The sequence below is a fragment of the Gouania willdenowi genome, chromosome 1 (assembly GCF_900634775.1).
Source record: "Gouania willdenowi chromosome 1, fGouWil2.1, whole genome shotgun sequence".
Classification (NCBI taxonomy): domain Eukaryota; kingdom Metazoa; phylum Chordata; class Actinopteri; order Blenniiformes; family Gobiesocidae; genus Gouania; species Gouania willdenowi.
Genome location: NC_041044.1, coordinates 39318712 through 39390800, shown reverse-complemented (window position 1 = coordinate 39390800; position 72089 = coordinate 39318712). Strand labels below are relative to the sequence as shown.

At 38.0% G+C, this 72089-nt stretch overlaps 1 protein-coding gene across 4 annotated transcripts; it reads left to right on the top strand.

Moving 5' to 3' along the window:
* The first annotated feature begins 18903 nt into the window (after positions 1-18903).
* LOC114466419 (protocadherin-10-like) lies at positions 18904-56691 on the top strand. 4 transcript variants are annotated; one of them, XM_028451856.1, is made up of 5 exons: positions 18904-21798; positions 25910-25968; positions 27818-27924; positions 49281-49441; positions 56196-56691. In XM_028451856.1, exons 1-5 carry the CDS (start codon positions 19249-19251, stop codon positions 56247-56249), a joined length of 2931 nt encoding a protein of 976 aa, XP_028307657.1. In that variant the 5' UTR covers positions 18904-19248; the 3' UTR covers positions 56250-56691. The 4 variants fall into 4 exon arrangements, with proteins under 4 accessions (XP_028307657.1, XP_028307652.1, XP_028307664.1 ...); XM_028451851.1 differs by having other exon boundaries at positions 49281-49664; XM_028451863.1 differs by lacking the exon at positions 56196-56691 and adding an exon at positions 49504-49635.
* Positions 56692-72089: the final 15398 nt, after the last annotated feature.

Sequence of the window (72089 nt, the reverse complement as noted above, 5' to 3'; positions counted from 1 at the left end):
TTTATACAAATGCTTTTGAGGAAAAAACATTAAGTTCCAATTGTGGTAGATTTGATATCTTCCTTTTTAAGTTTATACATGAGATGTTTACTGTATACAAGGGAACCATTGGAAAATTTATTACCAAAAATAAATGTAGGTGTGTAAAAGTAACTAGTAAATTTTACTTTGAATACTATTTAATTTAGCTACTTTTTACTTGTACTTAAGTTCAATTAAGTCATACATAAAATACTTGAGTACAATTTCAATCAAGTAACAGTACTTCTACTTTATATCGGTACTCTTTACACCTCTGCAGGAATGTTAAGACTTTTAGGCAGCTTCTGACATCTTCTTAAAATTGTATACTTGTTTTTTTTTTTTTTTTATGATTACCACATTTCATTCAAGAAAATAATGATACTATTTAAATGTTGAGTTTCTTATGTTTTATCAAGAGCAAAATATGTTCAAAATCAACCTGTAGACAAGTTATGTTTAAACAAGATTATTTCTACATTATTTCAGTCAGTTCCCACTAACACTGTACAGTGTTTGATGAACCTGTTTCCAGTACATGTCAGACATTAACCAGGATGAGAACAAACGGATACTCTGCTGCTGACAGAGCGCTCAATAAAGCAACGACACTTCCAGGAAGTCATTGCCTGCCTGAGTACCTTTCTATTCACTACCTCTTAAAAACCAAGAAAAGAGAAAAGCATCAGTAGAAAACAATTGAATTCCGATTCAAGCATGCCCCGTCTTCAAAAGACAACCCGACTCATCTATATGAATGATTTCCACTTATCCTTTCACCAAGTGTGTAAGAGGGGGATTACGCAGTGACGATTTAGGAAATTCTAACTGGAATGTCAGTGAAACCACAACAATACCTTGGTGTGTACCTCTGCATCTTCGGGGAGCTCAGTTAAGCTAATTAGCCGTAATGTCAGCGAGCAAACTCTCCTCGCTCGGTTGACATGCACAACGACCTCCTAATTGAGTGCCAGGAGTTTTGAGGCTATAAAACAGTGAAGAAAAACCACTGTACCTTGGTGATTATGAGATTTGGGTTATACAGCGTTATATTTGCCACATTCGTCTGAATAAACAAAGATGTGCTCAAACATTCCCAAATAGGTTTCCAAAAATAAATGAGCGATTTTTAGCTAAAGGGGATGCAGGTAATATTACAAGTCACAAATCAAACTGAGGAAAAACTTTAACTTTAATAGCAATAAATGTACACGTAAATCAAATATCTCCTGTAGAATCACACCCTTGCGACAAGAAATAAGGAAAAGTCACAATTTTATGGCAGTCACTCATTTTCCTGTATTTAAGAAAAAACTAAAACAGAAAATTACAGAAATGGTGGTTTAATACAGCTCAACTCCAAATTAATTAAAGTGTAACTTAAAAAGAAGAAAATGAGCAAGTCTCCTTGGGAATGACGCAACAAGTTTTTCACACCTGGATTTGGGGATCCCCTGCCATTCTTCCTTACAGATCCGCTTCAGTTCTGTCAGGTTGGATGGTGAACGTTGGTGGACAGCCATTTTCAGGTCTCTCTAGAGATCCTCAATTTGGTTTAAATCAGGGCTCTGGCTGGGCCAGTCAAGAATGGTCACAGAGTTGTTCAAAAGCCACTCCTTTGTTATTTTAGCTGCATGCTTAGGGTCATTGTCTTGTTGGAAGGTGAACCTTCGGCCCAGGTTGAGGTCCTGAGCACTCTTTCTTCCAGTATATCTGTACTTGGCCACATTCATCTTTCTTTCAATTGCAACCAGTCGTCCCGTCCCTGCAGCTGAAAAACACCCCCATGGCATGATGCTGCCACCACCATGTTTCACTGTTGGGATTGCATTGGGCAGGTGATGAGCAGTGCCTGATTTTGTTCACACATACCGCTTTGAATTAACGCCAAAAAGTTCAATCTTGGTCTCATCAGACGAGAGAATCTTATTTATCATAGTCTTGGAGTCCTTCATGCGTTTTTGGCAAACTCTATGCAGGCTTTCATATGTTTTGCACTAAGGGAAAACTTCCGTCGGGCCACTCTGCCATAAAGCCCTGACTAGTGGATGGCTGCAGTGATAGTTGACTTTGTGGAACTTTCTCCCATCTCCCTACTGCATCTCTGGAGCTCAGCTACAGTGATCTTTGGGTTCTTCTTTACCTCTCTCACCAAGGCTCTTCTCCCATGATTGCTCAGTTTGGCTGGACGGCCAGGTTCTAGGAAAAGTTCTGGTTATCCCAAACTTCTTCCATTTAAGGATTATGGAGGCCACTGTGCTCTTAGGAACCTTGAGTGCTGCAGAACTTCTTTTGTAACCTTGGCCAGATCTGTGCCTTGCCACAATTCTGTCTCTGAGTTCCTTGGGCAGTTCCTTCAACCTCATGATTCTCATTTGCTCTGACATGCACTGTGAGCTGTAAGGTAGATAGACAGGTGTGTGCCTTTCCTAATCAAGTCCAATCAGTTTAATTAAACACAGCTGGACTCCAATGAAGGAGCAGAACCATCTCAAGGAGGATCAGAAGAAATGGACAGCATGTGAGTTAAATATGAGTCTCACAGCAAAGGGCCTGCATACTAATGACCATGTGATACTTCCGTTTTTCTTTTATAATTAATTTGCAAAAAATTCTACATTTCTGTTTTTTCTGTCAGGATGGGGTGCTGAGTGTACATTAATGAGAAATAAAATGAACTTTCTTGATTTTAGCAAATGCAATGAAAGAAAAACATTTAAAGGGGTCTGAATACTTTCCGTACCCACTGTATACACACCAATCACTCATACTGTGGTGGTAAGCTACATTGTAGCCACAGCTGCCCTGGCGCATACTGACAGAAGCGTGGCTGCCATTTCGCACCTACGGCCCCTCTGGCCACCAACATACATGAATAACTCATACCCATTCATATGAGGGAATGTGTGTACAAAGACACAGATGACCTACTACCTCTGACCCATGGTTGGCTCAAGCAGTGTAGCAGTATAGTATTAACACAATAAACATAGCGCCTCTTCAAGGGAAGCAGATAAATAAAACATTTACCATCTCTCCATCAAGCCACCTCATGCTGCAAACAGGAAGCAGTGTCGTTAACATGAAAGTGTAAGTATTTAACTGGAAACTTACTTCAACTGATTGCAAAAATGGCGATGAATACCAAAATAAAACACTCATTTACAAACAGACATGTACCTGGGGTTATTTACAGGTAGTTTTATGTTTAAATACAGGCCAAAACTTTAAATAATGTTAGGCTACGTACACACAGACAAATGTGACCCAAATCTGATCTTTTTGCCCATGTGACCTGTATTTGATTTGTTAAAGACAGCTTGAAAAGCACAATTCCGATTTTTCCAAATCGGACCCGTCACTTGCATATGTGGTCCTAAATCCGAAACGTATTCAATTTTTTGCAATGCGACTGCAGTCTGAGGCGTTTTCTATCTGATGCCTACATCATCACCATGCAAAAACCTCATTATTCTGAGTCACAGCAGAAGCTGCAAACGGAGAGAGCGATGAAACTGGATTTCTTCTTTTTCATTCTCCTTAAAGTTATGAAGTGTTGACTTCTGTTGGAAAAAAAATTCCTCGGCGCAACACACAGTCCTACACTGGACGCCTCCATATTTACTTCCGTAAACACCATACGTGCCTGTGGGGTCATGGGTCACCTTAGGACCTATTCTGCGCATGCGGTTCACTTGCTCCAAACTGACTGAAGATGAATTTATAGAAAATACAAATCTGATTTTTTGTTTTTCAATTTGGCACAACACACCTCATGCTTTCAATAGTGTCACCATTGAGGCACTAATGTGCTACTTACTGCCACCTACTGGAATACAGTAGTATTTGTATCAGATTCTAAGACTAATAATCACATTTGTGCATTTTCACATGGCCAACCTGTGGACTTGTGGTGGAGAGACGCTGCTTTAGACAATAAAAGCTTCAGTTCTCACAGCAGCCAGAGGATCAGCTCATATTTATTGTTCTATCATCTTGGCTAGCAGCAAAGATGGAGCGTTTAGCAGATATTATATAGACAACCCCAAGACAGGGAGCTCACACACACATACAGACTGGAATCGATCATAACTCATTATAAAAACCTCATAACAAAACAATTTCAGGATTGAATAAGGGTGAGTTGCAGTAGGGTGGGTGGGTGGGGGGAGGATATTGAACATAAATATCTATTTTCAGACTGAAAGGGTTGTGTAGGGGCAGGTGGGAACTTGGGAAATTTAAAGGATTATCTATTTTTAAAGCGAGTTGATAGAAACCAATCCTCCAGTGTGAATCTTTCAACCATTCTCCCCAGACTATTGGGGGGGGGTGAGGGAACCTCCGTTACCATCTCCCTGTCACTCAATCTCAGTCGCATCTTTGAGCCCGCAGGTGAAGCTTGTGCAGATACTGCATGTGCGCATGAATATTGACCATTGTATTTTTTTTATATGAAGAACCTGTGCTTTCAGTGAATTGAATCTTTTATTTTCTCTGAGCGCAAGAAAGATTTGGGAGAAAGAGCGAGTCGGATGAATATGATGGGGTAGGTGGGGGGGGTGGAGGGAACTAACCTCTGGGGGAAAGGCCGGAGCATTAGACGGAGAACAGATGAGTTTCAGCTAAGATGAATATGAACGTATAGATTGGTCTACTCCAGGGAGAGAAAGAGATGCCGTTGTGGACGGTACGAGGCTTACAGCAGGAAAAGGAAAAGGAGGCAATCACTGCATAAGCAAACAGAGGCGGAGCACATCACAGTGAGGGGCCACACTTAGGCAGACACAGATTACTTATTAAGCTGTTTTTAGAGTGACAGCATTAACCACACAGGTGGAGAACAAGGGCTTCCCTGACAATAGCCAATAGTCCATGGCTTTACAGTGATGGGCGCTAGTGATGGGCGATAGACAAAAATTATCCCGATAACTTCTGGTATTTATCACTATAAAAATCACGATAAATAAAAACTATTTTAAAAAAAAAATCACAACTTAGTGTAAACAGGTTCCTCACAAACACAAATAAATGTTAATACATCAACATAAGACATTTAAAAACAATAGCGGCTGACTCAAAGAGTTCACAAGAAGATATTTTATGGAATATATTTGTGCATGTGTCACTCTAGTGTTATTGTATGTAATTCATTTATTTCCTCATTTGAAATAAAATTATATTCTAAAACAAAAAAGCACAAATAACTTTATTAGTGTTTTTACTGTTGCTAAATCTTGTTTCATTTATCTGATAATGACTTACATAAAGTCATGATTGATAAATATCTCTGATTTCCTATAATTAAACTAGATTAAGATGATGATTTAATCATTCAGTATATTTATGTGTAATAATCTCAATAGTTACATTAATCTAATGGGACCAGCTTTGTCTGTGAACACGTAAAATTTAATTAAAAAATATTGCGTTTCACAAATTGGGACGGATTAATAGTGACATTAGTATTTATGCTAACATTTATTTCACACAACATGTGACATGTTTAGCTTTTATCCTTCCATACAAGTGTTAAATCTGATCATAAACAAGTCGGTGGTTCTCTGTGGCTTTAAGACGTGTTCTTTTAATCTTTTTACTTTGTCTATTCCTTATGTGGATAGGTTAGCGTTAGCTCTTAGACCAGTCTGTGTGTCAGTGGGTTAGCTTAGCATAGTTAGCTTTAGTTGAGTGTCCAGTTCAAAATCGTTGCTACAGGTTCATCTCTGTCCCCGTGTTTGTGGAACTTTGGGTGGATCTAACGGAGGAACTTTAATGGGTTCACTTTGTTGGATGGTTGTCTGGTCTTAACCAAGTAGCGGTCCATGATGTATCGCAGCACGGCAGCTTCAGGTAGCCGTGACGAGCACCTCACACAGACAGACGGTGGTGTGTGCGGGGGCGGTGCACATCAGAGCTCCCGTAAACAGCGTTCTGCTCCAGAGAATAAAAATTGAGGGACAAATGGCCTGTGGCCCTCGCTAATTTCCGACATGGAAATTTATCGTTTATATCGTGGGATGACAAATTCTTACCAGTGAGAATGTTTTTGACGATAAATCATGAACGATAAAATATCGCACAATCCTAATGGGCGCTGTGCAATATATATCGAGTTTTCCATTTTGACGATATAGAAAATGACAATATCGCCTATATTGAGATACATCTATATTTTTTTTAACTTGTCTTTATTCATATAATCACACCATGCAAATACGTATCCATAGAATACAGTCAAACAGCGTCCTTTACAAAGTTTCCATATAATGGAAATATATCAATTTTATAGCTTATTTTGTATTAAAATACTCGTTTTAGGAGTCTCTGCTTTCACTACTTCTCAGCGCAGCATTAAAAGCAAAGTTAGATGGATTGCCCAGTGTGTCCTAACCCAAATAAGCCACTTCAGAACTCACCGATATCACCGGGAACAAACTCGTACAAAAATGCTGTCCTTATATATGGTGTAAAACCCAAGAAATTACAGTAAGACGTAACTAAAAACACTTCCATGCACCCTTTTACGGAACTCCACATCCCACAATGCAATAAACAAGATGGTCAACAAATGTAGTGTTTCAACCTTTTTCCTTTCTTTTTGGAGTGCATGCTGTTTGATTCAATGATCTATGAGACAAAGGGCGATATCAAGATTCAAGATATATCGAGTTTTCTATTTTGGTGATATAGAATATTACAATTTCGCTTATATTGAATATATATATATATATATATATATATATATATAGAGAGAGAGAGAGAGATAGATTTTTATAGCTTATATCATATGAAAATACTCATTTTAGGAGTCACTGGTTTCAATACTTCTCAGAACAGCATTACAAGCACAGGTAGAGGGATTACAGAGTGCGTCCAAACCCAAACCTTTCACCAAACAAGCCACTCGACAGAACTCACTCACACATGCTGTCCCTTAGTGGAGAAAAAGACAAAAGTGCCACATATTATGCAGCAGTTTGTATTATGCAAACCTGTGGAACCATGTTATAGTTCTATGGCTTACACATACGTAGGTAACAATTATTCAAACATGTAAATATATCAGCTTTTCCAATTACCTGTCAGTTCTCTTCAGGATTATTTTATCATTCTTGAAAACATATTAATACCAATATTTTCATTGATTAGTCAGCAAACAAATTAGATTAGAAAACATTTGTAAAGTTTAAGAAGAAAATGTTGGTCAGCGTCGTCATAATTGTGAAGTAGTTAAACATGGATAACTGAAGAGGAAATTGTAATTGAAAAATGTAATTGACAACCCTGGTTGATTATGCAATAAAGAAAATCTAAAAATACCTAAATGTGATCACAGCAGGTTCATGCTCATTTCCCCCCCACTCACACTTGCATCCATTCCAGTGTCCACATCATCATCATTAGCTAAAGTGTAAATCAAGGTAATCATTCACCACGTTCCTTAATTAAAAGGTAATTAGGATTATCTTCATTGTGATTACCGTCATAATTCCTTTGAGTGTGGCTTATTTCCCCGTTTCCTGCTGCCATGTTTGTGAGATACAATGTTTCCATTATCAAATTCATCACTTAACATCTTTATCACAAATTATGTTCACAAAGTCATCCAACTTTCATCGCTAAGTTTGAGTAAACAATAACTTTATAGCAAAAAAATATACATCATGAGGAAGACGTTTGTAGAATGAACTCTAAAGGGAGCGATCTGTTTGTAATAGCGAGTTGCTAATAAAAAACAACTGCCTAATTAACAGTGATTACACGCACAACTTTAGAGACTAGAGAGAAAACTGAAGATAACAAGACAGAAAATGTACGTTTAATATTTCTCACCACTTGGTGACTCATCGTTGAAACCTTAAGATATGAAGGTGAGTAAATAAATGAGCAGTGATGCAGAGAGGGTCAATGGCGAGTCTGAAGAGTAAGCCAGTGCATTCAAGTTAACAAAATACCTTTATTTTGACCCTATTTCTACAATATGAAGGATATCTATTTACAGCCAGTATAACCATGAAAAAGGACCAAACTTAACTTGCTAAAATGGTTGGTAATGGTTAGTTTGGCCCTGGCTATTGGTTACAGATATCTGCAATACAATGGATGAGAACCATCCTATATTCTGATTGGTTAAAGCACATACTTATTGTATAGTGTATAAAGTTAGAATAGGCTTGATCAGGCAAAATAACTCAAACAGAATAATAGTCAGCAACAGTAGGGATGAGAAAAACTGACCAGATTATTATTAATCAATGGGTGACTTTTTTTTAAATTTTTTCACTTGAACAGAAAATGATTCTACAATTAAATAAAAGATAAATGAGAAGACCCTGAAAAATAACTTTAATAAATCCAATAACTAAATAAAAAAAATGCAAAAATAGGTATTTTTAAAATGCAAAATAACCACTATAGTTTAACTTAAACATGATTTTCTTCAAAAGAATTTTAAAAAGTCCCTTAAAAAACGCTTAATAAATCCAATTAAAACAAATTATGTATCAAAGTGCTTCAATTAGAAATTGTAGATGCAGGCCGATATACTCCAATTATCATTTTTTTGCAGAGATTAGACTGATATCAGTATCTGATTGGGACACCTTTATTCATAAATACACACGAACTGAAGCAGAACAAGCAAGAACGAAGCTCTGAAGATTAAAATGCACAGTTAAGAGGGATTTGCTGTAAAATAATTAAACTAAAGTAAACAAAGCTGTGCCTTAGTGAAAGTTCTGACTGTCCAACTCTGCAGTTAATGAGTCTGATAAACTCTCTCCATGGAAAAAAAGAGATTTCCTAAAGTATCTGTTCTCTCCTCTCTTTCCCAGTTCCATTTCAGTAGCTCCCACTTACAGCTCCACACCAATAATCCCAGAGCACTCCCCCCTGACCCCTCACCTCACCCTCCAGAGATCTGGGTTCTTCATCCAGCCTTCTTCTTTTTCCAATGCTCTCTCTAACCTAATGCACTATCAGGCCCGTTCCTTGGTTTTCCTTCGTACTACTCCCCTACCCCCCACCCACCCCACCCTCCATCCATCCATCAGACTGAGTAATAGCCCTGAGGGCAGGGAGTCACCCTGCAGCTGTCTGGGACAGACACTGATCACACACACAGACACTCTGGGCTCAGGGCTCCACCATCCATTTTGTACATGGTCGTGTCCAGCTTGCATACAGAATATTTTTGGCAAGAGGATTTTCAAAGAATCCACGTGGTAGAGATGATTTTGGTGGGGGGGGTCGTAGTCATCCGTGGTTGACAGATGAATAATTTTGTGCTCTAACAAACAACTAAAAGCTCGCTCTATCTGCGTTGAACTCTAAAACAGTGAGTGGCCATGTTTACATTAGTTAAATCATCTTTAAACTAACTTTGTAAACACCTAATATCAAATGAAAATGGTCATTCCAAATTAAACTTGAATCCAAATTAGGTGGCTGTTTATTCTGATTTAATTCCGAATGTAATAATTCATTGATCGCTTTAAATTAAGCGGCCGTTCTGCATGCTCGATGCGCTGGTGACGACATAATCCACGATGGCCGCCCGGAGTCAAGCCGAGACTATTTAATAAGAGCCTTAAGCACTATTCTTAAGGGATTAGTTTTACCTAGGGACCACATGTAATAAATGTCTGCTTTTTATGTGGTGCATTCGCACGGTATAACCCAAGCCTGAGATTTTGCTGAAATTTAACATGAAAACGTGAAAGTGCGAGTTGATGTTAAAACAACTTTGCAGGCTTTTGACCACAGCTCGGTGCTGTGATACTGCTAGCGCTAGCTAGCTGTATCAAAAAGAAGGCTACAAAAAAAAAAAAAAAAAGTGATCTAGAGTGATCTACCAGTTGCTTCTGATATTGCTCCTTTTTGTTGCCGTACGTTACGAGCCGATAAAGTTTTGCTGGCCCGGGATCCAAAAGGTTTTTTAAACACTCCAATGCAGCCTCCATTCTTCACCAAAAGTAAATAAACATGGTGGCACGGTGTCACGGTCTGTGTTTACCTCGTACTGAGATCGATTATGAGCTTATATGCACAACCGGAAAATTATTTTTTTCTAAAAAAAATAATTAAGTTTTTTTATTTTTGTTTTCAAAGTGAACGGACAGGCGTTTTATTAGTTTATTGGATTAAGTTAGGGTTGCATGTGCGCATATATGCTCATAATTGATCTCAGTACGAGGTAAACTCAGACACCAGAAAAAAAAAACGCGTAATCAGATCCTGCCCATTTCTGTCCAAATCACAGAGATGCCTATTTGCATTGGATTAGTATCACAGGACCTCGGACTTCAGCAAAATATAGTTGATAATTTGCAGGAAAATGTTTACTTTACAAATTACTGACATGGCCGATTCGCACGGGATTATCAGACATTCGCCGCAATTATTACCTAAAACTAATCCCGTGTGAATGGGTCTTTACACAGGTTTCCTACAGCAAGACCTTTTATTGCCATTTAAGACCAACTTCACAGTGAACACAATTAGGGGGAAAAAACGCCACAATCAAAAAACACAGGGTTAGGATAAAAAAAAAAAATGCAAGCGGCACCCAAAGTAACACAAATATACACAAAATGACAGTAAAATACACAAAAAAAACCAGACTAAAATAATCAAAATCACTCCTAAAACACACAAGATGACTACAAAAATAACCAGAAATGTATAAAACAAGAAAAATGCAAAAAATAAAAACAGTTAGGAAAATGCATTAAGAAAAATCTTCATTGGACAGGCAATTTTTGTTAAATATACATTTCCCCATGTTGTTGAAAGTTGCTACAAGCATGACGCACATCTGCACAGAGTCCCTCCTCGGAGACGGAGTAAATGCGTCCCCGTACTGCATGCAGAGGCTGTAAAATCACCACGTTTATCATTGTACTGGTTGTAAAGCTACTATCTTTAGCAGGGAGCAAGCATTTATTCCTGGTTATTGTTATCCAGAGTTTTACTGGCCTTTATTTACCGGTGATTAGTTTCCATCTCCTGCTCAGCTGACCGATGTGAAAGTAAGTTCATATTGAGCTGCTGCTTCAAAACTACAATCTACATAAAAGTAACAGTTCTTTTGCGGTCTTCTACGTTGTGTTTTTTCCCCCAGATAGATGTGAAACGTCACGTTCGCCCCCTGTCCAATCAGAACCTTTCTCAACCCCCAGACCTAAAGCGGAATTGAATAAAGCTGAAAAACCTTTTTCCCCCCCATGTAAAACTCAATTTGGAATGAGTATTTCCAGAACACTTATAATCAGAATAATTAATTCCAAATTAAAAACCATCCTGTAACCATGGCCAGTGTTTCATATGGCTGATGCCACTTGCTGCTTATTGACCAGTTTTCTTCTCCAGCTTGATTATTACCACAAAAACAGCAGCTGGTTGTGTTCAACACTGACATTCTCTGTTTATTGAGTGGCTGTGCTTTCTTTTACAATAGCATCTATGCATTTACGGCGTCGCAGCTTGAATAAGCCATTGAGTTATTGTAAGAGAAATTAGGACGCTTCTTTTCTCTCTCTGTGCATCGATCGCAGAGACAGACTCGCTTTCTAACTATGAATAAGCTCACAAAGGCAATACGCACGCAACGATGTATTGAAAGGAGCTAAACCTCTCAAGAGCTAATTCTCTGTTTGACCACAATCCATTTATACTGTGGAGTGGCTGCATGGGTACTGACAGAGTGGCGTGAAAGGCTAGGGGTATGTCCTTTGGTCCCAACCGCCTTAATGACGCCTTAATGGCCTTTTTGTTCACATTATGCATTTTTAATGGCCTGTTGAGCTTTTACCTGCAGACCAGCTTTAGTCTGTTAGATCTTCATATGAAGGCTGGTTATGGTGTCATTTATCAAAAATTATGCCCCATGTCTCATTTTCAAGCTACTAAATTATTTATGCGTCCTCAGAAAGAGGAAGGACTGCTCCTGGTCTTGCTAATAAGAAATCAACCCCAGTAAAAAAAAATTTAAAAAAACCCCGGAGTGAACCAAACTCTTTATGTACAAAATCCCATCTAATTTATGTTCCTCATAGGCCATTTAGGGAGAATGTTCAACAGTTTGGCCAATTAGATGGTCATTTTATGAGGTGATGATTACTCTTATTACTGCCCATCAAACAGAAAGCTACACACTTCCTCAGATTAGCATGGAGACAAAAAACAGTCCATTTACTCACCAGCCTTTGGAAAGCCTGAAGAGGCCCGTCCCAACAGATCTGGGTTGTCCACGTCACAGAATCACCAACTACTCATTTCGAAACCGTTCTCGTCTCCTGTAAACACATTTTTTTGAATCAATAGATGAAACAAATGGGGGGTAACGGGGTGAAGAAGGGATCATAGGGCATGAGGTATATAGATTGAGTAGAGTAAAGCTTCATCGATCCCCATAGGGGAAATTCACACAAGGCAGCAACACCATAGAACAGCAAAAGTAAACAGTAAAAACTAAAATTAATTAGGAAAAAAAAAAAAAAGATAAAAATAGAACACATTTAAATTAAATTTAAAACAAAAACACCTCAACAACAACATAAACAACTATGTGCAACTGACAGATGAAGGAATATAATATCCAAATACAGTATATATAGTTAGGGGGGAAAAAAATGTTGTCATAGGAAAACAGTGGTTCCCAAACATTTTCTGTTACACCCCACTTTGAAAAATGAATCTCCCAAGGCAAGAACAATTCATCTTTAAAAAAAAAAAAAAAAAGAGGAAATGTAACCTTTACTGGAAAAGGTACAAAAATGTGACTATTCTTCACAACTCAGAACAATAAAATGTGCATTTTTTTTAATATATAGAATAGTAAGAGAAAAAAAAAAAAACATTTGATGCTCAATGTTGACCCAAGCTGTTCTGGGCCACCCCCCTGTCATGATGCCACGCCCCCCTAGGGCACACACCCTGCAGTTTTGTAACCACTGGTTACCTTTCATATGCAGTTGAAATCTGTCTGACTGACTTGTGATGTGCTTTAATACTCATATCGTTTCTAAAAGTGGATGATTCCAAAAATTTTAACTTATGATAGTCGTTGCTATAGAATCACAATACTTAACAATAGCAATATAAAACAAATCAGCATCCAAGCATTGTGATACAATTAAATATTAAACAATTAAATCATATCGTTCTATCACTCATTTATAATAAATTAGAGATTTGTGCTTCCTCTGTATCATTATCTTTGTGAGTCAAGCTACTTTATCAGCCCTTTCCTTAAGTATGAAAAACAGAACTCACCAGCAGAGGTTTACAATCATATGAAAGTCGTATCAATCTTTGAGGAGAATTTTTCCTCCCCTGGTTTAATACGATCAACAGCCTCAAAGATTAATTTAAACAGTATTTTCCGTTGATCTGCTTGCCTTTATTTAATGGGCAAAGCCTATAGCATAAATGATTACAATTATTCTGTATCGCCATTTAAGTGGAAAAGTGTATCTCCTTGCCATTCCCTCCCACCTGCCTTTTTAAGGTTTTTATCTACCTGCCAGTTTCCTTGTGTGGATTAGGTTTTTGCCAAATAAATTCAACCTTAGATTAAGTTATTTATGAAGCAGAAAACCAGACAAACTGACAGTGTAGTATATCTGAGTCCAGGAGGCATTATTCGGGAAGTCGGGCATCCAGGCAAGTAGTGACATTTCTGCCTAGCAACGCCGGTCGCCTTATTTATTTGGGAGTATAAAGTTGTCTTCCATTATGAGAGAAGAGGTTTCACCTTGTGGAAAGAGCTGCTGTGTTTGGCTGTTCCTCCAATGTCTACATCTCATGTCTACGTGTGCTCTCTACATTTCATAATGGTTAAGTGAACGGTTAAGATCTGAAGTGTGATATTTACGGGGAAAGCTACTGACGAGAGCTTCATGTTTTAAGCTCACCACACAGAGTGATCCACAAACGGGGAGAATTTTTCTCGGCTGCGTATGATAGAATAACCTTGTAGCACGTTGCCCACCTTACACCAATGGCAAAGAGGCATAATTGTTCTGCCGACGACGTTTCGTTAGAATTATTGATGCTGGAAGTATTAATCTGTGAATATCTGCCAACTTTACCGAACAGTGTTATGGTCCAAATGGTATCCAAATAAACTGGTGATTGACTATCGACTGTGAGGAGCAATAGATGTTAGAACTTTGACACTTTTGCAAAAACAATTACAGCTTTTTTGAGGGCAGTAAAAAAAATATTTATTTTGCACGTTATGACACCGCTTAGCCTCAAACAGCAGCCGTCAACACACAGAGGTTGATCAAAAAAAACAAGGAGCACCAGCAGATTCATTACACCACTTCTGGCACTTTTCATCTCATATCATGTTCGTATTTTACATAACATACATTTTTGTTTTGATTTATTTATGCATTAATAACATTTCAATTCACCAGTTCATCAGTAATGTAATTTATGCATTGCTCCTTTTTTGTCAGGGAGTAAAATTCCACCCGAGTCTAACCAAAGAACAAAGGTTACATGGATTTGTTGTAGTGTACACTGATTAATGGTGTGTAAAGATTTTACTGCATGATTTTGCATATAATAGTTCCAGAATCCCTGAACACTTATATACTCACTGGGTTCATTTATCAGGTAATTGTAAAGATCTGGGAATGAGAAATTGGGCCAATGTTTGGTGTTGGCTGGGACTTTGTATGGGCACTCATATCCCTAGCACTGATAACTTGGCCTCTTCTGGTAGTGTTTCTTGATAATTGTTTGCTATCTTATGACAATACCGGGATATAGATCACTCCAGTATTTAAATACAGCTACATGCAGGAGGTGGGCAAGTTGTTAACCCCACCATTTCAAGATGGCAGCAGTTCATTTACCAGCTCTATGGGCCGGTATATGGACTTTTTTTCAATATCGACAGTTTTTCACTTTTTTATTCATTTATTTTTTTAGCACTTTAGAGTAGCCATTAAAAGAAAAAAGAAAAAACCATCCATTTGGATGTATGAATATACAACAAAAAAAAGAAATAGCACGTGCATGGGAGAGGCAGAAGCCAATTGGCTTACAAATAAAAAATTGATGTAATAAAATAAAAATATACTAAAATAGTGCTTGATTAAATATCCTTATCCTATTATATCCTTAATTGGATACGATTTTTTGTGTTACTTGGTTGTATATGGGTATATTTAAAGCTCAATAAACATTAAGAGTTCTATTGGTGTGTTTAATTTAATTTCTAATATATGCATTTATATCATATAAGTGTTTCAATTGTCTTTCATAATCAATGTGCTTTAAAAAAAAAAAGAAGGTATATCAGCTGGTATTAGCATCGGCCTTTGAAAATTCCTTATCGGTCGACCTGCTTGTAAAACAACACTGTTGCCATTAAAGAAATGCCTTTTACATCTATATTACACAGTTTAGACCTATAATTAAGAATACAAGTACTACTAGAAATACATTATGCTAATTTTACAGAGCAGGTTTTCCTTGTCTGACCTGAAGCAGAGCAGGTTGAGAATGTGAGTGGCTGCAGTCCTTGGTGGAGTAAAGGAGGAGGTTAATGCATGTGTTAACCTCCTGTTAACATGTTTGCTTCTGCATGTGTGTTAATGCCTGTAGGAGTAAACACACATGGCGTGTGTGTGTGTATATGATGCCACTGACCTCTATAAACTGTGGCATGGCTTACCAGGCTATGAAGACAAAGCTCCCACACTAAGGCTCAGTTAAACACAAGAGCAGCTAATGAACGAGAGGGACAGCTGTGTGTGATCACAGGTAGGGACTGAGGGAAAATTACCAGACGAGACAAAAACAAATACAACACACATCTGTATAGAAGCGTATGGCATTCACCTAAATAATTTACTTTTCCGGTTTGTTTTTTGTGCCATTTTTTCTTCTGTTTTTTGGAGTTTTTTTTTTTCTCTTTATTTTTTTTTATTATAATAAATCTTGCCACAATTCCCTTGCATACAGTAAACATCTCATGTATGAACTTACAAAAGAAGAGACCAAATCTTGCACAATTGGAACTGAATTTATTTTCCACAAAGTTATCTGTCTAAAATAAAAGGTTTGTCAAATTGTACAATTGTTTTTTTTTATATAAAATAACACCAATAAATTAAATTCAAAATATAAAAAAAAAAAAAAGTCCTCAAATTCTAAGTATAGACCCCTTAATGGGCCACGTCACGCTGGAGGCAAAATCAGGAAACGCTACTGGCTAAAGACTGTGGAGGCTAGTAATGTTACAGCTTTAGAACGTCGTCTTGCTGTGTGTTTTGGTGCCAGAATAGTAGGAATAACATTAGTGTACGTAAATGAAAGTTTTATAGGATTCCAGCTAAGCCCCGCCCAACAAAATACGTCAACAATGTTCACAAACAATCAAAGGGTCTATAGCTACATTTAGGAACTCTAAAACTGAGAAAATAATCCACATTCAATGCTGTTTTGGCACCTCACATCACGTTTAATCTGATTGGTCAGCTATGATGTGATGCATTTGATTGTTGTCTGGTCATTTTATTTATTTGTAGTTTCACAATGTCCGTTGATCATTTTAAAACAGAAAAAAATAATAATAATTTACTCAGTAACGGTTTGGGTGTAGAAATAAAACAAATGACTTTACTTCTTTAAAAACTTACTAAAGTACAAGTTAAATTTCTAATTTAGAAATATACTCAAAAAGTACAAGTGCCCATAAAAGCAACTCTGTTACTCAATATTTACACTGGCTCCCAGTCAGCCTCAGAATAGACTTTAAAGTTCTGCTGCTGGTGTATAAATGTGTGAATGGGTTTGGTCTAGAATACATCAGTGACATGTTAGTCAGGTATGACACAGGTCAGATAGTGGAGCCCAGAGTTCACAGTTAACAAAGTGATGCTGTTTTTAGTTGTTATGCTGCAAAGAAGTGGAACAACTTTTCTTTATATCTAAATTAAAGACACTTTTTCTCTACTGCGTATGATTGAGGGGGAGATTTTATTTATGTTATTATTGTTTCAATGTTTGTACTGCTGATTTTAAATGTTTTCACTGCTTTTTTAATGCTAATGTTCTCATTGATTTTGAATCTGTTGAATGTTTTCTGTTGCAGTTTTTATTCATGAAAAAAAAAAAAAATTAATTGCCTTGTGTATGAAATGCTTTTATCGTATTATGAGTGCTAAATTCTTGTTTTTACTTTACTTTTTTAATTAAGTACATTTAGTAGCATGTACTTTTTTTTTAACTTTTACTCAAGTAAGGGAGCAACTTCAATACTTTTACTTTTACCAGAGTCATTTTTTTTTTTATTATTATTATTATTATTCAAGTATTTATACTATTACTTGAGTACTGGAGACTGGTGATGTTGCCACCTCTGTTTATTTGTGAAGGTAAACTTCAATGTTTATGTAGGAGGTGACGTTTTTCTTCTTCTTTTTTTAATGGGCAAACGCAAGGGGGCGATGTCGGTCTCTTTAACACCCGAACAGAAAGCGAGAGGTGGGGTAAGTGACTTAGAGAGAGAGAGAGAGAGAGAGAGAGAACTCCAGTGTCATCTTGATTCAGTCACACAGCTCCAGCTCCAGCTCCAGCTCAGACAAGGGTAGAAATGCATCGAACGTCTGCTCTTTGTTTCCCTCTGACTTCTATGACCATTTGCAAGAATCCACTCCACAATGGAAACGTCGTTTTTTTTACAGCCTTTTTAACAATCTCAATTACAGACTTTATGCTAATTACTTCCAATTACGCACTGTTTCATCTTTTTGTCGTCATCCTTTTTAAATGGTGCACAACTTTAGACCCATATACTCACTCTCTCTCTCTCTGTGTGTGTCTCCCAAGTTACTACCGCTTCCATTTGCATATTCATTTTCCTTCTTTATGAATTAAATTAGCGCATGATGCAACTACATCACAGCGAAGGCCAGCATGTGATTGGGTTAATGATACGAATGGGTAGATATGAAGGAGTGGGGGGTGGGTGGGGGGCTAATAAAGACTTCAAGCTATTAGCAGCACGGTAGGACTAAAGTGCAACGCTTCATTTCACTGAACTAAATGACTTCATGTGTAATCCCACTCCGACTGAGACTGACTTTAAAACCTTTCCTCCTCTTTTGCTTCTTATATTGTGCACAGAGATGATGTTGCGCATGGAGAGGAGAGGAGAGAGGGAGGATGGATGGTGGTGATGCTGTTGCGTCACTGGCTGCACTGAACTTGCGTTTTGCATGGTGGTCTCTAGGCTGTGGGCATCATCGGTCCATGCATTCTGACTCATGCATTAGTACATTTGGTCTGTTGAACTGTTGAAACAATCGCGTCAAGGGCAAACTCACGGTCACAGTCCCTTCTCCCTGCATGGATGCCAGTGACACTTTTAAAAATATAACACATACAGGTGTAACAAGGTGTTTAAATAAATAAATAAATATATTCAACACCCTGGTAATCTAAGTGTTGGATTCGGTGCGCACTGCATGGAAAAAAGAAAGGAGCTGAGCGTCACTTAACTGGTTTTGTTCTGGAGGGTCCGACGCGCGCTCTGGCTGGCATTAGAGAGGTCCAATCAGGTGCCACCCCCTCCCGGTGTGTGAGAACACCATTGGCTGGTGGGGAAACAGAGCTGCACGCAAAACCACCCCCGCCACGCACTCTCCTCACAGAAGCCGAGCTGAGAGCATCATCCACATTACCGCTGCTGCTGCTGCTGCGTGTGCGCGCTCAGACGCACCGATTCTATCCGGAGACGAAAGAAGAAAGTTATACCTCTTTTTAACAAATACGGATTTCTTTTTAATTTTATTTATTTGCCTCTTATGTGGAGTGTCCTGCTTTTGTTTGGAGACTTCTCTCTTCTTCCTTTTTTTTTTTTTTTTTTTTTACCCTGTGACTGAGCCGTGCCACCGTGCGCACTGGCTCCATCCTGCAATGTTTGCGCCAAAGCCTCACAGAGCGCTGCAGAATTGATTAAAACAGCAGCTCAGATCAAATGGCTGAGCTTTCCACAGCTGAAGCGACACAATGTACCGCTGAACTCAGGCACGACAGAGGAATTTCAGAGTCTGTTTATTATTATCATTATTATTATTATTATTTCACTGCCTTTTTACGGACAGCGCAGATGGGGAATGATCGTTTCTTTTAAGCAAAAGGAATAACTATATTTTTAATCGACTTGAAGTGCAATTTGGAGGAAAAGAGGCAGAGGACATGATTCGGGTGATACTCCTGCTCTCCATCTTCTTAGATGGAGCTGTGTCCCAGCTTCACTACTCAGTGCCAGAGGAACAGGAGCCTGGCTCTGTGGTTGGGAATATCGCAGAGGATTTGGGTCTGGACATTACCAAACTTTCAGCTCGCCGCTTTCAGACTGTGCCTAGCTCACGGACACCTTATCTGGAAGTGAACTTAGAAAACGGTGCGCTTCTTGTCAAGGAAAAAATCGACCGGGAAGAAATTTGTAAGCAGACCATCCCGTGCCTATTGCACCTGGAGGTGTTTCTTGAAAACCCACTGGAGCTCTTTCGCGTGGAGATCGAGGTGATGGATATCAACGACAATCCTCCCAGTTTCCCTGAGACGGACATTTCTGTGGAAATCTCCGAAAGCGCAATTCCTGGGACGCGTTTCCCAGTGGAGAACGCCTTCGACCCCGATGTTGGCACGAACGCGCTCAGCACCTACGCCATCACCAACAATAACTACTTCTACCTTGATGTGCAGACGCAGGGCGACGGGACCAAGTTTGCGGAGCTGGTGCTGGAGAAGCCGCTGGACCGGGAGCAGCAGGCGGTGCACCGCTACGTGCTGACGGCGGTGGATGGAGGCATCCCGCAGCGCACAGGCACCGCGCTCCTGGTGGTTAAAGTCCTGGACTCCAATGACAACGCGCCCACCTTTGATCAGACCGTGTACAGCATCAACCTGCAGGAGAACTCACCCGTGGGAACCCTGGTCATCCAGCTCAACGCCACGGATATCGATGAGGGTCAAAACGGGGAGATCGTTTATTCATTCAGCAGCCACAACACCCCGCAGATTAAGGACTTGTTTAATATCGATGCCAGGACGGGGAGGATCGAGGTGGCAGGTGAAGTGGACTATGAAGAGCACAGTACGCACCAGATCCACGTCCAGGCTAAAGACATGGGTGCCAACGCCGTCCCCGCGCACTGCAAAGTGCTCGTGAAGCTGGTGGACGTGAACGACAACACACCGGAGATCGGTTTCAGCACCGTGACCGAGTCTGTGAGCGAGCAAGACGCCCCGGGCACCGTGATCGCACTTTTCAGCGTCTCCGACCAGGACACAGGAGAGAATGAAGAAATGAGCTGCGAGATCCTCGGAGACGTTCCTTTCAAGCTCAAATCCTCTTTTAAAAACTACTACACCATAGTGACGGACGGACCGCTGGACAGAGAAAGCACGGATTCATACACTATCACCGTGGTGGCCAAAGATAAAGGTCAGCCCTCACTGGCCACCAGTAAGTCCATCAAAGTGCACGTTTCGGACGAGAATGACAACGCGCCACGTTTTACGCAGGCGGTTTACGACGTTTATGTGACTGAGAATAACGTCCCAGGTGCTTTTATTCACGCTGTGAGTGCCATGGACCCAGACATAGGTCAGAATGCTCTCATTAATTACTCCATATTGGAGTGTGACATACAGGGCATGTCTGTGGACACCTATGTGTCCATAAACCAGGACACGGGCTACCTTTACGCGCTGCGCTCCTTTGATTACGAGCAACTGAAGGAGTTTAACTTCATGGTCCAGGCGAAGGATTCTGGTGAAACTGAGCTTTTCTCCAACACGACTGTGAAGGTGATCATTGTGGATCAGAATGACAACGCCCCCACTGTCCTAGCCCCACTGGGGAAAAACGGCACAGCCAGAGAGCACCTGCCGCGCTCCGCCGAGCCTGGGTACCTGGTGACGCGCATCGTGGCCATGGACGCGGATGATGGCGAGAACGCGCGGCTCTCCTACAGCATCCTGCGAGGCAACGAGATGGGGATGTTCCGCATGGACTGGAGGACGGGAGAGCTGAGGACAGCCCGCAGGGTGTCCCCCAAAAGAGACCCCCAGGGTTATTACGACCTGCTGATTGAGGTCAGAGACCATGGGCAGCCCCCGCTCTCCTCCTCAGCCAGTGTCAGCGTCATCCTGGTTGACAGTGTCGTGGAAGGCCGCAGTGGAGACCGAGGTTCGGCCTCCAGGGCTAAGGAAACCTCCCTTGACCTCACACTCATCCTCATCATCGCCCTGGGCTCCGTTTCCTTCATTTTCCTGCTGGCTATGATCGTGCTGGCCGTGCGCTGCCAAAAGGACAAGAAGCTGAACCTGTACACCTGCCTCCTGGCCGGGGACTGCTGCCTGTGCTGTGGCTCCTGCTGCAGCAGACAGGCCCGGGGCCGCAAACAGAAGAAGCTCAGCAAATCTGACATCATGTTAGTCCAGAGCACCAACGTGACGTCAGGGGTGGGACCAGTGGGCCAGGTGCCAGTGGAGGAGTCTGGTGTGGGTGGAGTGGGAGGAGGCTTTGGCTCCCACCACCATCAGAACCAGAACTCCTACTGCTACCAGGTGTGTCTGACTCCAGAGTCTGCCAAGACGGACCTGATGTTCCTCAAACCGTGCAGCCCCACACGCAGCAACGACACGGATCACACCAACCCCTGTGGTGCCATAGTGACCGGCTACAGTGACCAGCAGCCGGACATCATCTCCAACGGCAGCATCCTGTCTAATGAGGTAAGAGACTGGTTAGGGCTGGGCCAAGAACTCAGAGCTCTATTGGCGATATATGATATTCATCTCAATATTTTTAACTCAATAACATTTATTAACAAACTGCTGCACAATATGTGCCAATTTTGTGTTTTTCTCTTCTAAGGGACAGCACGTGTGAGTGAGTTCTGTAGTGTGGCTCGTTTCGGGGGAAGTTTGAGTACGCACTCGCTCAGTAATCCATCTAACTGAGCTTTTCATGCTGTTATAGAAGTAACAAATGCAGCGACTCCTAAAAGTATTTTAATACAAAATAAGCTTTAGAATATATATCTCCAAAATATGGAAAAACACCGTTTGACTATACAATATAGTTATATTGATATAGGAGATATTGTCTTTTTCTCCAAAATGAAAAAAAACTTGATATACTGTATCTTGAATCACGATATATTGTCCAGCCCTAGAGCATTTTAGTTCAGGGGCCAAATATGAAGCAGTTTGATCTCAAGTGGGATTAGATTTTATCCGATTAAATGAGTAATTTCAACATTATTTTGCCGTAGTTTGCATTTCTATGTATAAATAAAACACAAAATATGTAAGAAGCCAACAATATCCAAGTAAAGAGTGATAAATATCAGTCCAAACAGTATATTTGCTTTAAATTTCGTAGATTTTATGACTATTTTCTATTTAATTAAGGGAAGTATTATGAAATAATTTAAGGGAAAATTGAAGGATTTTTTTAAGAATTTTGAGTTTTTTTCCACTGTTTAACATTGAAAATGACTGTGAGCCCCTGCAAATATTGTTTAGTTTCTTTTACACAATAATTCATGTTTTCTCAGTCATTTTTACTTTCTCCTGCGGGCCGAATTAGATGCTCAAAAAGGGCCGGATTTTGTCCCCGGACCATGAGTTTGACACTTGGATTTGCTAATGATTTGCGTGAGATCATCAGTTTCCATCCTTTGAGCCACTGTGTGTTGATAATTCAAGTCATGAACACTAAGGGATGTTGAGGAGGGACCTTTGATTGACTGGAGCTTGTCTGTGCAATAGCCTTTAATCATCGCCATGGTGATTGGACCAGTCCAATGTTAAATCTCATGTGGCCTTTTAGTTTTATTTGCCAAAAAAAAAAAAAGACTGCTGTCAGCTTACAGTTTTAGTCTCTTCACTGAGGTGGAACATGGTAATGAGTATTCAAATGAGTGGAATGAAAAAATCAAAAGCACATTTTGCGACAGGAATGCACACAGAGAGAGCGATGCATTGAGAATCTAAATGTGTTTGGTTCGAATTTTTTGTGAAATATGTAGCCATTCATCACAGAAATCCTTAAAAAGAATAACTTTTTGAATTTTTTTTTTTTCCTGCAACTTTTTTATTTTAAACTTTCATTTTATTTTGTGTCATTTTCATAATATTCTGTCATTTTGTGTGCTTTTAGTGTCATTTTTGTGTGTTTATGGTGTATTTACGTGTGTTCTTGTTGCGATTTTGTATAATTTTGTGTCGTTTTTCATAATATTTTGTCATTTTGTGTATTTTTGTTTTCATTTTCTGTGTTTTTAGTGTAATTTTGTGTTCTCTTGTTGTCATTTTGTGACATTTTTCTAAATTTTCTGTCATTTTGTGTATTTTTTCTATCATTCTGGGTGTTTTTAGTGTCATTTTGTGTTCTCTTGTTGTCATTTTGTATAATTTTCATAACATTCTGTCATTTTGTGTATTTTTGTTGTGATTTTGTGGGTTTTTGTGGTATTTTTTGTGTGTGTCTGTAGTGTAATTTTGTTTCGTTTTTCATAATTTTAAAAGTTAAATGAAGCCATTTCCACTTTTATTTTTTTTTTACCTTGTCTGCACGTGCAAAAAGGTCAACACTACATGTAGTCCATACTTTACGCGACAGCTATGCATGTTTTAATATTGCAATTAAATTAATAAATTTATTTTATTGCATAATTGTGACCATAGCCAGGAAGGAGAAAAACAAAAAACTTTATTAAAGTGAGAATATAAAAAAAGAGGACAGTGTTAAGTCTTGATGAGGGGGGAGAGGAACATGGGAGGGGGAGTCAGGGTAGGACAATACAAGGGGTGGGAAAGAGTCGACTATTTTAAGCTGAGAGTTCAATGTGATGTTACAGTTGTGCATATTGTGTTGTGGGTAGGGCTGGGCAAGATAGAGCAAAACTTATACCTCAGTATTAGGCACATATATTAACAAACAGCTGCACAATATGTGCCACTTTTGGCTTTTTCTTCCGTAAGGGACAGCATGTGTGAGTGAGTTCTTTAACATGGCTTGTTTAGGGTTAGGCCACACTCAGAAATCCAAAATATATATATATATATATATATATATAAATATACAATATATTGATATAGATGATAGGGCTGGGCAATATGGAGCCAAACTTATATCTTAATATTTCTTCTCAAAATGTATGTTTTTGATATAAATCTGGATAATTTTAATTAAAAAAAGTCTGACCAGAAAGACAATTCAGGAATCAATTTGCTAATGCAAAATGCCACACAGCCACATTTATTAACAGACAGCTGCACAAAATGTTTTGGTTTTTCTTCTACAAGGGACAGCACGTGTGAGTGAGGTATTTGGTGTGGCTTGTTGAGGGTTCGGACGCACTCCGAAACACATCTAACGAAAGCAGCAACTCCTAAAACAAGTATTTTAATACAAAATAAGCTATAAAGAAAATGTAATTGGATTAAATAGACTTTTTTAATCTCTTTGGAAGGCTCCGTCAGAGAAATTCATTTCCAGCAGAAACACAAGAAATAGAAAAAAAGCAGCAAACAATATATAAATACAGAAATACAGAATATAGGAGAATAAACATAATGTACAGAAATAAATAATAAATACACAAACAAGGTTGGTGCTACAGACAAAAACTACATATAAGCAATGTTGTCATTTTTGCCAAAATAGAAAACTCGATGTGTCTTGAATGTCGATAAATATCGCCCAGCCCTAGTTGTGGGGTGCAGCCAGTTCAGCCAGTTTGGTGACTAATGTGGAGAAATTGAAGCGGGTGACGCAGCACTCAGCTCCAGTATAATAACAATGAAGCCCTTTCCACTGAAGTCATACCATTACTGCCTATTGTTACCCCCCAAAGTAAATGAAGTTACATGATCTCAGCAGGCATTACACTAACTTAACAGTCTTGATGGGCTCACCCTGAGACTCTGCTTGTGATGCTTTGTGAGTCGAGGCTTTTTTGTTGATTGCGATGAGGTTTTGGAGCAGAGCCAGACAGCCAGTCACAGTCTTGCCTTTAGCTGCTGCGTTAAGTATTCTACGCACGACGCTGCACGGCAGCACCGTGAACAAAGGTTGTTCAGTTTCAGTGTCGGAGCTGGCTCAATCATTTACGCATTCAATTGGACCCCCGTATACCCCCGCCCCCTCCCCCCCCCTCTGCTATCCATTCCTCACTCACTCACTGAGTTGATGTGTGCACTAAGGGTGTAAGAAAAAAATTGATTTGGTGATATATCGCGATATTTCACCGTACGATTATCATATTGTTTAAAAAATAAATGTCAAAATTGATTTTTCAAATGATGTGTTTTTTTATAGAAGACCCCATTTAATTGATATATATATCTTAACATATGCATATTACATAAACGCCTGGTATCATAAGACCTTGTTAAACTACCTCACTCCTCAATGCATTTTAGCTGGAAGTTGATTGCACTTTCTTTGTTCTAAAACATACTGGGGACTAATTTTTTTTTAAAATAAAAAAATCAGAATCTTTTGTTTAAAACATAAAATAATTGACAGTTTAATAAACATACCACTTATTTTTTTTAAATATTTGTACTTATATCACAATTAGTTAACATTTACTTGTTCTCTTAAGTTTAAAAAAATGAAGTAAATTGTATTTCCTACCATTTTGTACTTGTAAAGGTGAAATTTCTAATTATTGACATTGTTATTGCATCGTCAGATTTATCACAATGCTCACCCTAGTGCACCACAATGTTGAACACAAATGCAATCACATGTATTATTTTGGGATATTTCTTTGTGTGTTTTTTTTGCAAATTCTAAATCAAAATGTGTCTTTTTTTGTTGCTTTTCTAGACAAAACATCAGCGAGCAGAACTCAGCTACCTGGTGGACAGACCCAGACGTGTCAACAGGTAGTTACACACACACACACACACACACACACGCACACGCACACGCACACGCACACACGCACACGCACACGCACACGCACACGCACACGCACACGCACACACGCACACGCACGCGCACGCACACGCACACGCACACGCACACACACACACACACACACACTTGTAACACCAGCTCTCCTGGATCCAAACACTATTTACATAAAAAAAGACCTGATCAGACCTAGTGGTGAAAATTCAATGTAAAATCCATTGTTAGTTGTAACTCAGAGAGGCCACATGGTTCCCAGTGTGTCCATAATGTTCATCGTCAGTTTGGCACCAGTCAGCGGCGTCTATTAAAACTCCAACGCTGGATTTTCATTACATGCCATGTGTAACATTCAATTTGAGGCTTTAAAGGCCAGTGTGACGGGATGTAATACAGTTTTGATTTCTGATTCCAGATTTAACCTCAGTGTTTTTTTATTTCTTTTTTCTTTATTTATTTATTGTATTTCTTCAGATATTTGTATATATTTATATCATATCTATAACATAGTTTGTACATACAGTATATACTGTACATTCAAAACTTAGCCTATGATACCAAATCAGACAAACAAACAAAAAACTTAACAGATCAGTGAAGTTTGTCAAGGTATTGACCAACCCAAAAAAATAAGAACCTCAGTGTTTTTCAACCTTGGGGTCAGGGCCCCATGTGGGGTTGCCTGAAATTTAAATGGGATCATCTGGAATGTGTTAAAGGGATCCTCCACTTTTTTAAAAATGTGGCCTAAAACCTTTGGAATGTCCTTATTAGAAGATCTATGCCTAACAAAACGCATTATTTTGCACCATATTCGTTTTATTATCTTTTTAAAAATGCTTTACCGTATTTGAGTCTCGGCGCCGCCATGTTGAAATGACGTCAGTGATGATGCAAATCGCCCCTTTTAGTCCATTGAGTTCTATAGGAGTGAAGCATTTAGGATCATTTTGCAGCTTTTTCAGTCAAAATGACAACTTGTGCTGCTTTGGGTTGCTCTAAAAATCAGTAAAGGTTTAAAAAGTGAATGTAAACCAGCAGTACAGTATAAGTGATGGTGTCACGCCAAGAGCTCAGAGCAGGAGTCGATCCTGGTTGCCTGTCGCCCCCAGTGGTCACAGATTTTGTTTATCAAATTTCGGTAAACAAACGAGGTTTACTTCGACTTTATTTGAAAAAAAAAAACTTTATATTTATATATATATATATATATATATATATATATATATGTGATTCTGTAAATTTTTATTTATCGCCAAAACAGAAAACTCAATATATCATGAATCCGAGTGTCATGTCACAATATTGACAATGTAATAACAGACTTTATGTATAAAAATTCCAGTAAAGTGTTACCAAAAATTATTTGGGGTTGCCAGAAACTTGTGATATAAAAATAGAATAGAATAGAATAGAATAGAATAGACCTTTATTGATCTCCCAGAGGAGAAATGCACACGTTACATTGCAGCAACAATAGAATAGCACACAGTATGAACATAATAAATACAATGTAGGATAATTGTGCAAATATACAGTACGACAGTGGGACATAAATTAGAAAAATAAAAACAAGTTAAAATTAACATTAAAAAGAGACAAAACAAACACAAAACAACAGTATAAAGCAAAAACAAACCACAACAAATGTGCAAATGACAAATGAAGATATATAAATGGAGGTTTTCTCCAAAAAAGGTTGGGAGCCACTGTTTAACGTCTGCCTCTCACTGAAATATCACACCTTCACAGATTTTCCCCTGACTGCCATTTCTTAGCCTTTTTTTCCCCTCTATTCACACTCTGCCTTCTCTGTTTCAGTTCGGCTTTCCAAGAGGCCGACATAGTGAGCTCTAAAGACAGCGGTCACGGTGACAGTGAACAGGGCGACAGCGACCACGACGCCACAAACCGGGGTCACTCAGCTGGTGAGTTCCCTACATTACATCACGCAATCACGTCGTCATTTCAGCCTCCGATCTTCTTCTCCCTGACTCATTTTTTCGGTGATTGTGAATAAGTTAAGGATGAGCTGTTGGTGCGCACCGGTGACTTTTAATTTCCTTCATTTGAGGACGTGTTAGCTCCGAGGTGTCAGTGGTTGGCGTGAACAAGTTGCACCGACATTGATCGTTTTTCACAGCCCGTTGAAGAGAATAAAGAAAAGAAAAAAAATTAGGGTGCGGGTGATGTGTTCTGAACTCTTACGTCTCATACAGCTTCAGCACATCTCAGTGGCAGCGTGAGGTTTGCTACACTTTCGTGGCAAGAATCAATATATTCACTCAAGTGAAAGGAACCAGCATGGAATCCAAACTGATATAATGAGAAGCATTTCAATCAGCCGCACAGTTGTGTTTGTCGGCTTCAGGAACGCTTATCGAATGCATTAGAGGCTTTTGTATTATTCTGTTGTTGGCTTAATTTTTGGTGTCATTTAAAGACAAAATGCCAAGATTAGGTAACATTTCCATATTCATGTTTTTTTTTTTAAAGTCAATTGCATTTAATGAGTAGCGAATAGCAAACACTAATGTCTGAGCCTGTTTTAGGAAAGAATCAAACAAACAAAATCAACAACAACATTGCAACATGAGCAAGTAAAAAGGGTAGGGGTGTAAGGATACACTCAACCAATAGTTCGATTCGAATCCCAATTAAAAAAAAAAAAAAAAAAACCCAAAAAAAGCTCAACTCAAAGTTTAGAATGTAATGATGTACTTAACTCCTTTCAATTCGAATACACAGTGATCATTATTTGGCGGGAAAACAGATTAGTCAAAATGCAGATTCATATTATTTTATGTAATTTGTCAATAATTCATATTTTTTTCTTCTTATATCCATCTTAAAAACCGTTTGAACTCATACACAGAGAGAAAGAGAAAACAAGTCCTGGAAGAGAGACATGGTTAGGGCATCAAAAATTGATACGTCAATGTAGAGAAGAAGAAGAAAAAGAAGACTACTCCTGCTGATGTGGAAAAGGTTCCTCAAAATGTAAAGAAGTGTGACAAACAAAGAGGCTGAGATTAGCCTGAGCTAGCCCGTATAGCTAGGCCATATCAAACAGTCTGGAGTCTCGTCATAAACGTAGAGAGACGTCTGGCCTTTAGGAACTGAGAGCTGGTTTCTCAGGCAGCTTTCACACTCGTATAGTCCTGGACTCTGGCCGAATGGGCGGAGAACCTTGATTTGGCTCGGTTTGTGTTACCATCACACTTTTTGATCCGCTCGAAACAGCCTCTGATGCAGTTGCCTGAACTCGTCGCTTGGCGGCTCCGTTATCGGACTACAGACTTTTCTGTGGAAGACAAACAGAAATGAGGAGAAAATGGGCTCTCAGTCTCATCTATTGGTCAAAGCGAGTGTTTCGCTGCCTGTTCTTTCACAACATTCAACAATAGATCAGCAACAAGTCACGCTGCTTTTCTTGGTTTTGATTTTTTTTTTTTTCATAGCCGTTGCCAGTTCTCCTGCTCCGCTCTACGTCATCTTCAACCCTTCGTGTGTTCGGTCAAAGGATTTCGACTAGAAATACTCAAAGTCCAGCCAAAACAATCACTCTAGAACTTTCCATCCTGAATCTCTCTCTCGACTTCATTTACATGTTCACATCAAACCATATGAAATATACAGCAAACCAATCCTAGATAACTTCAACCGTTTGAGGATTCTTCGTGAGTGCACCATTAGAGAAACTAGGAATGTCCAGGAAACCAGTAAACTGATAGCAACATATTTAGATGGGAAAGTAGGGCACTGGGAGCTTGTCAGTAAGAGGCTTTGTTTGGTAAAATAAGAATTTCAAACTGTTTTTCAGATCAGCCATTAGAATTAGAAGTTGACACTTGAGAAACATCAATTTCCTGACTCACACTTCCTCTCCCGCTACAGAAGCATGGTTTTCCTCAGACAGAGCTTTAGGTCTTATCATTTGCCTTTCCTTGTTCTTTCTAAGATTCTATTAGTTTAGTACCTGTTTATTGATCAACGTGGAGTCAGACAAAAAAGTGGAGCAATACAAAATCTCATTTCATATCGAACTGCCCTTTTCCCTCTGAAGGATCGCTCGGCGCAGTGCGAGCAAGCGCCTGTTTCGACCTCAGACAGCCAAATATCATACTGGTGCTAGGAATACAAATGGAGCGGATCACATTGGTGTTGGACGGGGAATGGCCCCTCATTAGGGTTGACTGTGTTCAACATTATCAATGAAGTGAGCCAACGTGACGAACAATGAAGTCACTTCCTGCCCTTGCTCAAACCGTGAAGGTCAAATAATTTGAAACGTGCCAACTTGCTCCTTCTTTTATTTTTTTATTTTTATTTTTTTTTTACAGGAATATTTGTGAAAAATGACATACAATGACAGAAAAATACACAAACCCAAGCAAAAAAAAAAAACACAAAAGGGCGACAACAATAATCACAAATAAAAGAAAACAACAAATGTACAAAAATACACAAAATGATAACAAATATTCAAAAAATTACTCCATAACAATGAAAGATGAATACAAATAGAACTCCAAAAACACACGAGATAGGAGAAAAATACACAAAGTAAGAGAAAAATAGACAAAACTCCACCCAAAAACCCTTGATCTTTCCTTCATTGATGCAACGATCGCTCATTATTCTAAAATAATGATAATCTGATGAAGGATCAATAAATCAAAAATCATAAAAACAAATACAAATACAACCTTTTACATCTTTTTGTTGAAAAAACAAACATCTCCAGCAGTTTTAAAATAAATTTTAACACACGTGGTCAATTATAGCACTCAGTGGTTGGCAGCCCTCCATCTGAAAGCCATCTATGGATATCTGCAAATTCTGGCTGTTATTCAAGCATTTTAGCAGAGCTGTCCAACAGAGCAGACCTAAAAAACATCAACAGAAAACAGGAAACATAGCCTGCATCAAGATGTTCCTTGTGGCCTAACCTGTGCTCAGCTGGAGGTAACCCAAACTTCAATACGGTTTGACTCCAGACGTGATGTTTGTGCTCAGGCCTGGGGTTGTATTTAAACACCTTGCGAAATTGTCTTGAATAATTCATCGCTGGGTTTCTAACAGTGTTTATCAGAGCCAATCATGTGTCTCTCTTTGGTTTTTCTTTGGCCATGTGCAGCGTGTGTTTGGCACTGGTTAGAGAAATGACACAGTTGGTGCTCTTCTCTGCATTTCATGTGAGAAAACCAACATTTGTTCCTCGTGTTGCCTTTAGGAGGGAACAGCTTACCACTCCATGGGAGGTAATATTGCACCACTAGTGTTTTGGATAGCGAGAGAGACACTTGAGTCTCGCAGATTTCGGTAAACAAACTTGGACTGAAGGTGTTTGTGTGCGTGTAACGCCTCCATTTATTCTGCTCGTGTGTGTGTTGTGTTCCGTCCATAAGTATGCGCGGCTCGGGGATGTTGAAGTGAGGTTCTCTTTGGAGATGGTGCTCAGGGAAGCTTTAAGTGAGATTTGATTCACCAAGAGGGAAGTGGTGTCTAATGCTTGGCTACGGGCCAGATATCCATAGTGCTTCTATATGAGCATATACCCATTGCTCTTTTGTATCTGTGTGCATACTGTATGTGCCTCTGATTATTCCATAAGAATGGGCGCGTTGTTGTTTTTTTATCTCATGTACGATGCATGTTGTGGGCAGTGAATAATAGAGCGAGCACTCAACACCAAAACTACAAAAGCCCGAGCCAAGAATAAGTATAGATCAGTGGTTCTGTGAGCGACACACACAAGCTGCATGTGCACACACACGCGCTTACATTATTAACAACTGGCGTGCGCGCGCGCTCGTGCTTGCATTCCTTCTCTATAACTGTGTGTGTGCGTACACCAGGGATGGGCAACACTTTCACAGCGAGGGCCACAAAAATGTGATTGTATTTGATCCAAGGGCCACATTATCAACATTTACATCAGCATTTAGAATAATGATTAATATGAGCATTAATATTGTCTGTGGTTTTGTTGTTTTGTCAGTCTTTAGTCACTTTGTGTGTTCTTGTTGTAATTGTGTGTATTTTTCTGTCATTTTCTGCATTTCTGTTGTCGATTTGTGTGTTTTTGGGGTCACTTCCTATATTTTGGTTGTTGTTTTCTGTATTTTCCTGTTATTTTGTTGACAGTTTGTGTGTCTTTGAAGCTATTCTGTAATGTGTTGTCGTTTTTTGTGTTTTCGTAGTCATTCTGTTTGTTTTCGTGGTTGTTGTGTCTGTCTTTGTTGTCATTTTGTGTTTATTGATTTTGTGTATTTTTCTGTCATTTTCTGCATTTATGTTGTCGATTTGTGTGTTTTTGGGGTCACTTCCTGTACTTTGGTTGTTGTTTTCTGTATTTTCTTGTTATTTTGTAGACAGTTTGTGTCTTTGAAGCTATTCTATAATGTGTTGTTGTGTTTTCATAGTCATTTTGTTTGTTTAAGTGGTTTTGTATGTCTTTGTTGTCATTTTGTGTTTTATGAGTCATTTTGTGTATTTTTTTTTTTTTTTTGTTTGCATTTTTATGTACTTCGTGCATTTTGCTTTCGATTTGTGTATTTTTGGATATTTTTTATTGTGTTCTTGTTGTAATTTTGTGTATTTCTCTGCCATTTTCTACATTTATGTTGTCGATTTGTGCATTTTTGGAGTCATTTCCTTTATTTTGGTTGTTGTTTTTTTTATTTTCCTGTAATTTTGTGCAATTTTGTTGACAGTTTGTGTGTCTTTGAAGCTATTCTGTAATGTGTTGTTGTTTTTCGTGTTTTCGTAGTCATTTTGTTTGTTTAAGTGGTTTTTGTGTCTGTCTTTGTCGTCATTTTATGTCTTATGAGTAATTTTGTGTATTTTTTAACTTTTTTAATTGTATACTTTGCACACATTTGTGTGTTTTGGCACTTATTTTGAAATGTAATTTTTGGGGATTTGTTTTGGGGGCCGCACAAAATTAGACCAAGGGCCACATGCCTATGTTTGGCGTACACATGGTTTTTGTGGCAGGGTCTCATCCTTCATTCTGTCTCCCCCACACGTTGGCTCTCTGAAACACTCGGCTGATCAGTAATTCATTTCGAGAACCTTTGCATAGCAATTATCAGAGAAGGGTTAGAGGCAAGAATTCCTCACGGGATTACACGCACGCACACACACACACACAGAATATGTCAGATGAAGTGAAAAAACCATTTCCAGTTGGCATATCATCAACCACACCTGCTTCCCGCTCGGCCACGCGGCTGACACGTTAGAAAATCAGATGCTTTGAAATCAAAGGGTAAATGCATTGGGAGGTTAGCATATGTGCATATGTGTAACGAGTACTGATATATGCTATTCAAGTAGAAGTGCTATTACTCAGGGTTTCTGCGGATCCTTAAAGTCTTAAAAGGCATTAAATTCATGAATCTAAAAATAAGGCCATCATTGTCATTAAAATGTCTTAAAATAATGTTTCAAAAGTCTTCTAATTTAACACATAATAAGTATGATTTTACAATTGTAATTAGTCTCACATTTCAAAATAAAAGGTAACATTCATTTTTATTTATTTATTTATTTATTTATTTTTTTTAATGTATAAACAACATGGGAAAATGTAAATTTAACAAAAATGTCCTGTCCAACAAAGATTTTTCTTAATGGTTTTTATTTTTTGTATTTTTGTTGTTGTTTTATAGATTTTTAGCTATTTTTGTAGTTATCTTGAGTTTTTGGAGTGATTTTGATTAGTTTAGTCCGTTTTTTGTTTATTTTTCCCCTAACCATATGTAATTGATTGATTTTTTTTTTTTTTTTTTTTTTTTTTTTTTACCCCCAATTATGTTTACTGTGAAGTTTGTCTTAAATTGGCTTTCAAATAAAAAGTATTTAAAAAAAGCTGTAGGAATTCTGTTACTTGGTTGAAAATATAGTCAAGTACAAGTAAAAAGTAGCTCAATTAAATCGTACTCAAAGTAATAGTTACTAGTTACTTTTCATTTTTGGTAATAAATCTTGCCACAATTCCGTTGCATACAGTAAACATCTTATGTATAAACTTAAAAAGGAAGAGACCAAATCTTTTGGAAATAAAAGGTTTGTGTCAAAATTTACAATAATTTTTTCAAAAAAAAAAAAAAAAACAATGATCATGCTTTAAGTATAGCTACATTTATGAACTCTGAAACTGAGAAAATAACCTTCATTCAATGCTGTTTTGGGGCCGTGCATTACGTTTAATCTGATTGGTCGACTATGATGTGATGCATTTGATTGTTGTCTGGTCATTTCATTTGTCTATTGATCATTTTAAAACAAAAACTAATAATTTACTTTGTATTGGTTGGGTGTAGAAATGTAATAAATGGTGTTACTTCTTTTAAAACACACTTAAGTACAAGTAAAACTACTGATTTAGAAGAATATTCAAAAAAAGTACCCATAAAAACAACTGAATTACAGTAATATGAGTACTTGTAATCCATTACTTTCACCTCTGGATGCTAGGATAACAGTGAATACCTTTAAAAAGTCAGCAAATGGCTTTTTTTCTCAAACCACTGGTGTATTGATTGAAAGCTGCTACTCTTACACACACACACACACACACATTCTAAATTAGACACCGTTTCCCTCATCATTGCTCTCATCATCCTAATGGGAGATAGTGGCAAGAGGGGGAGCAAGCAAAACAAGGAAAGGTGACAGATAAGAGAGGATGAAATATTCATCAGGAGGATGAAAATTGGCATGTGAGCAACATTCGATCAGCTGTGGAAGGCTGCGTGACGGGCGGGAGGCTGGAAATGATCATTATCATGACGTTTGTTGTGGTGAGAACAACAGCCGTGACAAATGGGACAATTAAATCACTGTGGCAACGGTGTATTAGATGGCTGATTATGAATTAGTGGCGGCCCCCGTGCAGCACTTTCCCCACGTCAGGGAGCTGTCAGAAAAATGTAGAATACGGAGTTTTGACACAAGCCAGAGATGTTGGAAAACCCGATTACTTTATTGTGGTGATGATAAAAAGATAAAATGAGTGAGAACAAGCGCAAATAGCTCTTAGTTAAAGCTGCTACCCTTGATCATTGTTTAAAATCATAGAGTATGCGTATTAGTGCTGGACGATATGGACCAAAAATCATACTGTATCACAATATTTTTTTTCCCAAATTGGCAATATATACGATATAAATCTCAATAACTTAAATTCAAATGAAGTCTGACCAAAAACAAAATTCAGGGTTAAATTTGCTGATGCATTTTTGTTCTAGTTTGTTTGATATCAGAATGAAGTAAAAACACCTCTCTGCACCCGCCCCCACATCCCACAATGCAATGCGTGACAATTTCAACAGACTGTTTACGTTGGATAAAAAAACAAACTTTAAAGCGACAATTTTAACCTTTATCCTTGTTGATGTTTGATTTTTTTTTCTTAAAATGGCGATATAGGATATACTGTACATCTTGATAACTATAATTCAAATACAGTTTGACCAGAAAGACAATTCTGGGTTAAATTTGTTGATACAAAATGCCACACAAGCACATATATTAACAAACCGTTGCACAATATGTGCCGCTTTTGGCTTTTTCTCCTCTAAGAGACAGCAAGTGTGAGTGAGTTCTGTAGCGTGGCTTGTTTCGCGGTAAATCTGGGTCAGGACGCACGCAGAAATCCATCTAACTGTGCTTTTCATGTTGTTCTGAAAAGTAGCAAGAGCAGCGACTCCTTAAACAAGTATTTTGATACAAAATAAGCAATAGAAAATATATATGCATATATATATCAAAATTGGAATTTTCTATATCGCCAAAATAAAAAGCTCAATTAATCTTGAATGTTGATTTATCGCCCAGCCCTATGCCTCATAGATCATTGAATCAAACAACATGCACTTCAGAAAGAACGGAACAAGGTTGAAACTGCTGCGTGAAAGTTTGTTTGTACCCTTGTAAACACTTAATTTGTTGACCATCTTGCGCATTGCATTGTGGGAGGTGCAGTTCCGTAGACGGATGCAAAGTGTTTTTACTTCAATCCTAGTGTAATTTATTATATTTTTCACCAGACATTTTTGTTCTAGTTTGTTCCCTGTGACATCAGAATGAAGTAAAAACACTTCTACGCACCCGCACCGACATCCCACAATGCAATGCGCAGACATTTCAACAAACGGTACTGTTTATATGAAAACAGTCAAGCTGCAAATTTTTACTTTTTCCTTCCTTTTCCTTGAAATGCTGTTTGATGGGTTGATCTATGAGGCTTATGCTATGATTTTATCTATAATAAATTATTTGACTAACAGCTGTGAGAGTTGCTAAAAACACTCATCATCAAGGTGTTTGAAGTTTGCTGATCCTTTCTGGTAATTTGTACTTAAACAAAGAAAAACCAGAGGCTCTAAAAGTGGTGGAGATTAAAGAAAAATCAATACAAAATCAATGGCTGAAAACGAGTTGGAAAAAAAAAAAAAAAAACCCACTAACCTATTTTAAAAAGAGAATCAATCAATCTGCATTCTTCCTGTAACATGAATCAATCTCTAGCGGCAAGACTAGTTGAAGAGACTATAGCTAGTTTCCTGCATTAGATCTTAAGAAATGCCTTGACGGATGGCAGAGTTAAAAAAGAAGGACTCTCATTGGCTCAGAGGGAGCAAGTGTAATGTCGGGCAGTAAGACCGACACAAATCTCTGCAAATTCCAGGGTATGGTATAAACAAGCTTTGTCCACGACTAGCACACGTATTATCCTTTCTATCTAGAGACTTAATATCAGTGGACATCTGCTCCAACCAGCCTCAAACGACCTACAAAAAGCACATTAAGTATGATGTGGGGATGCGTTTGGTAATATGATCCGTGAGCAGTGGCTACAACAACAGTCCTCCGTCAGACTAGAAGGACAGTCAACACGGGATTTGGAGCAATCGTTTTTTCTAAGGAAATAACTAGAAAAAATGACTTTTTCACTTTTCCACTGTGACCCTAATTTCCCACAAACACATTCAGCCACAAGGTCAGTTTGGATATGAATAGGGGTACATAATTCCACACTGTGGTGGGGGAACCAAAGTGCCTATAGAAAAGCCCAAAGGCAGCACTCAGGGTGAATGTGCAGATGACTGGTGCGAGCACACAAGCATTTAACCGCGAGGCCAAGCTATTGCAATTTAGGTCAGAGACTCTCCAACAGCTCTCGACAAATTTCGGCTGCTTTCACACCAGGGGAGTCTGAGGGATTTACTTTGATTGGAAAGGAAAACGTTGAAGAATTTCACACGTTCTTCTGTGTTGGTTTTTACTTTCCACACAGAAACCAAACTGGCTGAACAATGACATACGATTACTACAGCGGCTCATTTGGGTGGTAGCCTCAAACAAGCACGGAATAACAAAACCAAGTAAAGAAGAAGAAAATACCTTTGGTTTAGGATTCATCTTTTAGTTTATATTTTTAGCTGCTTCTTCTTCTTTGAGGTATTTTAGGTGCTTTGAAAGTATGAACAACGTTCAATAAATCGTCATCAATCTAGTAGCATATGAATTGAGTAAATCCCATTCCAGCAAGTTCTTATTTTCTACTTTTTAAAAAAACAGTATGTTTAGGTTTAATTTATTCAGACAAAGTTTGTTTCAAAAAATAACTTTGAAATTAACTGATTTCCTGACATGTTTCGACTGCCAACTGTCAGTCTTCCTCAGAGGCGTCTCTTCTCGAGAGTAAATTTCCTCAAAAAAGTGAAAATAATCAAATCATAACATAGTGTGTAAATATAAGTCACTCATTAACAGGATCCGGTTCATATTAGTCCGTTAAGTCTAGTCCCTAACCTATACACAATGGCAAAATGACTCCAAAAACACATAAAACGAGAGAAAAATACTCAAACCACAGCAAAAAAACAAAACACAAAATGGCATAAAAAAACATACAAAATTATAGAAAATTGCATAAAATGACAATAAACAAAAAATACACAAAAAGATAATAGATATTCAAAAAATTACTCTGTAGCACACAAGGTGAATACAAATGAATAAAATGTCCAAACGAACAATAAAAACACACCAAAATACACAAAATGACGCCAAAAACAACAACAGAAATACACAAAATAAGAGAAAGAATAGTACAAAACTCCACACAAAACCCTTTGATCTTTCTTGTCGTGATGCAACAATCACTCATGATTCTAAATGCTGATGTGACTACAAAATAAGTCAATATTATTATTATTGTTATTAAAGAAAAGAGAGAGAGAGAGAGAAAATAAATTAAAAAAAAACATATGTATGATTCATGCTGATATCTGATCAATATCGGTATCGGCCATTACGCAAGGTGGCAATATCGGTATCATATCGGAAATGAAAAGTCGTATTGGGACATCCCTAATGGCATCTGCTGTGATAAAAGTTCCCGATCCCAGGGTTAGAACCATTGAAACCTGCTGTGTTTATGGTGAGTTTTGCTGAGTTTGCGTCCCTTGTTGTACTGCATCCAGAGTAATGGCGTCACGGGTTGTGTGAGTCTTAATTAAATGCAAAGATTCGGCTCTTTAACATTGATGTTTCATGGTATATAGGGCAAACACTGCTGTAAAGAAAATGCACATCACTCTAAATGAATTCCCTTGCTTTCACTTTTCTGCTGAGTCATCTTTCAGTTAAACAGACTCGACCAAACAAACCAGAGTATCTGAGAAAATGAGCTGTAATCTATTAACAATGGACCGTGTTGGCTATCTTCTCTGACTCTGTGTTGGATTTGATCTTAGATGGCCTTGCTTGTCTGCTTTAATAATTAAAAACATATGCATCTATTGTACCTGCATGTACTATAGATTACAGTTTAACAATCAATCATAAAACAGACTAAATAAAGATAAAACCTTTGAGAAATGTATTACAAAATAGATGTAACAAAGCTCATTTCATTCAAAGAATAGTTCTCGTAATAAAAACCATAAATCAACGCTCATCCAGGGAAAACATTTATTAATCGAGCAGACATTTGGTCAACGTTGTCATCTTAGGTTTTTCTCCCTGCACTGTTGCTACGTAATCAATATTTTTTTTTTAAATGGTCGTACAAAACAATTGAACTCAATATTGTGAGAGCCATCTTTGCTGTGTTTTTGGCCCTGAGAGGACGCTGGTTTACTCAGTCATCACAGCCTCTGCAGCTCTACTGTCATCCTCTGCTGCTGTCCAAATATTGACGTTTGGTTTCTGGATTCTTTCTGAAACTCTGGATGAAAAACAAAGTAGGGCTGGGCAATATGGTCCAAAACTTGAGTTTTTTTTTTCTCAAAATGACGATATACCCTAACAGTTGTACAAAATGCACCACTTTGGGCTTTTTCTCCCATATTGATTTGTTTATTTTGCCACATACAACACAAATGCTGACAGGTTACCATAGATTTATATTTATTTTATATTTACAAATATTATACATTATAATACAGTGAATGTGTGTGTGTGTGATATTATAATAATTATAATAATGGTATTGTGCTTTTACAGGGTGAAGGAAGGAGACAATAACACGTTAATAATAGACAAATATGGATAAGGAATGATATATTTATATACATGCATATATAAATACATACATATACAAAATAGTAAAAAAGACAATTAAGAGAAGAGAGGGGAAAACAGAAAAAATCAAAATACGATCACCCTAAACAACATACTCTACAACAAACATAGGCAACTGGCAGCCCGGGGGCCACATGTGCGGCCCCAAAAACTGAATTGTAATTCATGAAGTTGGAAATGATATAAAGCCCCACATAACACACAAAACTCCAGAAACACAGAAAACAACAGCGAAATGTACAAAATGTCAACAAAAGTACACAAAATGAAAACAAAGATACACTAAACAGCACAAAATGAATAGAAAAACCACAACATATACAAAAGGACTACAAAAACACACAAAAATGCCAATGAAATTTCACAAAATGACAGAAAAATACACAAAATGACAGAAAAATACACAAAAAGACAACAATAACACAAAGTATGTAACAAAAACACATATGACTTGAAAAACAAACAAAAAGGCAACACAAATTCATAATATTTACAAAAAAATAGACAAAATGAAAAAAAAAAAACCAAGAAAAAACATGAAAGGACTACAAAGACAAAACCTTTTGTTCTTTCCTGTATTAATGCTCAGATTGGTCGTTTTTCTGAATGCTAATATCAATGTTAATAATGTGGCCCTTGGATCAGACAAGCACATTTTTGTGGGCCCCACTCTGATAAAAGTTGCCCATCTCTGCTCTACAAATTAAATGAATGATGAAAAATACTTTAATCTGAAATAACATGATGTCTGGGGATAAGCAGTGAGGTAGTTATTTAAAACTGCATATTTGGTTTTTCAGGTAAATTATTATGAAAAATTTTGCATGCGCAATAAAGCATACGAAAAATATTGCCGCACGCGCATTTGCTATTTTCCTCCAGGCTGAGCCCTGGATATTTCAGAAAGCTGGAATCACCCCTGCCTCTGCCTAGAGAAGAGTTTTTTTAGGCAAGTGGAGAGGAAAAAGAGGAGGGGGAGGGAGAGATGGATGGACGAGCATACGGTATTAAATGTGACAGAAGATAATAACGGCAGAAAGAGATTGATGGTAACGTCGGTGAAATAAAACCAGATCAGATGTTTTTGGTGAATTTGTTTTCTGTGCATTCCGTGGCTCCCTCTTGCCGATCGTGTCTCAGGCAGCGCAATTAAACAAATCACAGCAAAGAGGGATTCCAGGAGCTCGCTGAGATGTAATGAGGGAATGAGGAAGTGCAGGGAGAAAGATGAACAAACGTGCTGATTGCTTATTAGCAAGGAGATTGTTTTCCGTATTGTGTGGTGTGGTGTACATCCCCCGTGTGTGTGTGTGTGTGTCAGGGAGTCAGAGTGGATGTCTGTGTGTGTTCCTGCTGCCGGATGAGGTCATGATGAGAGCCCAGGCTGCTGGCAGGGCCTGTCATTCCCAGTCCTCGTTCTGGTGGTTGTTTTGGTTCCTGCCTGAGGACGAGACAGTGAGACAGAGCTTTAATGGGATCAACAGCCAATCGGTGTCATGCACACATGGCCTGCCTGTCTATGTACTCATTTGTTTTTACACATCCCTGTGTTAAATACATGTTTTAATGTGTGTGTGTGTGTGTTTAAAAACCTTTGTGTAGGTGCTATTTTTGCACAAGTGTAAAGAGTACTGATTTATCCTACTCAAGTAGAAGTACTGTTACTTGATTGAAATTGGACTCAAGTACAAGTAAAAAGTAGCTCAATTAAATAGTACTCAAAGTATAAGTTACTAGTTACTTCCACCCCCCATATTCATCTTTGGTAATAAATCTTGCTACAGTTCCCTTGCATTCAGTAAATATCTCATGTATAAACTTAAAAAGGAAGAAAAGAATAAATCTTAATTTATTTTCCACAAAGGCATCTGTATAAAATAAAAGGTTTGTCAAAATGTACAATATTTTTTTTTAAATAAAATAACACCAATTAATTAAATCCAAAGTAAAAATTAAAAGTTCTCAGGCTATAGGTAATAAATAGAAACCATGAAACGAAGAAAGTGGTAAAATAACCGTTATTCAATGCTGTTTTGGCACAGTGCAATATGTTTATTCATATTGGTCGGCTATGATGTGATGCATTTGATTGTTGTCTGGTCATTTTTTTTTTTTTTTTGAGTCTTAATGTCTGTTGATCATTATTAAAAAAAAAAAATAATTAAACAATAATTAGTAAATAAGTTATTCAGTAACTGTTGGGTGTAGAAATGTAACAAATTACTTCTTTTAAAACATACTTATAGGCACACCGCTGACTTTGTGACCTAAAGAGTTGATCCACATGAGTTATTTTAAATGATTCCTCAGCACTCAACAGTATCAGTGCTCTGAGCGGGGCTTCCCTCTTGAAATACCAACTATGAAAGTTTGGAAGAGACGGACCGTCTTTGGCCAGGTCATGTGACCTGGAGAATGGATGCCTGGAGAACGTTTCACTTTACGGCAGTCACGTGACCACAGGCTCGGATATACTCATTGGGCTAAGGCTTTCGCTACTATTTTTATGTTATAGTATTAAAACTGCCTCTGAGGAAGCTAAAAAGCTGGCGCCAGGACCCGGCCCCCTCCGCCAGACACCGCCCCGTGCACGCCGGGTCGCCCATCCCCCGTCTGCCCCGACCTCGGCCGCCGCGCCCACTCCCGACGACGGCAGCAATGTCAGGGAGTAAGGGGGGAGCGCCACCGACGCGGCGAGGAGTTCCGAGCCTCTGGTGGCGGGGAGAGGAGGGCGACGGCAACTACTGTCTGCATACACAATCAAAAGACAAGGGAAGCTGGCCCGACTGACTGTTTGTTGATTTTTGCCACAGTGCTGTTGTGCTTGTTGCCACTAGGGGCGCTTGCTGTGAAATTTACAAGTCTAGCACCCCTAGTGGCCAAAAGTTACACGGTGTTAGTAAAACTACTGATTTAGAAATGCCCATGAAGTACCCATGAATGCAACTCAGTTACAGTAATGTGAGTACTGAGTAATCTATTACTGTTTCCTCTGGTAGTGAATGCTCACACCACTGTTCATTTTGACTTAGATTTAGTCAAGGTTTTTTTGACTAAAATGCCATTTAGTTTTAGTCAAAATTTGATCACCGGGACTATTTCAGTTATAGTCTAGTTTTAGTGAAATAAATGACATTAAGATTATATTTGACTAAAATATAAAGCATTTTTTTTAAAGATTTAATTACCATTAATTAACTGAATATGGAATGATATTATTGAAATACACACAGACAGATTTGATGTGACTAATGTGTAAAACCATCTGATCACATGAATTTTAATTGGAAATTATAGTTTTGTTTTTATTAGTTAAAAAAATCTATAAATTTTTATTGAGCTTTTGTTCACATGTACATTTTATAATTAGTCAGAGTCAAGTTATTGTCGAAGAAAAATGACAATGATTTAGAAACGTACTCAAGTACCCATAAAAGAAACTCAATTACAGTAACGTGAGTACGTGTAATCCATTACTTTCCTCCTCTGACTGAGTCAAGGCACACATCTTGAAATAATGGTAAACACTAGGCTGCAAACTATATTTACACATAATCTGAAGAGCACAACAACACACCCATGAGCTTCCTTAACAATATATAATAATAATTCCTCTCAATCCCCCTGGCAGTGAGTGGCCACCTGACGAGAGCTTTGGCTTTTTCCACCTCTACGTCTGCATCAATATTCCCACTGATTTGTTTATAGGAGTGCATACATTGAAGCTATAAACCTCTCCATTCATTCGCACAAAATGCGTTTTGATGATTGAAGAGCAGGAGGTCAACTCCGGTTTACGTCAGAAGGAGAAATTAATTTGTGAAAAGCCCATTGAAAAGGGCAAAGGTTAACTTTGTAGTGGGAATTAACAGAAATACTTTGATTTCAAAGCGTCTAACCCTTAAAGTCTTCATGAATAGACATTCATTCTGAGGGTAAACGTCAGGGCATTTTGAAGTAACTACTGGACTGCATGAATATTGGAATTCTTAGCGCTGTTCATAGAGTTTACCACTCCATCACTTAAGGCTGTGTAATTAATCGAATTTCGATCACAATTTTGATTATTACACTCAACAATTACCAAAATAACATAATCTAGAATTTTATTTTTTTTGTTTTGCTTGCTAAATTAAACAAAGCTTCCACGATTTCAGATTAAGCTTGGCACACATAAGAAAAAATGATAATTATTACTAACTTTGAGTTGTTTAATGCACGCATGCAAGCTCCTGAGCCCCGCCCCTCTCAAAGCTAAAGTTAGCCTAGCCTGCAGGCCAACGCGGAGAAAGTTGTTGCTCGCCGTCTTGAAACATGGCTGTAGAAACGCAGCCAAACAAGCACGAGAGTCAAATTCTCTCATCTGGGATCACTTTGGGTGTGATGATGAAGATCTAGAGCAAAGACACATCACGTGTAAAAAGTCTTTTGTTTTGTGCAAAAGTGAACATACTTGATTTTAGTGTTTGAAGGATTCTATTGTTTGTTTAAATAATATATTTTAGTTGGTTTTGTACAAAAAAAACCAAAAAAAAACAGGTTTTTGGTTGACAATTTTATTTCAATTATGACTAAAATATTTGCAATTATAATTTTTTATATAATGGAGCAGCACTATACCATCATTCACTTTATCAGCCAAAACAAACCAAATATTCCATTTTTAAACCAGTGCAATTAAACCAACTAAATATTCATGTGTTATGCACAACCACCTTCACATTTGCCAGATTGGATGTTCTCCCAAAGCAGTGAAATCCATTATGTTGGCAAAAAAGTAATTGAGGCGGGTGAAGAAATGTAGTTTTATGGTCAGTTATCGCTGCAGCTGTTCTATTTATTCAGCAGAGTGTCGATCAGCTAGTGGGAGGGAAATAATCAGCTGTGTGTGGCCACACTGGTCCCAGCTCCAAACTCTTCCTTCAATGCAGCAAAAAGGATATTCATGTTTCACGGGTTACATTGGGCTCAGTTCGCTCTGATTTTATAACATTGTATAAAGATGCGAGTCCACATTTGAAACCCATGTAGGACAGAGATGGGCAACTTCTATCAGAGTGGGGCCCAAAAAAAATGTTGTTGTCTAATCCGAGGGCCACATTATCAACATTTTATAGTAGAATTTTCAATAATGACCAATCTGAGCATTAATACAGCAAAGAACAAAGGGTTTTTGTCTTTGTAGTGATTTTGTGTGGGTTTTCTTGGTGTTTTGTTTTGTGGTTTTTTGAATTAGTTTGGTCTATTTTCTTGTCATTATGGCACATTTTTGTTGCCTTTTTGTGTGTTTTACGAATCATTTTGTAAGTTGTTGTTTTTGTAGTCTTTTTGTGTTTAAGTGGTTGTTTAGTGTGTCTTTGTTATCATTTTGTGTACTTTTGTTGTCATTTTGTGCATTTTGCTGTCATTTTGCTGTGTTTCTGGAGTTTTGTGTGTTATGTTGGGCTTCATACAGTATGAATTACAATTTGGTTTTGGGGGCCGCGCAAAATTAAACCGAGGGCCCACCCGTTGCCTATGTTAACCTGTTGTTTTTCAGTATAGTCCAAACATATTGTTAATTTGTTGAGGTGTGTTTAAGTCTTAACATTGATATTCTCCAAACTCATTCATGTTTCCACCTTTTTGTGCTTTTCGTCCAAATTTGTGAGTCTACAAAAGTCTTCAATTGATGAAAAAGGAAAAATGTCTTTGTCCAAATGCTTGTTTTTGTGGTTGAAGCTAAATTCTAAGGTCATATTTGTCTATTTCCTGAGTTTTTATCCAACACCCCTTCAAATATCTCACCTCTTTCCATCTTCTTATGATGAAATATCTCAGTTTCTGGAGTTACTCTCAGGCTTTTTGGTTCACTGCAGTGTTTCCTTCCTTTGCTTATTACAGAATCTCGATTTGCTGCACCTTTGGATGAATTTAAAACAAAGACAAGAGTAAGAAGTAAGAGATTTCAACACAGTGGGGGCACTTTTCCTATTTTGGCATACCAAATAAATTGATTCAAAGACTCAAAGACTTTCTTTTCTTGGTCTTTGTAGTTTTCTCGCTTTAGTACCAGTCGTGTAGTAGAAGATTGAGGTTATTTTAATATTTGTACTAAAAGTGAAAAGCCTATAATGCTTTTATTGCACTAACCCTTAGTAAGTCCTGTTAACCTTTTCAGTAGGTTGTAAATGGACTTGATTTATATTGCACTTTTATTAGCACAGGGGTATAGTCCCAAAGCGCTTTACAATATCAGCTCATTCACCAATTCCCAAAGCAATGGGACAGAGCTGCCATGCAAGGCACTAGTCAACCATTGGAAGCAACTTAGGGTTCAGCGTCTTGCCCAAGGACACTTCAACACATAGACAAGTATAGCACGGTTATCAAACCCCCAACCTCTAGATCAGATGACGATATCTACCACCTGAGCCAGGGTCACCCCAGTAAAAACAAAAGCATAAACACATCTTTATGAAAGTAATGTCGAACCATTGTCGAGTCATTTGCTCTGGTTGAGATGTTCATAATAACCTTAAGGAGATCATCATATTTATTTATTTATTTGTTTGTTTGTTAGTGGGATTGGGATCAAAAGCAGTTCACAAATTTTGACAACATTTTAACCAAAGATAGACCATACGCCATGGAAGATTCCATTAAACTTTTGATCCGGATCAATATAGTGATTCTGGATCAGTTTTAAAAATTTAAAAATTCTTCTCTCTCATCATTAGTGATATTTAAAAAGAATGACTAATCTTTAGTAGATCTGTCAATAAACTCAACAAATTTGATCTGGATTGAATCTGGATTATACATTTTATCCTGATCTTTGGGGAAAAAAAGGAGGTACCCATACAATTGAATCAACTGTATGGTTAATAATTGGTATAGACATTTATTCCAAGCCTTTAAAGTGTGAATAATCATGGTACCATAATCCAGATATCTGCCAATACTGTAATCCCTCAAAGAAGAGATGTGGTACTTGGTGAAGGTTTGCGCTTTCACAGGTTTGATATATTTTTTTTAAATTTATTTTATTTATTCAGTTTATTTTCGACATGGTTACGTTAACTTTTTTTTTTACATTTTTTCTTTTTTTTTGTACATGCAGAAAAAGGAGACGAGAGAAGCAGTTTGCTTATCTGGGTCCCGTCCCCTGTTTTACCATCTCAAATTTACATGGGTTTACATGTCTCTCTGGTCAAACATTCTTGAGTTGTTCTGAACAGTCCTTTTGTGTGTATTCTCATCTGTAGTCAGTGTTGTCTTGTTTTTATTCCTCCTCCTCTCTATCGTTGTTCGTGTTGGCCTTGTTCCCTGCCAGACGTTGTTAGCATTCCTCCAGTTCAAGAATAGTTCCTCTTTCGAAGGTGTTTGGAAGGTTTTTCCCTTTTCATCCATAATGTCACCACTCAGGAATGTCTCTTTTGGACACACAAGTTTGCAGCTTGTTTTGTCTCTACATCAAGGTTAATCCAGCTGTTGTTAGTTCTATTGGCAGTGTTGTATTTTCCACTGTTAGATATAACTTGTATAAACACATTATTATATCTTAGTTCATAAGCAAGGTAGTAATTTCATTGTATTATATCTTAGTTGGTAGCACATCATGGTAACGTGTGAATTACAAAGAAAACATTTGATAGAATTTGTGCAAAATAAATGTTGGCTATGTGATCTGTATTTGAAAAATGGTCCGTCTTATTCTAATCATTTGGTTTCCATGATCCTCTAATTGTGGCATATGGATACTTTTAGAGGAACGTGCAAATGTTTTTAAGCTTTCATGAGGAGAAATTTTTCTGCTATTACACGTCACAGAACGTCACATGGTCACGTGACCACTTCTCTCTGAGAAAACATGGCGCGGTACATGTAAACAGAAGAGGAGACCGGGATGTTTACTATCCCCCGCCACAATGTGTGGAAGGGGGATATAGGTTTGAGCTCCGTCCGTCCGTCCAAGTTAAAGGGGACAGCTTTTCTCAGAAACTGTTTAAGATAGGATAACCACAATCGGTGTGTGGCTTCAAGATGGAACCTTGATGGAGTTCAAAAATGAGGAGTGCGCAATTATTTTTTCTGGAGTTATTGCCCTTGTTCTGTTTTTTTGACTCTGTTTGAGGTATCTTCAAAGGGGACAGCTTTTCTCAAAAAACCGATTAAGATAGGATAACCAAATTTCCTGTGTGGCTTCAGGGTATCAATACCTTGATGGAGTTTGAAAATGAGAAGTGTGTAATTGTTTTTTCCAGAGTTATTGCCCTTCTTACGTTTTTTTTTTACTCTGACAACTTTTCTCAGAAACCAATTAAGATAGGATAACCACATTTGCTGTGTGGCTTCAGGATATTGATACCTTGATGGAGTTCGAAAATGAGAAGTGCGCAATTATTTTTTCTGGAGTTATTGCCCTTGTTCCGTTTTTCTTTACTATGTTTGAGGTATCTTCAAAGGGGACAGCTTTTCTTAGAAACCGTTTAAGTTCTTAGATTTAGCACATTTAGAAAAAGGTTGTGAGTTATAGTGAGAACCAATCTGGCTGGGGATGTTGATGACTATGTATTCTTGTTTGAATTCTTTTCTTATACTAGAAAGGTTAACTGGAGCCTTTTTTTCATCTTTGATGTGTTTTGTGTCAACATTTACTGCAGCGTGTATTTGCACCTGCTTGTCAGGCATAGTATTTTTTCGTGCTAAAACAATCATGGCTATGTCTTCTTGTTAGAATTAGATTTAAAAATCATTAGTGCCACATTAGACGTGAAACCACCAAGGAATACAGAGTGTTATAAGGAGGTTTGGAGCGTCCATCTTCCTGCAGCGAAGTCTCTCGGGATAAGATTTCATGGGAGTCACGGGGCTCCAGCCCAAAACAACGTTCAACTGAAATCCAACTATTGTTAGATTGAGACATACTTTGTCATATAAAACTCCTAATAGTAGTATTATACAATATACTGTAGATATGCAGCTGCCTTGTCTTGTCCACATGCCTGGAGTTGTTAAGATCTGTGCTGCATTGACTCCAATGGATGGGTCGAGTAGATCTGTAGGAACCTTTGATCTGAAGCCTCAGGGAATCACAAATTGCAGATTGTTTGCTTTCGTTTCCCTCTCGTCTTCAATGGGCTGTGCCTTTCCTTTTGATACACATCTTCCATTCTAAACTGATCATCCCCTGCTTTAATCGTGCCATTTGAGGGCTTTCCCGCATTGTCCCCGCTGGGCTGAAAAAGCAGAGGAAGAAAGAGAGAAAAAAAAATGAGAAACACAAATGCGGTCTGGATATGAGCCGAGAGTGGCTGCAGGGTGTCATGATTGTGAACATTCTTCTGTTGTTTTCTAATCCCCGTGTATTTTCTATCTTTCTTACCCCCTCATTCTACACCCTGTAAATGATGGTAATTAACACAACTGCTGCTTGCCTTTATTGTTCTATTGTATTTAGTTGGGAATGAAATATTTTTTGCTTCCGGGTGTGATTTTGGCAGCCGTGGTGTGTCAATGTGGTTTATTTTCTCTCTCAGTGTTTAAGGATGAATTGTGAGTCTGAGGATGTGCAGCTAGTGATAATAGTGAAGCTCTACTTTAATCTGAATGAAACTAGACGAGAACGGAACTTTGATTTGGTTTTAGTCATAGTCATGCTGCCTTTCCTCATCCTCCATTCTCGTCCTGTTCACAGGTGCAGATCTGTTTTCTAACTGCACGGAGGAGTGCAAGGCCCTGGGCCACTCCGACCGCTGCTGGATGCCGTCTTTCGTGCCGTCGGACGGGCGCCAAGGGCCAGACTACCGCAGTAATCTGCACGTCCCCGGCATGGACGCCACGCTCCCCGACACTGAGGTACCCTCCTCCGTCAACCTCACCGACCAACTCACCATGACCTCGTCCACCGTCTCGTCCAGCGATAGGTCATTCTCCACCTTTGGCAAGGACGGTCAAAGGTCACAGTCACACCACAGCCTTCACCATCACCTTCATCAGCAACAGCAGCAGTACAGCTCCAGCACGCTAGAGAGGAAAGAGTATGATAGGGGGACCCTACCGTACAAACCCACCTTTCTCTGTGAGTATCAGTACGAAAGTTCCCTGGGACCTTACGACTTCGGTCAGGTCCAGTACAGATACTAAAAACAGGAGACGATGATTCTGATTTGGACTTTTTACGTTGTTCATCAACATTTATTTCTTCTGTTTTCAAGGAGTTTTTTTTATTCGACATATTTTTTCAGTTTTTCTTGTATCGTTTCTTACTTTTATTTCTTTTGTAATTTATCATATCATTTGTGGAATGTAAAATGTATGTCTATTTCTAACTCCACCCCCCTCCACCCATCTCCAAACCCTAAATTCTAACCCATCCCCCACCCCCCAAACGTTAAATGCTGCTTGTAATCATGTGACTTATTGTTGCAAAAATAAACACAATGAATTTGGACTTTTGCTAATCTGCTGTGGCCGGATTTCTTCATTTTTATTCCTCTTTTTTGTTTTTGTTTCTAAATTTCCCCCTCTAAACCTACTTTTTTACCTGATGCTCATACAAGTAAAGGTCAAACACACAACATTGCATGTGTCTATGAAGCCATTTTCACTAATATGGCTAATACACACACGCACACACACACACACACCAATAAACAGATTAGATATTAGTGAAGCATAAAGAAAGGATGCGACTGTGATATGAAATTACATTTTTGTTCATCCACAAGCGTAACATGACTTCCCTACTGAAAAACTCCAAAGGTGAAGCAAACCACTGACTCTACCGCTGTTTTTTTTTTTCCTTCCTTACAATGAATGGAGTTCATTTGTTGATATAAAGGAGTTCTAAAGAATCTCTTCAGTTGTGGATCAATACACGACACGATGAAGGGTGGCTGTGGCTGAGGTGAAACTGTCTGCTATGAGGTCAAACATGGTCAAGTGGAAATGTCATTCACAAAAAGATCTTTGAAAAGACGAAGAAAGAGTCTTACAGGAAGGATATGATGTCACATGTTAACATGTGACTGATGAAAAAGCTGAAAGGATAAATCCTTCATGAAAATAGTCAGTAAGAGAAAAACGAGCACATTTACCCATTTAACCAATGGGTAACATACTGTACATTTTAACCTTAAAGATTAAAGAATATTCTATAATTTAATACAATCAATTAGAAAATAGGGATGTCCCGATACAAATTTTTCACTTTCGATACGATACCGATATTGCATCCTTGAGTATAGACCAATAACGATCCGATGAGATATCAGCATGAATCATACATGCTTTTATGACTTATTTTGTAGTGTGGAATGTTAGAAAAGACTTGATCATGTGATGTTCCTCAAACAGAAAACAATAATCAGTAACAGTAGGGATGAGAAAAATAGACAATTTATTATCAACCAATTGGTTACATACATTTTAACCTTCGAAATAATATCTACAGTATTCCACAATTGAATAAATATATTATAATATATATCTGAGATTTTAGATGCAGTCCGTTAAAATTTTATATTAGTTTTCTGGACGATATTGGATCGATAACAATATCGGATCGATAACAATATCGGATCGAGACACCACTGATAGAAAACCCTGAAAATAACCTTAATATAACCAAAGAACCCAGTATATATTATATTGGAGATTTTGTACACTGATATAATCCAATATATGTTTTTTTATTTCCAATATTGGACCTAAATAAATATCAAATTGAGACACCTTTATGATTTTTATCTTGTACCTGTACTAGCTGCATGTAAATGCTCTGAATGAATTTGCGTATTCAAAAGTAATTTATTCATATTCCTTGTATAAAAGGCAGGTATTAATGTGAAAAGGTGGGACATTGTTGTATAAAACATTCAAAGAAATGAATCAAAAGTAAAAATCTGTGTGGGAAGAAAGAAATCAGAGTTTGCCAGATTGAATATTATTTTATCATAAAAAAAAAATCCTTTTTTTTTTTTTTTTTAATGATTTATGATTTTATGTTTGAATACAATGCAAACATTTAATCTTAAAAAAATACTGGAATTTTGTTTATTTATAAAAGGAAATGATTTCATCATAAAATCTCAAAAATAGTGACAAAATGTGAATACAAGCAAGGGAAAGTCAATGCTGTGGAAAAACAAGAAGAACAGCAGATGAAGGCAGGAGAAGATGGCACAAATATACTTTAATCAGAATCAGAAAAAGTTTTATTCGCCAGGTACAGTTTTAAAACAATACAAAGAATGTAACATATATATATATATATATACATATATACATATATATATACATATATACAAGTCCTGCAGCTGATATTACTATTAATTAATTTTCATTAACATCACTCCAGAAATGTCAAGCATAAAAAATCTGTTCTCTTTTTCCTCCGTCGTGTGTAAAGCTGACAGTCAACACCTGTCTGTCAAACGTGTTTCATAAAAATGCACAAACAGTCCCCGCTACACAGCTTCTTATTTAGCAAATCAAATTCCGTGCGATAAATTGATATATTTATTCTCCAAACGTGTGACTCTGATTTCATATTTGCTAGAGGTAAACACGATAAACAGATTCTTTGTATTATTTTCCATCTTTGACAGACACTATCTCTGGGGTTTGTAAATCAGGCTCTTAAACTCTTCCTATGTCAGAAATAACATCGTTTGGAATACTTGTGAATACCTAAACCAAACATGGGCAACTGGCGGCCTGGGGGCCCTCTGTCTAATTTTATGTGGCTCCCAAAGTAAACGTAGAAAATGACATAAAAACACACAAAACAAAAGCAAAAACACATTAAAAAGTACAAAGAATTACAACATTGCAGGGAAATACAGTAAAAGACAAGAAAAACATAGAAAATATTTCAAAAACACACAAAACAACTACAAAAATGAACAAAATGACTCAAAAAAGACATGAGAAACACCAAAAAATGACTTTGCAAACACACAGTACTAACAAACAAGCAAAATAACAATATAAATACACAATATGACTCCAAAAAACATACATTTTACAGAATCAATGCACAGAATGACAGAAAAACACACAAAAATGTTATAAAAACTCCTGTTAATGCTCAGATGAGTCATTATTCTAAACACTGACATGAATGTTGATAATGTGGCCCCTTCGATCAAACTAACACATTTTTGTGGCCCCCGCTGTCATAGAAGTTGCCCAGCTCTGACCTAAACCATGAACATCTCTTTAATCGATACATCGCTAACAACATATAATCCTTGTGAAGACAAAATACGTCATCATCAACATCTGAGTGGTCACACAAGTTCAGTACAGAAGCCATTTCCTGTCAAGTCACGGCCATGTTAACCACCATCCTCCATGAAAGTGCATGCTGACTGAGGGCCGGTCTCTCAGGTAACCGTACAGCACCAAAAGCGTGTTGTAGTTTTTCTGTTTGTGATTTAACAGTGTCAGGCAATCTTCCTCCAGCACATCGTGTCTGTGTGAAAATAATTGCTATTTAGCCTTCAGGTGCTGGAGCCTGTTTTGCTCCAAATATAGAAACCTACACGTCTGCTCATCTGGTACGCCTTGGGGCCGGGGGTTGGGATAAATGCTCTCCACATTGGCTCAGTCCAACACTACAAACTTTTCTCTATTTCGATTCACTTTTTGACATTATCTATATTTTTGTCTCCACTTGTATCATCAGTTTGGTATAACATGGCGTCGTACTGATAGAAATATCATTGTTTGATGGTGTGGAATGGCCTCATCATCAGCAATGTATTTAAAGCTGCTGGAGACGCAGTTTTTGGGGGTTTTATCTGATAAAGATATAGTGTAGCCCTCATAGATCCATAAATCAAAGATAAATTCCTCAAAAAAAGATGTAAAAGTTGAAATTGCCTCTCAAAAGTTAGTTTCCATCTCTACAGTAAACAATCTCTTAGTGACATTGTTGAAAAAGTTTCACGCATTGCGTTGCATTGTGGGATTTCTGGTGTTTTCACAGACTGAAAGTTGTGGCAAACCAATGGTGGATATCTACAGTATTTAAACCGATTTTAGTTCAGGGGCCAAATCTGGACCAGTTTAATTCCAAGTGGGCCACAAATTATAGGTGGTAAAACGACCAATTTACATCATTTCTGTTACCTAGTTTGAACTTCCACGTGAAAGAAAGGACATTTTGGCCAATGATTTGAAGGAAATTGTAGGATTTTGGAAAAATTGAGAATACTTAAAACAATCTGAGATTAAAAATGACTGCCATCATGTGATATGAGCGCGGGAAAACTGTGAGATCAATGGAGAAAAATGTGCAGTTTCATTAAATTTGTGTATTTGGAGGTACTCCGGGTTGAAGATGAGGTTCTGCCCCAGGTGGAGGAGTTCAAGTACCTCGGGGTCTTGTTCACGAGTGAGGGAAGGATGGAGCGAGAGATCGACAGGCGGATTGGTGCGGCGTCTGCAGTGATGCGGAGTCTGCACCGGTCGATTTACAGGTCGGTCTACGTTCCAACCCTCACCTATGGTCATGAACTTTGGGTCATGACCGAAAGAACAAGCTCACGGGTACAAGCGGCCGAAATGAGTTTCCTCCGTAGGGTGGCTGGGCTCTCCCTTAGAGATAGGGTGAGAAGCTCAGTCATTCGGGAGGGGCTCAAAGTAGAGTCGCTGCTCCTCCGCATCGAGAAGAGCCAGATGAGGTGGCTCGGGCACCTAATTAGGATGCCCCCTGAACGCCTCCTTAGTGAGGCGTTCAGGGCACGTCCCTCCGGAAGGAGGCCCCGGGGAAGACCCAGGACACGCTAGAGAGACTATGTCTCTCGGTTGGCCTGGGAACGTCTCGGGGTCCCCCCGGAAGACCTGGAGGAAGTGGCCGGGGAGAGGGAAGTCTGGGCCTCCCTACTGAGGATGCTGCCCCCGCGACCCGAAAACGGCTAAGCGGGAGAATATGGATGAATGGATGGATATTTGGAGGTACATGTATATCTATAACTGAATTAGTTGATGAGTTACACATTTTTACTTACTCTTGTGGGCCAAATTGGGAGCTTTAAAGGGCCGGATTTGGTTCCCGGGCCTTGAGTTTGACACACAGTTTAAACGGACAGAATCAATCTGGCTGAAATTGAATGTCTGGTACATCGCACAATGTAATGTGCATAACTTTTCCAATAATGTCTATAAACCGAGTGAGTAAAGATCAAAAATAAATTTTGAGCTGCAATTTCAACCTATAACATCTTCTTTTGGAGCAAATGTTCTTTACTTCATTGATCTATGAGATCTATGACCTGATTTATCAGGTAAAAATATGTCCGCTTTAAAGGTATAGAGGAGGATTTTCCCAAGGTTTAGTAAAGAAACGCCCTCTCCACTTTTTGAAAAAATGCACAAGCTCAACACTCTACCTACTGCCAAGAGGGAACGCCTATTAAACGCGTGCGAGAGAGCGTGCACGAGCCCAGTTTTCCTCGTGCACAACACGTTGGTGTCTACATCGCTTATACAAACTTACTTTCCAAAAGAAGATTGCACTTGCTACCGGTAAGTGAAATGTGCTCAAGCAAAAACTAGCTAGGGACGAGGACGTACGATGGCCTTACGTAAAGAATTTGAAGCCAAAATAACATCCTCCACAATACCTTTAATGATTCATTTAGAGAATCATTTTTAAATGTATATTTAACAACAATATTATAGCACACATGCATTTAGACACTGTTTCTGAAATGGGATTATGTGTTCATGATGGCACTACAGGGGTTACTTGAGAGAGAGTGTAAAATTTAAAATATGGGGTTTTGAATTGTTTATCTTTCGTTGAAATGATCTTGATTCGAACATGAACTAAACCGTTTTGGTCCCACACAAGGCGAGAGATGACGAGAAATGATAAAAACTATAGAAATAAATCTATTAAGGAGGCACTAAATACTGTTTCATTCCATTAATTTACAAGTTAAATTATTTAAAATGTGTGTTATCACTCATTCATTCCATCATTATGCTCTACAGTTGTTTTTTCATCATATTCTGAGCAAAAAGTTGTAGTCGGACAAAGGTTACTGAAGCGTATTGCATTCACTTGAAAAAAACCCCTATTAAACGTGTGCGGGAGAGCGTGCACGAGCCCAGTTTTCCTCGTGCACAACTCACAACTCTGTTTACACGTTGGTGTCGACATCGCTCATACAAACTTACTTTCCAAAAGACATTGCTCATACAAAAAAATCCGTTTTTCTGAATAATTTGTTTTTCAGGCAATTTTTTTCCCTGTTTTTTTTTTTTGTTTTACTATTTTTAACTAAGTATCTTGATAATTCAGAAAAATATTAGGCACAAAAAAAAGAGAGTGAAAAACAAAAGAAAAAATTACTCCGAAAAACTGAAAAAAATGTGTCTGAAAAAACAGAAAGAAAATAATTTGTCCAAAAAACAGAAAAAAAATTGTCTGAAAAACAGAAAAAAAAATTGCCCAAAAAAGAAACCAAAAAAAGAAATTATTCAAAAGGTTTTCAAGTGAATGCAATATGTTTCCATAATAATTAAGGCCAAATGTGTGAGTAAAAAGCGTAAAGGGACACCGTCTTCTTAACAAGTGTGTTCTCTTTCTTTTCAGCCCGCAAAAGGATTTGCTAGCTCCTTCCATGTGGACCTGTCGGAGACAGCGTGATTCTCTGTTCTAGACCAACAATACTGATGACTTTAAAATAATAAAAAATGAACAAAACAGCAACCTGCACCACAGCAACCTTGGTTACACTTGGTCGCCTTGGGTGTCGAGCTGTAAGGAAGCCTTGGCCCGTGGCTGCTGAGGGAGGAAAAAAGGAATAAAACACTGAGTAGCTGTTAACCACTCGATACCTTAGGAGCAATCCAAGGCCTTATTTCTCTCAGCAGGACTGAGACTGTGGCCCAAATTGCTTGACCATGTGACGAATCGGATGTTGAAGCTGATGGCTACGAAACGTGTGAGTCGTCGTTGGAAGGACCGATGAACTCACTGAGGATTTTTTTTTTTATAGATATACTCATTTTTATTTTTTTGACTGAGGAGTTAGCCTCTAGAAATTTGTCCGTGCCTGTTTACATAAAGAAGGAAAAAAAAAAACACACAAAAAAACCCAACAAACATTCTGTATAAACTTCAACCAATGTAACAACGAACCCTTTAGCAATTTCTGTGGTCATCGCAAAAGTCAGCTGTACAGTGACGTGTAACGAGAGACAATGGCACGACGGCGAGACAAATGGTTTTATCCCAACGCGTAATGGGCGCAGCTGTTGTACAGGTGAAAAGGACGGGGTTAGTAAGTTCATGTGCAGTACTATTAATTCTGTATCTCCGGTTATTTGACTTGATCGTCTATATAACTCCTCTCTTTGGTTTCTGTTGTTCTTCATGTGGTTGAAGTGTGCAGATGGTTACGGATATAGTGACACGCGGCTAAAGAGTCGCAATCAAAGTCCACTTTTGATGTTTCAGGATGGAGAACGAAAAACACACTGTGGACAAAAAAATGACTTTTGAACCTAATTTTGTGGTTTAACCAATAAAATCTTTAAATGATTGTCGAATTCTGAAAGAGCGAGTGTAACCGTGAGGGGGCTGCAGATCACAGCTAAAGGATGACGTTCCCTCGATGCCATTGGCCTATACATAAACAATCAGACACATTCAATAGTTTTTATCACGTGTGCAAAGTGTTTACTGTGCTATTTTAAAAAGCTTATAATGAATATGAATATATCTACAGTATATATATATATATATATATACACACAATATACTTTTTTCTTAAAGCTGTATAATCATTGGTTCTTTTGTTACACCTCATAATGTCATTCAACTTCTGAATACAAAGTGCTGCAACACGTTGGGTTTACTGGAACCAGAGGAGACGTTTTCCAGTCCTCAAAAACAAGCCCCCGAATCAAGGGGTTTACGCTGATATTCTTCTTTGATTGTTACTTTTCACTGTTTACAGATGCTGGGCCTTGTTGTTGTGTAGCAAAGAAGACAGCAGTTGAGGTGTTTTTTTTTTTTTTTTTTTTTTTTTTTTTTCAGTCCGTTGTGTGTGTGTGTGTTTTTTTACGAGCAGATGAATTGATCGTGTTGGGTGCAGGGCAGGGGGCGCAACGTTTTTATTATGACACACACACACACACACACACACACACAGGTATCAGCAGGCAATACACAGCCAGGAGAAGAGTATTGCACACACGCACACACACACACACGTACACACAGGTCAAGTGGTTAAAAAATAAACAGTGTCACTGAATTTGTCACGTGTGTTTGGCTCATTTAACTGTTTATTATAACACGCACACAATCAGAATCAGAGGTACTTTATTTATCGCGGAAATGACTTGCGTTACAGCCGCTCAAGAAATATTACAAATAAAAAGAATAAACACTAAACAAAGAAAGAAAGAGAAAGAAAATTAAGGATTAAGGCATATTACCTCTGATTGGACTGAACTTAAAGTTGCAAAAATTATACTTAAAATAACCAGCAAGGACTGATATTTTTGTTTTAATCTATACTGTAATGCAGATTACAGATCAATCGTTTTATTAGCAATAGTAAATAGCAAGGGTCCCATGTGAGTTAGATAAATCCACAGACTCAGTGCAGTGTTAGTGTTAATAATTAGTCTATATGTAGACATACCTTGTATTTAGTAAGTCTTAAATGCTTCTGATTTGCTTATGTCACTTAGCATGTCCATACCTCAAAATTAGCCACTAAATACACAAAGTGAATTCATCTTTTTTGGGATTGTTGACAATTTGGGTTCCTCGATATTATTTTAGCATCTGACTCAGTTTTGACTGAAATCTTCTCATTGAAATAAATTAACAGAACAGACAGGATTCTGTTGAGTTTATGAGCAATACCAGAAACTTGGATTTACCTATACCCTTACACAAAAACCTTTAATGTAATAATGTAAAAGTTGTGGCTATTGATACAAAAACGTATGAATAGACTGCCAGTCTATTCATATGCAGCTTTATTTTAGCTCATATTTTTTTTTAGCGACCCTGCTAAACCCTTTTATTTCAGCCCTACACCTATCCCTAACCCAGGAAGTACTTTAAAATGTTTATTTTTTTTGTATATGTATGTTTAACCCTAACCCAAGAAATACCCTATAATGTTTATTTTTCTGTATATGTATTTTCAAAGGTGGAATTTTCCGTGTTAAATATGTTAAAATGAAGAAAAAAAAAAAAGAATTCTATATGACAACAGTGGGATTCAAACCCACGGTGGCAGAAGGAAGAATTCTTGAATCAGGCGCCTTAGAGCACTCAGCCATCCTGGCACGATGAAAAAACACAGGCACATTCCTGTTATGTAGAAAAGGTCTGGAAAATGTACTTGCATGGTGTCTATTGATACGTTTCATTATTAATAGACACTTCGTAAACACAATAAGAATCAATCATTTTAGTTCAGGGGCCAAATACGGAGTAGTTTGATCTTAAGTGGACCGCAGATTATTGGTGGGAAAATGAACAATTCCAACATCAATATCCCCAAGTTTGCACTTTACACAATATATAAATGATACATGAAGTATATAAGGTGCCGATAAAATCCAGGCAATAAGTTACAGATATCAGTTCCTTTAAGATTTAATTGTTTACATTTCATTGATTTTGTGACCAATCTGTATCTAATCTGGATAAATTATGTTAAATAATTTCAGAAAAATGTAGTTATTTAAACTATTTGAGATTTAAAATGACTACAGTCATGTGATAAGAGAATGGGAAAATTATGATCCTCTTTATATTGTGAAGCTTCAATAAATGTGTGTATTTAGAAGGGTTTATATATATCTACAACCAAAATATTAGGTAATTTAGACGGTAATTTATGTTTCTTCACCTTTCCCTTGCGGGCCAACTTGGATGGTCTAAAGCAGGGGTTCTCAACTGGTCTCCCCTGGGACCCACATTTTGAAACGGTCATTAAATTGCGACCCCATTCCACCAACCAAATTTAGTTCTTCAAAAAATAGCTGTTGAAAAAACACATATCTAATCTTTTTTTGAAATATAAATCTATATATTTCCCTGTGCAACATGCATTTCACACCATGCCTGTCAAAATAAAAGTTTCTTTCCAAATAAAAGACAACTCCTACAGGAGAGACGATAAGTATTTACTTATTTTTGACCAGCTGTTGGTGACCCACCCAACCCACTTTTGGGTCCCGACCCACCAGTTGAAAATCACTGGTCTAAAGGGCCAGATTTGGCCCCTGGGCCTTGAATTTGACACATCTGTGGTAGACAAAACAAAAGGTAAATAATGGACAGATAACATTTGTCCTCTAAACCTACTTTAAAGCAGCCCTTTGGTTTCCGACAGATAAAAATGATAATATCTGCAACCACAACCTACAAACTCTCTGTCCAATTAAGGCCAAACACCAAATGAATCTTTAAATTCCTCTCTTGCTCTCACTGTTCTTTTTTCTCTTTTCTGAAAACATGCATTTTTATGAAGAGAAACTGAAAAATTTCAGCCATCCCACAAGAATGTAATGGATGTTATTGATAGCCAAGCTGTAATCACCATGGTTTTGCTCTACTTTCCTCATTCCTTGACCTCAATCACTCATCAGCATAAGAAAAAATATCAACCCCGACCCTTCACTGTGGTGTGGCTTTTTCACATGGGCTGGCATACATTACTGGAAATGAAAGAAGATAAATAGCAGTGGGGCACTGGATACACTGAAGCCTGGAATCACTGGGGAGTTACAGCAGTCCCACATTTCATGCTCTGAGAGCAGATGTTTGCGTAGATCATTAAACAGCCTTCTCTAAAAAGCAGAAGTACATGTGACGAGTGCACATGACACGTCTAGGGGTCGCTTTTGTGTATAAATGCAGGCCTTTAGTATTCTAAATAAAATGTGATCAGAAATGCTCCTTGATGGGTGTGTAAACAAGGCTTAATTATGCCTGATGGCAAATATATAAGGGTTGGGAAAGAGGTCAATGAGTAGTCAGTGATGGATGGATGGATGGATGGATGGATCATTATCTAGAACAGAGATGAGCAACTTTCATCACAGCAGGGGCCACAAAAATGATCGAAAGGGCTACATGATCAACATTTATATCAGCATCTATCTATAATGCAAGAATGGTGTGTGTGTGTATCCGTGGAGCGAATATTTCCCAGACGCAGTGTCTGATCAACCTGAAACTTTGTCAACGGCTCCCAAATACCCCGAGTGTGTGCATCCGGAATTTTGGAGTCATTTGGTAATTCCAAAACCAATTTAAATCCACACTGTGGAACTCCTGTAAAAAAAACATTGTTTTAGAACACTGATGATGTCATCAACAGTGACGTCATCGCAGTTCCAATCAGAATGTTCTGATGACGTCATCAACAGTAACGTCATCATCAGTGTTCTGTTCTATGCTAATGCTAAGCTAATGCAGTGTGACGCAGTCTGTCTGTACACAGTGTGTGTGTGTGTGTCTGTAGAGTAAATATCACCCCGGCGCTGAAACTTTGTCAATGGCTTCCAAAAACCCCAAGTGTGAGTAATTTGGTCATTCCTAAACCAATTTCAAATGACCAATTTTTGTGTAAATTTATTGTCTTTTTGTGAATTTTTTATGGGTTTGGCATCATTTCTAATGTTGTTTTGATTTTTTTGCTAGTTATTTTTGTGTACTTTTGTCATCCTTTTAGGTACTTTTCTGCCATTTTGTGGGATTTGGAATCCTTTTTTATGTTGTTTCATGTGTTTTGTGTTTTTTTTTTTGTCATTTTTGTGTATTTTCATTGTTGTTTTGTAAGATTTGGAATACTTTCTGATGGCATTTTGATATTTTTGGGAACCTTTTGTGTATTTTTGTTGTTCTTTTATGTATTTTTAAATCAATTTGTGTTTCTGAAATCATTTTTGTGTACTTTTTATTGTCATTCTTCAATATTTTTCTTTTCTTTTTCTGTATTGTTCTGTGATTTTGTGCATTTACTTTGGGGGCTGCACAAAATTAGACCACCTGAGGCCCCCAGGCCACCAATTGCCCATGCTTGATCTAGCGTGTGATCAGAGTGGTGAGTGGCCTTGTTTCAATCATGCCTGACAAGGACGTTGCTCATTTTTCCCAGTATTGCTTCACCAGCATTTATACCATAGATCAGGCTGTAGCTACACGTTCTGTGCATATCTGAAGGCAGCAGCACCAGGATGGATTTGTAGATGAAGGCGTACCAGTGGGGCCGTCTATAGATAGAGAAGATCAGCCAGTGAGTGCAGTGTGCAGTGATGTGTGATGGCTTTACAAGCCCCCAGTTGTAGACAAACATCCAACGAGTGCAGACAGCAGACATAGGGAAAAAATTAAAACATCATCTAAATGCAGAGATGGGCAACGTTTTCCCAGGGTGGGGTCGCGAAAATTAAGTTAAGGTCAAATTATCAACATGTATTTCAGCATTTAGAATAATCTCCTATCTTTTTTTTTTATATTATTGTTCTTGTTTTGTGTGTTTTTGAAGTCCATTTGTGCAGGAGTTGAAACAGTACAGAAAAAAAATCTACTTAAGTAGATGTACTGTTACTTTGATAAAATTTTACTTAAAGTAGAAGTAAAGTTACTGGTGTAAAAATCAACTAGAGTCTTAAAAAGTAGATCACTTAAAATGTACTCAAAGTAAACGTTACTTAGTTACTTTGTTTTTTATACATATATATATATATATATATATATATAAACACAACCACAAAAACATACTTCTGACAAAGTGGTCGCTACAGACACGGGCATCAGCAGACTCTGCTCCTCCTGACCGCAGACGTAGGTTTAAAATCCACTTTTTACGGCGTTGTTCTGTGAGATTTTTACATTTCTCACCTTTGTGAAAGACAATCTTCGGTAATCTCGTTTCCTTTTCTCGGTTAGAACGATTAGAGCAGCCGTAAACTCCACAAAACATGGGCATTTTGATGACTTCAGACGGCAGATTCTCAGGCTTCCTGCTCTCCATCTCTCGCTTTGTCGTGATGCAGCAACGTGAATGAGGTCACGTGACTCAACAGAGCAGGCCATAGACATATACATATTCTCTTGGCTGATCCTAACAACAGCTCTAGGGTACGTTCAATAGCAAAAATGTAAAAAAAAAATTACACCACAGTATATTATATCTACGGAGCAGACTCCTGTCCATGCATGATTTATTTTGCTCTGTAACGGAATCTATTTCCAATGTAGCAAAGTACTGTTACTTGAAACAAAATTTACTTCAGTAAAAGCACACAAAAAAGCTACTCAATTACAGTAATGAGAGTAAATGTAATTCATTACTTTCCACCCCTGATTTTGTGTATTTTCATTTTCTAGTTTGGAGCCATTTTGTGTGTTTTTGTTGCCATTTGTGTGTTTTGGAGTCATTTCAGTGTTTTGTCATTTTGTGTATATTTTTTATTGTAGTTATGTGTCTTATTTGAGTAAATTTTGTGCTTGGATACTAACTTGTGTGTTTTTGGAGTTCATTTATATCTTTTTTTCTGTTATTTTGTGTGAATTTACTTTGGAAGGCACACACATTTCGCTAGTTGCCCTTGTGTGCCTTCATGAGTCTATCTATTCTGAAATGATCATCGTCTATCCACCAGAATTGCCTTATCACTTGTAAGATCTGCATTTTAAAATAAATTTGTCATTGATGACAGTGAAGTGGTGCTCATAGTAAAAATTACCTCCATCAGTCTTTATTTCACTGTTTCCATTAGTCCTTAATACTTAATACTGTCTATTCAGTTAGTAGTTTATTGTTCTGTGGTATTCTTTTTAGATTTAATGTAATTCATGTTTTTTCATTTACAATCAAAGCTTGACAAACACATGCATGTTGGCGAGGGTTAGTTCACAATCTTTACTGGTTTTGAGGAAACAACAGAGGTGTAAAAAGTACTGATCCTACTGTTATTGGACTGAAATTGTACTCAAGTACAAGTAAGTCATACATAAAATACTCAAGTGCAAGTACAAAGTAGCTCAATTAAATAGTATTCAAAGTAAAAGTTATTAGTTAATTTCAGCCCCCACCGTTTATTTTTGGTAATAATTCTTGCCACAGTTCCCTTGCATACAGTAAATATCTCATTTATAAACTTAAAAAGGAAGAGACAAAATGTACCACACTTCATTTTCCACAAAGGCATCTGTATAAAATACATTTTTGTCAAAATGTACAATTATTTAAAAAAAATAAATAAATAAATACCAATAATTTCAATTCAAAATAACAACAAATTATCAGGCTCTAAGTATAGCTACATTTATGAACTCTAAAACAGTGCCAGGCCAAATGTACCATGTGGGTAACAACATAAGAGATAGAAACACCCACATTAACCCAAGAAAGTAGCTGGGCAATGATCAGAAATGGTAACCCTAACCCTAACAAGAACATATGGATTATGCTCAATGTCCTTTCATAGTTTTTGAAGAAAAAAAAAGAATTTACTCAGTAATGGTTTGGTGTAGAAATGTAATGAATTACTTTATTTCTTTCAAAACATACTTAAGTGCAAGTAAAATTATTGACCAATCTGAGCATCAACGCAGGAAAGAACAAAGGGTTGAGTGTATTTCTGGACTTTTGTATGTTTTTGTTGTTGCATATTTTTGCTGTTTTGTGTTTTTAGAGTGATTTTTTTTGTAATTTTTAGGGGTTTGGAATCATTTTTAATGTTGTTTAGATTTTTTGGGAGTCATTTTTGTTGTCCTTTTGTTTACTTTTCCTTCATTTTGTGGGGTTTGGAATCAGTTTCGATGTTGTTTTGTGTGATTTTTGCATAATTTTGTTGTCTTTTTGTGCACTTTTCTGTCATTTTTTAGGGTTGATCAGAATGGCATGACAAAGAACATATAGATTATGTTCAATGTGCCATCATTGTTTATGAAGAGACATATACATATCATCACAGAAAAATTGTATTTAGTCAGGTGTAGAAATGTAATGAATTTACTTATTTTAAGACGTACTTAAGTACAAGTAAAATTGCTGATTGAGAAATACACTCAAAAAAATACAAGTACCCATAAAAGCAACTCAATTACAGTAACGTAAGTACTTGTAATCCATTACTTTCACCTCTGGGAGACTCAGCATACACAGGCCAATCTACTTCACACTCTACTGGTTAACATAGACATCTCATCTATGGGAGCTAGTGGATGCGCTCCACTTATTCTTCAAGGTGTCTACAAGGCAAACAGAAAGAATGAGTCATTACCACTGGATCATCTTGTCCATCACTTCTCTTCACACACAAGGTTGAACGAGGTGACCCAGCTGTCCGTCCCTCACATTCTTCTTCCGGCAGATGCACTTCATTACTGGGGCTAAACAGACTTTCAAGACTCGCCGTCAGCCATCATTTACACTGTCCGGCCCCGTCACCTTTGGCCATGGTCATCTCTTCAGACATACGCACCTTGGTGTTCGCACACCCATTCAGACTTGCTCCTTTGGCCTTTTATCCCTGGTTGCACCATCATTCAATCTGAACACCCACACACACACACACGTTCGCACAAACACTCAAGCATCCTTGGGCTCTATTCCCCAACCACCTCATCAGGCCAGAGCAGACAGCTATTACAGTGTGTGCTCAGATGCCATTTTCTTTCTCATCCGTTTCCATATCTGCTGTCTGGATGGTTCCGCAACAACCCATTGACCAATAACGCAGGCTCGCTGACCCGTTGACCTGGACTTATTCAACAGAAACCCTTCTTTCTCTTCCAATCTCCATATAAAAACTGTTTGTTTTCTTCACATTATCTCAGGAAAAGATAGCTGGGCAATGTTTGGATGATAAGCCGACATCACCCAACATTAAATATATAGTTTCATAAAATAACATCAAATAAAAAAAGAAAACCTGATGAACATCTGAATGGCATATCTTTACGAAATTGCTTGGTTTGATCTTTATGGAAAAACTGACAAAGTACCATATGTAATTTATGAAGGCTAAAAAATGAAAGGTGAGTAATTCTACCTTGTTGCTGTACGTTGAATGTAATCTTTTCATAGGTTCGGTGGGCATTTTTGAAACAGGGTAACATTACTTCCCACCAGTGACGTGCCGTCAGGGTAGGCAAGGTAGGCAGTGCCTACCCAAGGGTGAATTGATATTTTGATTATTTAATTGTAATTTTTTTTTTTTTTTTTTTTAATTATCATATAATTATAAATTATTTATTTTTCCATTTCCAATAGCCTACAGTACCTATAAGTTTGAAAGTGTCCGCATTTTGTGCGTTTCATAGCCCAAATTACTTAACAGCGCTATTACCTGGAACAGCTGCAGTCTTTTTTTTTTTTTGCTCCGCTGTAAGGCAGAGGGAGGCCACGCCCTCTCCCAAAGGCATGTTGCTCCTCTGCCTCCGTTCTCATTGCGTGATTTTACATGTTTGCGCATATGCAGTCAGTTCCCCAAGATGAAAACCATTTACGTAAAAAGGCTGTGTAGAGAACTGCCTTTGCACGTAACTGAGCTATGCTAAATGCTATACGTAAGTTCACAGTACATTAGTGAATTGATATCACGTGACCGCTGCTGCTACGTTCTCTAGCTAGTGGGCGGGATAACACTCCAGTGTGGATGACAGCGCTAGAGATGATAGAGAAACTTTGTTTTGAGGAAAAACAACAGCTTTTAAAAGATGGAGACCAACACCTGAGCTACCAGAGCGTCAGCAAAGGTAAGGTCAGAACATGTTTCATACTTTTCACAGTGAATGGAACAAAAGGAAGGATTGACTTTGTGGACGCTCCTCATTGAGGCTGTTCTAAGTTGTCATTTTTTCCGTGTTTTTGTGTTTCCAACACAAACAACAGATGTGCTGCCATGTCATGACATATCTTGTTGGGAGAGTATGGAGGCTATATTAAATAATTGTTTGTGTTTATTTAATGGTGTTTATGGTGTTGATTTTGTTTTTCATGTGGATCTTATTGGGTTTTTTCTTTCTCATTATGAATTTTATATTTTGATGAGCGCATTGAGATGACTTTGTTGTAAATTGCTTTATACAAATAAAATTGATTTGAATTGAATTAACACTTGACAGCAGAAACTCGATTTGCAACGTGCCTACCCAACCCTAGTGGTCACGGCACGTCACTGCTTCCCACTATCCATACCTGACATGGGCAACAAGCAGCCCTTGATCTAATTTTGTGCAGCCCCCCAAAGTAAATACGCAACATAAATCCAAAAACAAACACAATGACAGAAAAACACAACAAATAACAAAAATATTTAATATCACAAAACTATAAAAACACAAAATATTACTTTCAAAAAATTACAAAAAACACTAATTAGACTCAAAGTGACCCAATTAAACCATACACAAAACTACAATACAAATACACAAAAAGACTCCAAAAGCACTCAAAACAAAAAAAGAATGTAACAATATGAAAAGAAAAGAAAGAAAAAAAAACCCTTTATTGTTCTTTGTATTAATACACAGATTGGTTATTATTCTAAATACTGAGATGAATGATGATAATTTGACCCTTGGTTCAGACAAACACAGTTTTGTTGTTCCTGGTCATTCATATCCAATAATGTGGCCATTTCCTTTGACACAATCTCTCCACTTCTCCTTAAAAGTTCACCGTGGATACCATCTGAGAGTTCTGAGAGTACGGCCCCTTCCGTCGATGACTAGCGGCTTTCCAATAATGCAGCCAACATAATCCGAACTTTGCGATGAACCAGGAAAATGCCAATTTCAATCAGCAGAATACCTGTTGTCATAAATCCAATCTGGTGGATGTTTTCCACATCCTCAGGACATACAGCCTCTCCCTTGCCCGACCTCCTTGTTGAGAAAATTTGACCAATGGCGTTCAGAGACCAGCTGATCAATTCCATGATTTAGATTTAGGATCGGGATGCAGAGAGACTCCTATTAGATATTGACAAGACAAAAACAAGACAAAGAGCAGCAAGCAGGAAAAAAAAAGGAGGGAGCGAAGGAAAAAGCGTCTGTCTCCTCTGAGAGCAAGGAGTGTAGAGAAAACATGAATTATTGTGTCAATTACCAAATAAGTCAGTTGTAGATATCTCAAATTCACAAATTCAATAAAACTCCACAATATTTTTTGGAGGTTGAAGTTTCCCAATGCTCAAATCACATGAATGCAGACATTTTTGATTGCAAATAATGACAAGAAATCTAATTTTTTTTTTTTTTTAAACTCACAATTTCTCAAATCAATATTTTGTTAAGTTAACATCAAGCAGGGACTGATATTGAAAACTAGATCACAATAATATTGAAATTGTATGCTGATTAAATTCATGTTCAGCAGAGAGGAAGATTCAGCACCAGCCACAACTATGTCCTTCATTTCTTAATGTAATGAGTGAAAGAAACTCTTGCCATATTTTCATTACAAGATTCACATTTCTTGGACAGTCTATCTAGCGAACAGTCATGTTGAAGAGCATCAATGTTAATCAACCAATCTGCTGTTAGCCTGTAATTCATAAAGATGTATCAAGGATGTCCAAGGTGATGTTAGCACGACATTGGTGATTCATATTTCCTATTTCATTTTCTGCTTCATAACCATACAATCACAGTATATAATACACGTCATCGTTGGCTGGGGTTCATACCGGCAATGAAATAAAAACAAGACTTCAACGCTCTTTCAGGAAACAGTGAAGCTTTCTTTTTATTAGGTTCTTTATCAGTTATTGTCAACCATAAAACAATACTCCAGGAAACAAAACAACACACCAAGTTCAATTATTGTGAACAAAAGAGCTCTTTATCCTCTGAGATTGCATTGCGATGCCAATAAAGGAAAGACAAACAAAACAAAAACATGCAATATTTTATACTTTCTTCAATCCTTTGTGATCTACAGCTTGTCGTGTAATTGTATTATTCATTGATGCAGAATTAGATATTTTTGGAAGGCATTGCTACAATAGTTTTTCATAATGGAGCCTTGTCTTAAACTTCAATTTCAGGATCTTGTGATGAGATTATAAAACAGCTAACGTTTGTTCTGAATTTATCAAAAGCACAAACTCCACTATTTGAGAAAGAACTGCCACTGTTGATTCCCCATGATCCAACTGCTGCGTCCTCTATCACGCAATGAATCGCACACGAGGTCTGAAAGTTTCACGTTGGTAGAAAAGATGTGAACAAACTCAAATTCAGAAGTTTTCAACCAGATGTGTCTGGAAAAGGGAGTACTAATTATTCTTCATCTCTTCTGCATTATGCAGACTGTACGGTTCAAACTGCTAATATCAGATGCTTATAATTTGCTACCCATTTATTTGAAAAAAGGGCGCATTCACACCAGCAAATTATCACTCGCTGTAACAAGCTCTGTGACTTACTGAAGAAAGGCAAGTCAGTGAGTCACTGACTCACTTCACATTTGTTTGTTCATTCTACTGCTTTTTACTGCTGGAAATCATAGCTACACTGTGTGGTTTGAGTTACAGCATCGAAGGCAAGCGGCTATGTAACTTAAGGAGTTTTCTAGTTAGTTTTAAGCAATTCCAAAAGGCCCTCAAAACCAAATCAAATCAATGTGAGAGATTTTATCAGATGCTGGACTATCCTGATGTGAGGCTAAAGCGAGCTACACACATAAATAGATGCTGGTTGATTTAGTCTCGATTTTCCCCCTTCCCGACCAAAGATGGGAAGGGGGAAACCAGAATAACCAGAATTATTTATGTTTTAGAAGATCATCAGAAAAGATGGCTCTGAAACGGGTCGGGGCCGACAATCGTCAACATTCAACTTGTTGAACATTTCCCATCAAAACTCCTCGTGTGTGAGGAAAGCCAATGACTCCCGACTAATGACTCTGTGATTTGTGACGTGAATCCATAGACTAAAAAGAATGGACGAGACAAGCTCCCTGGTGGAGTGAAGCTTTTATTTTTTAGAGCTTCCCCTGCTGACGGGCTGCAGTTTAGGTCTGTACTAACCTCTATGATCCGAACAAGCCCTTGGTAGAATTTCCAGTGGGAAAGTGTTCTTGGCATAGCTGGGCTGTGTGTAAGTCATCGGGGCAGTACGCTAAATAGTTGGGCCACGTTACCAGGGCTCCGCCTGCCGAACCTTACTGCACAGACTCAAATTTGCAAGATGGAAGTGCCCCTAAGCACCGAATTTTGGCTTCAAGAACTTTGAGTAGGAACAGCTACAGTGCGCACCCACTGGGTGGAACGGATTGTAGCCAATTAAGAAAGAAGCTGACTGAGGCTGTGTTCGAAATTGCATACTAACGTACTACTATGTACTTGCAGAAAACATGTCGACATTTGGTTTAACAAATGGAAGACAAAAAGAGATGCTTTTGTTTTGAAAAGGGAATGTTTGATTTTTAGCTTGAAGCCGATCCCAGGATGATTTTACGTCCCCATATATACATCCTGGTATCTCTCCCATATTCAATCTTTCCATACTATCTAATGTGAACGCACTACATACTCATTTTGACGTCAGACTTAGTGTGAGTAGTACGTTAGTATGACATTTTGAACACAACCTGAGAAACACATAATGATGCATTCAAGGCAACTCAGGACTCTGCATTCCTGAGTTCAGAATTCCGATCTCTGAGTTCAACCGAATTAAACAGCAGCACGTGAAAAAAATCTCAAACGTGGTTGACCGCTATACTTTTACACTATAGATTTTTTTTCTCGACAACTTTACTGAGTAGGAGCTCGGACTTCTGGTGGCGTTCCAAGTCGGAAATCGGAAAATCCAGAGCTCTGAGTTATTGGTTCTGTGTGTGTGTGTGTGTGTGTGTGTGTGTGTGTGTGTGTGTGTAGAGATTATCTTTGTGTGCTGGGTCTGTACAAGTTAAATCAAATATCTTCAGATATAGAATATCCTTATGTGAGTAACCGCTTAAGTCTACTTTTCCTATTCTTACATTTTTTTCTACATTAACAATGTATCAGTATTGGCAAAGTTAAAACAGCACCATCGAGCCATCAAGTAAGCAGATGGAATGCAGGCTTGTTTAATACGAAGTGATACGTGTGTCCTTAAACCAAATCACATTAAACTTTGGTCGAGTCAGGATTATGCAGTACGACAACAAAATAATGCATTTTTTTCTTTTAGTTAGACACAAATGCTATTGGGCTGTATATCCATAAACAGTATCCAGAATGACATTGACCTGATTTGTTACACCTCCAGGCTCCATCATTTCAGTCTCATGCTAACAAAAATAAATGAACACATCTAAAAATAAATATTTTTGCCATTGTTTACCATTTGTTTTGTAATGACTGAACAGTGGCAGGGCCCGAGAGGTTGTACTTCCAGCTATCCTCTACTTTTCTATTCTGGACAGGAAATGCAGAGTCGGTAACCTGGGGTGACGGAATCAGGCCTCTGACTCACACCGTGACCTCAGAGGGGGCACAACCCAGTGGAGGACTGACCCCAGCCTCCAGTGTTTGCATGACAGAGGCTAACCACAAAGCCTGGACGGTGACTTCAAAAGAACAGACGAGAGCAATTGCTGCGAGGCAACGAGGACAAAAAAAAGGCACCAGCTTGATGCTGGTATGAAATTGAAACAAGTCAAAGGCCTTTGAGGATACACACAGACCCTCATGCTTGAGAGGCTAAGAATTAGTGTGACCATATTTCGATTTCCAAAAAAGAGGACACTTGGGCCGAACCCGGCAGTATCCAATGTTTCCTTGGGTCGGCAAAATACAATAGAGATATATAAGTTGTTATTGTCCATAAGGTTTAAAAATCTATTTATCTCTTTACAACAAAGACTTAAGAACAATCTGAAAGCAGTGGTGGCTGAAGTCAATCACCTTGATTATGATTACAACAATCTGTCCTTAAAAAATTCCACATAAGCCTTTTTAAAATCTCTCAATCATTGAAACAATGAGAAACATCTCCTAGAAATTAAACCTATAACAAATAAATCATCAAGGTTTACAGAACATTACATAATAATTAAATATACACTTTAATAAATAACTTTGCCCTTAACTTCCTATAGGATAAGTTTATCTGAACCTTCATGGAGGTTTTATCATCCAGGAGGGTTTTCCTGCTTGATTTCTGCTTTTTTTTAGCCTTCCCTTCTGAGAATTGGCTTCATATTTCTAATCTCTAGTTTTTTTGTTTTTTTTTTTGCACTGACAATAGATTTCTGAGGAACTGGTGGAATTTCTCTGATAAAGCAAATATTAACGGAGTCATGGTCTTGTCTTTTGAGATATGTTAAGGGTCCCTGGGAAACCTGGACATTTTCATCTATTTATAAAATCCAGCCGGACGGTCCGGACAAGACGTGAAAAGAGGACATGTCTGGGTAAATCCGGACATATGGTCACCCTACTCAGGATGAATAAGAAAATGAAATAGAGTAGGGGTTAATATACATTTTCAAGAAAA

Bases quoted from the DNA above. Each gene is read 5' to 3' on its own strand.
- LOC114466419 (XM_028451850.1), top strand. From the start codon at position 19,249: ATGATTCGGGTGATACTCCTGCTCTCCATCTTCTTAGATGGAGCTGTG. The intron at 25,969-27,817 runs GTAGTTACACAC...TCTCTGTTTCAG, and splicing joins AGACCCAGACGTGTCAACAG to TTCGGCTTTCCAAGAGGCCG. The intron at 27,925-49,280 runs GTGAGTTCCCTA...TCCTGTTCACAG, and splicing joins AAACCGGGGTCACTCAGCTG to GTGCAGATCTGTTTTCTAAC.